The 56,208-nt window shown below is 45.4% G+C and overlaps 3 protein-coding genes across 3 annotated transcripts; 1 reads left to right on the forward strand and 2 right to left on the reverse strand.

Moving 5' to 3' along the window:
- Positions 1-18,880: 18,880 nt before the first annotated feature.
- Positions 18,881-23,675, forward strand: LOC136512231 (nifU-like protein 4, mitochondrial). Its single transcript, XM_066506213.1, has 6 exons — positions 18,881-19,124; positions 19,470-19,634; positions 21,211-21,386; positions 22,428-22,531; positions 22,616-22,727; positions 23,130-23,675. Exons 1-6 carry the CDS (start codon positions 18,932-18,934, stop codon positions 23,184-23,186), a joined length of 807 nt encoding a protein of 268 aa, XP_066362310.1. The 5' UTR covers positions 18,881-18,931; the 3' UTR covers positions 23,187-23,675.
- A 175-nt stretch (positions 23,676-23,850) lies between these two features.
- LOC136512998 (GATA transcription factor 23-like) lies at positions 23,851-26,070 on the reverse strand. The gene is made up of 3 exons (XM_066507000.1): positions 25,831-26,070; positions 25,542-25,649; positions 23,851-24,748 (listed from the first exon to the last, which is right to left on the reverse strand). The coding sequence occupies exons 1-3, from the start codon at positions 25,855-25,857 to the stop codon at positions 24,437-24,439; spliced, it is 447 nt and encodes a 148-aa protein (XP_066363097.1). The 5' UTR covers positions 25,858-26,070; the 3' UTR covers positions 23,851-24,436.
- A 4,865-nt stretch (positions 26,071-30,935) lies between these two features.
- Positions 30,936-43,331, reverse strand: LOC136513402 (importin subunit alpha-1b-like). Its single transcript, XM_066507411.1, has 11 exons — positions 43,042-43,331; positions 42,814-42,910; positions 42,062-42,153; positions 41,834-41,965; positions 41,559-41,744; positions 41,312-41,475; positions 41,139-41,217; positions 40,064-40,192; positions 32,304-32,431; positions 31,820-32,188; positions 30,936-31,722 (listed from the first exon to the last, which is right to left on the reverse strand). The coding sequence occupies exons 1-10, from the start codon at positions 43,249-43,251 to the stop codon at positions 31,822-31,824; spliced, it is 1,584 nt and encodes a 527-aa protein (XP_066363508.1). The 5' UTR covers positions 43,252-43,331; the 3' UTR covers positions 30,936-31,722; positions 31,820-31,821.
- Positions 43,332-56,208: the final 12,877 nt, after the last annotated feature.

Genomic DNA, 56,208 nt, shown 5'->3' on the forward strand with positions numbered 1-56,208 from the left:
GGGTGACTTTGTGGTTCCTCACCCGGTTGAACACATCTTTGCAAAGGCCTCTAAAGATGGTGTTTCGAGCCTTTGCATTCCATTTCTCGTAATTCACCTCATCGCCTTGTATGTGTGTAGCATCCTGAGGTTTTGGGAAGCCTTGTGAGGTGGCTCTAAGTATTCCAACATCTAGAGCTTCTAAGTACGCCTCCATGCAAATTTTCTAATAAGGAAAATCATCCCCCTCAAAGATAGGAGGACGTCCATCCCCGTGAGACATCTTTCTCTAGGTGGTTAAGCCTAAATACGTGAGCATGAGGCTCTGATACCAATTGAAAGGATCAAGATACCCAAGAGGGGGGTGAATTGGGCTAATTCTAAAATTCTTTCAATAATCAAACCCTACGGTTAGCCCAATAAACCCTTTGTGCCTAGAAAGTGTTTCTATTGAGCTACCGCACAAAAGTTTAGCAACCTATATTCCAATCCTACTCTAGCATGGCAATTCTATGAATGTAAATGACAAGAATTGAATTGCTCAAAGTAAATGCTCAAAGCAAAGAGAGAAGAAGGAACGTGGCGATGTTTTGCTGAGGTATCGGAGAGTCGCCACTCCTCACTAGTCCTCGTTGGAGCACCTGCGCAAGGGTGTAGCTCCCCCTTGATCCGCGCAAGGATCAAGTGCTCTCTATGGGTTGATTCTTTGACACTCCGTCGCGGTGAATCACCCACAACCGCTCACAACTTGAGTTGGGTCATCCACAAGCTCTGTTGGATGATCACCAAGCTCCCAATCACCACCAAGCCGTCTAGGTGATGGCGATCACCAAGAGTAACAAGTATGAACTCTCACTTGACCATGACAAGCCTAATGAGAAGGGTGGATGCACACTTTGCTACCCTTGCTTTCACTAATGAGGGCTCTCTTTGGGATTCTCAAATCTCAATCACCTCACTAGGACCTTGCTCTTCTTGGCACTCTCAAAGGTGTTTCTCAGCTATTGGAATGAGCAAAAGTACCCCCACACACGAGTGGAGGAAGTATTTATAAACCCGGCTGAAAAACGAACCGTTATGTGCCTCTGCGGGGTGACTGGACGCTCCGGTCAGTTCTCTTCGAACTCTAGTGTTTAAGTTGTGACCGGACGCGTCCGGTCACGATTTTCCCTCTCTAGACCCTTACTGGAGTCGACTAGATGCTGGCCCTCAGTGTTCGGTCACTCACCTCTCAGCGTCCGGTTGCACCAGATGAAATCACCTTGATCAAATGAACTGACCGGACTCTGCGCTAGTGTCCAGTCACACCGGAACCAGTGTTTGGTCAACTTTGACCCTTCATTCACTTCAAACTCTCAATCATATGTGAATGAAGTTTGCTCCAATGGATCTAATGGCTTTTTAGGAGCTACCTAGTGCTAGATTTAGCAAGTGTGCACTACACTTAACCCGCTAGACTCGCCTAGGTCAAGCTACTCATCTATATCCCCCTTAATAGTACAACCAAAGAAGAAACAAAGTCCTAAACATTAAACGACACTTAGAACTAGTCCATCCTTAACCTTGTCATCCATCCTTTGAAAACCGAAACAATTTCCATCGTAGGGGCATGACCACCATGATAGCCCAATCGATCTCCATTACTGTGACCTAACTTAATTGCCTCTGCAAAACACACGTTAGTCACAGTAATCACATATTGTCATTAATCACCGAAACCCAACTAGGGGCCTAGATGCTTTCAGCGATCACCAAGAGTAACAAGCACGAACTCTCACTTGACCACAACAAGCCTAATGAGAAGGGTGGATGCACACTTGCTACTCTCCTTGCACTAATGAGGCCTTAATCTTGGATTCTCATATCTCAATTACCTTACGAAGCTCTTGCTCTCCTTAGCACTCTCAAGGGTGTTTTTCAGCTGAACAAATGGGCAAGAGACCTCTCTTGGATGAATAAAGGAAGTATTTATACCCTCTCATTCAAAACGAACCGTTAGGAGGTTGCGTCAGCACTCTATGGGGTGACCGGACGCTCCAGTCAAGGTGACCAGTGTAACACCTCGGGTGTTAGCCTTGCATAACTTGACTTGCATAACATGAGCATGATCATCATGCATTCATAAACAAGCATTTACAATTGGAACATTGAATTGAAACATATGCAACGTTGCTTGTTATTGCATGTTTCTTTGTACATATGCAAATGATCATGAATGTAAACATGTACTTGGTAGATTTGAGTCACCAAAATATTTTGGCAATGCTTAGGTTCACAAATGGAACATGGATCATGAATGTCATTTTTCATGGTCAAGTCTTTAAGGCATATTTCATGTGATTACTTTAAATAGCTCTATGAGTGACTACTACATGAAATGATTGAATGGCCTTGCAAATTGCTTAAACATGCTTAGGATATCATTATGAACAACTTTGGTATTTAGGGCTAGGGCTAGTTTGGTCATTAAGCCATGCTTTGATGTGTTTCCTCTTTTAAATGTGACATGTTTGACCAATTTGGAACTAGGTGTTAGAGACCTTGCATGGAGGAGATCACTAAAGCAAAGTTGTAGTTTTTGGTATAGGGAACAACTTTTATTTTTGGGTCATTGATTGATTCAGCTCCTAACATGCTTGAATTTGGATCACAAGAATCAGCAAATTAACATTTCAATACTTAACAAAATTTTCTAAGTCGTGGGTCACTGACCGATTGACAGACTCACTTTGGGGATGATTTTTCTCAGTTTCGGTTGCGAATTAGCATGAGATGATTGAACAACATTTGTAGCTGGTACTTAGGACTATGAAAGTCATTTAGATCATTTACGAATTGGAGCCACGGTTTAGCAGTTAAATCAACGTGAAAACTCGCTGTCAGGCTGCTCCTATCGCGTCCAAACTAACTGAATCGACCGGCACAGTGGCCGACCGGCTTCAGACACCGCACCGGCTTCAGACACCTGAGTGCGGCATTATCACGCCAGCACCCGCCCGCTCCCGTCTGCGCCCTCAGTTTCGCTTTCCCGCTCCTCCTTCGCCGTCCGCAGCACCCGCAAGCGCAGCCGCCGAGCTCCCGCAACGCCACCGTCGTCGTTGATGGCACAAGCCACGCCTAGCCGCTCCTTCATCACCGCAATCCCTCCACCGTCTCCCCAGCACCCCATTGCTTCTCCTAGTGCCCGCTGTTCGAGTTCGGTAAGCACCAGCGCCGTGCAAATGCTCACCGGAGCCCTGTCGCCAACTCCGTCGTCGTGGCCACGCCGCCATAGTCCACCTTCCGCTCCGTTAGCTAGCGCGCTAGGTCCTCCAGAGTTCGTAGGTGCTTGTCTGCACGTTAGGTTGAGCCGCCGAGGTCGTCACCAGTGTACCGCCGACGTCCCGCCTCGCCGAGCCGCCATGGCCGCCGCCGTCGTCCCTAGCGTCGACGATAGGGCCGGCCAAGTAGACCAATCGACGCGTTAGGTCACAGGGATCACTCAGTGATGATGTCACCGCCGGCGGACTCACCGTCGACGAGCTATGGCCACGCGAGCTTGCTCAGCGCTGCCAGCTCTGTTTTGGTCTCGCTGACCGGTGGGTCCAACTGACGCGTGGGTCCCTGCTGTCAGCGACTCTAGGTTTTAAAGATAGTTCAAAAATTCTAGATTCAAGTGTGTTTTGTTATTTTTGTATCTTTAGTTTGATAGCTCCTAAAATTGTGAAATAAATTTGTGAGTGTTCCTTAGGAAGTGTAGTATTTAGGAAAAATATGTTCTTGACTTGTACAGTAGAAATTTTTGGAGATTTAAATAGGGATTTGAAATGTGCTTTTGAATGCATTCAAATTTGTTTATTTTATATCTAGAGTTCCTGTGCTCCAAAAATTATGAAATTTTTGTGGTAAGCTAGTCTTAGCATATATGAACTCTGGTAAAAATTTGAAGACCAGTGCATGTGTAGATTTATAGTTATAGATTTTTCTTTTATGAATAGTTAATCCTTGCATGAATTTTTATAAATTAATTATGAGTCCAAAATTCATGAAATTTGTTGGAGGTAATACTAGTACCATATGGATGTTAAGAAAAATAGGAAATCTGTTGCTTGACACTTTTCAATAGGATTTTCCATTTATGCTATTTCAAGCCTTGCTTCCTTGCCATTTTTGTATAGGATGTTCTACTTAGTAGAATGACATGAAACTTTTATAGTAGTCCTTTGATAGCATTAGTAAGGCACTGTAAATTTTTGAGAATTTATGAAGTATATCTGATATATGTTTATTATTTAACCTAGATATCTAAATAAAATCATAAAGGCAATTAAATAAATAGTTTGGGCTTCACCATTATATTATCTTAAATGTATTTGGTATGCTTAAACTGTTGGTAGATTCTATGTTGTCAAATTTTGAATGATTACGTGAAGTAGAAGTATTATTACTTTATATTGCACATTAAATAGTTTCCGGACTAATTCTAGAGTTTGATGAGTTGCATGTTGAAAATGATGTGTACTGTAAAAATGGTTAATAACAAAGTTGTAGAGAATTTGATAAGCTTTCCAGAAAGTCCAGGATCACTATTTTTGGATTAGTAGAACTCCAGTTATGAGTGAAACAAGTAGCTACTGTTTGTGGCATAGTCGATGCATTGTAGAAGTAGTTAAGTAATAATCGAGAAGAGATATGCACCTACTCAATAAATATGATGCACTTGTTAACATATATGCATTCATAATACTTATGCCATACTCATGCATCTAGGATCGGAGGAAGAGATCACGTTGCTAGAATTCGAAGAAGCAGAGAAAGGGAACCAGCAGGAGGATCCGCAAGCCGCAGGTCCCGAAGGCGTGGAGCAGAACTCTGAAGAGCTTCCGGAGTGTCCTGACCACCGCCCTACTTCCTTTCTGCGAGGCAAGCCCCGGAGCATTATAAGTCTCCCAGTAATTTACAAATGTTTACTTACGTATTTATGATTGATGCATTAGGTTATAAGAGTTGAATGAAACCACTTGATGCATGTACATTCCTTGTCCAAATATTACACCTTTAACCGGTATAGGTCCAGGATCAAATATATATGCTTAGCCATGCTTAGACCGGTAAAAGTCAGGTGATGTCCTATCACCTGCGAGATATAGGTAGATACCAGAGCACGGTTGGCTATATTTGCTATCGTGGAACAAGAACCATGGGGTAAAAGTAAATCGAGACCGGACGGGAAGTCGATAGAGAAGTGACAAGACATGGAGGTCTTGGGTGTGGATTTATCCCCGTTTGTGTCGATTAAGGACCGTACCGTTGTTGGTGCTTCTGACAAGATTGAACGCATGCCTCTCACTTAGCTGGCCGGATAACTCATTCTGACCACGAAGCCGAGTAATGCAACTCAGGCCGGGAATTGTTCTGTTGTGCGCTCCTTCTGGGGAACGATCAGACTGAGCCCAAGGGCAGGCTTGGCCTGAGCATCCTGGCATCTGGTGTTCCAGATTGTGCGGCGTAGTATGGACCCGCGAAATGTGTACCAGAGTTGTACCAAAGGTGACCTAAGGCTATCGTGGCTGGTAGACCTGGGTTTGTGTTAGGAATAAATTCCCAGCTGGTTGAAATCGATTCGAATCGCCGTCTCTCCCGGATAGTGAGAAACTTGGCTAGTCCCAACATCGTAGTAACTGTGTTATGAAACATGATGGTTCGGATGAAGGTGGAATTACAATACCTGCTATGGTTACTATTGTATGATTCTAAATGATATATCACATGTTTGGCATAGGATAGTTGCTAATCTAGAAATGGGTAGTTATAATTAACTTGATAAAGGAATCATAATTGTACAACGGGTCAATTGCCTTTTACGCAAAATGTTGTTAAGCTACGTCCAATTATATAGCCTTGCATAATCCTTGGAGTCATTTTATTTCTAGTTCATGATGGGTAAGTCTAGCTGAGTACCTTCTCGTACTCAGGGTTTATTTTCCCATTGTTGCAGATGGCACTGTGTATCATGGTTATTGCAAGAGTTGCTTCTATCTCGCTGTGGATGAGGAGTAAGCCTTGGGCAGGCTTCTTTAATAATTCTCATCTTTGCTTTTGCGGACCGTGATCTGGCTTGGCACTGTATCAAACTATGTTGGGAACTTTATCTTCGAACTTATTTGCTTCCGCTTTATTTATCAAACTCGGTTTGTAATAACTTTTATTCGTACTCTGATGATGAAAAGTATCTGTGAACTTTATGTACTATGTGGCATGTATGTTGAATCCTGTACGATCTTGGTTGTTGTAAATCGTTTATCGAGACCCGTCGTGGTACTCGACGGACTACCGAATTTATATGGGTTCAAGTATAACAGTGCGACCGCTTGTGGATTGCCATTGTACTTGTATTCTTATAAATTGGTCGGTTCTGCGACAGCTGGCATCAGAGCAAGATTCAATGTTATTTGTCACAAGTGTATTTAAAACAAAAGTTTTTGTTTTCCAAAAACCCTTCTCTAGCAACTAATAGTGCTATAATAGGTATTTGAAATCTAAAGTGTGCCAATGATCACTTTCCTTATGCCCAAATTAAGGACTATTAGGTGGCTATTTAAGTGCTAACATGGGGGTCTTTACTTCGTCGTCCATACGGTGTGCTATAGTATGGATGCCATTCACTTGAGTGGTAATGTATGGATCAAATGCCTCTACGCCAAGGTAAGATGAGTGTATGACCGCAAGATGTGAGCATGCGGTCGGGAAGAGTTAGCTTTGGTACGGCTATGTATACATGCTTGCATGTGTATATGGTACGTATTTAATTATGGTTTAAATTATTGTCGGGTAGATTGATACGGAAGTATATGTATGGGTATACATATATGAAAGTATTTACAATTACATTCTGCATATTTCATTATGGGTTTAGGGCTGAAATGAAATTTTATGCAGGTACACTAACAACGAAACGTGTAGCTCGACTAGTTACGCTATTTATGAGAGAACGTATATATGCCACCGTGTCTACCGTTAGAAACAAATTTTTCCTAAGTTTGTGAGGACGTACGGCACGAGCATGCATCATGATAAATTACCATTCACATAATTACATTGTTCCTCCCCTTATAAAATTCTTACTCGGTTATGTAACTCTTATCCATTATGGCATTGTCTCACCAAAGGGTACATGTTAATGGTGCAGATGGCACGCACCAAGCAGACTGCTCGCAAGTCCACCGGAGACAGAGCTCCTAGCCATTAGCTTGCTCCATGTACCCGTCAACGTCACACGTTCCTTGGAGAGTTTGGGATGCCTACACTCTTGTGGAGAGTGCTCAGCTATGTAGGCTATCCTGATGGAATGGAACCCCGCTACTTCTGGGCGAATGAGCGGTTGGGAGAAGGTCTCTTAGTTACTATGGAGGCCGTTGTTTGTCCCCGAGGTGACAATTCTGAGTGGACAGGCTGGTGTTATGAGTCAACTGGCAGGACTGCTGAAGAAGCAGCTGGCAGGGCAGCCTTTGGGATCTTGAGGAATATCATGGATCGTTTTCCTCAGGAGCTGGCAGCCGCTTTGGTTGGAGTTTTTCCGAGGGGCAACCCCTCCACTGACTCATGGCAGTAGGCAAGAGGAAGATCTTTGGAGATTGGTGCAGCAGAAGGGCAGAACAGTGATAACCCTGCCATGAGCGCCATGTTCGCAATGATGAGAGTGTTGGATGGAGTTGAAGGTAGCCTCAGACGTGTGTCTAGTGCTCTTGGTCATGCCCACGAGGATCGACGTCAGCTTCAGAGGGAGCACGATGCTGAGATTGAAAGGCTCACTGAAGAAATGACTCGGTTAACTCACCAGCGGAATGCAGCCTGGTCCAGGGAAGATGTTCTGAGAGCTCGATAGTTTGAGCTGGGACAGCAGCTAGCCAATGCGGAAGAATACAACGATAATCTGCATGAAGAGGTTCATCTACTGAACAATCAGCTCCACCCTTATGTCCCACCTGGAGCCGCAGAAATGGATCTAGAAGGGTACGAGGAAGAAGAAGAAGTGGAGCCTGAAGAAGAAGTAGAACCTAAGGAAGGAGATGATTCTGCGTCTGACCTCGATAGTGATCATGAGGAGGATTAGATTGCTTAGCACTTAGTGGAAGGACTAATGTATCACCTTTATTCATGTAATGGACCTGTAGTTCGAATTTGGCATTAGTACCCAGACTATTATGTAATGTTAATCGCACGTTTGGATGAACATCAGTGCAATTCCAGTCCTTTGTTGATAATTACGATTTAAATTTGCATGCGTTATGAGCGCGATAAGGGGTCAAATTGGTGATGTCATGTTGCGAGAATGAATTATGCCTCTATTTTTATTGTGCTTTTGAGAATTTTCTCTAGTAATTTTAGTTTGGCATGAGTACCTAATTCATCTGCAATCTCTTGACATCAACCAATAATCGCTTATTGTTGCAAATTCACAGATGACGCGCACCCGTGCTGGAGCTGGTGGCAGCCAGGATGGCAACCATGATGACTTGCCACCCCCACCGCCGCCGTCTGCTTAGGAATTCTTTACCCAGTTCCTGGGGAGCCAGAGGACAATGGAAGAAGCTTTGCGCCTTATCGCGCAAAACACTGCTCGTGGCCACCCACATCAACCAGGGGCCGAGCCAAATCAGCACAGTACATTCAAGGAGTTTCTGGACACGAAGCCTCCGATCTTCAAGGTGGCTGAGGAACCACTGCAGGCCGATGAGTGGCTGAATACCATCGAGCAGAAATTCCGTCTGTTGAGGGTCACGGAGCATCTGAAAGCAGAGTATGCTTCTCATCAATTACAAGGACCAGCAGGGATCTGGTGGACACATTTCCTGTCATCCCTGCCTGCTAATGCGCGAGTGACCTGGGAACAGTTTAAGCTGGCTTTTAGGGGGACACCATATTCCCCCGGGCCTGATGCGCATGAAAGTAGCTGAATTTATGAGGCTCACTCAGGGAACAAAGTCACTCACAGAATATATGCACGCATTCAACAACTTGTCAAGATATGCTCCCAGTTTCGTGGATACCGAGGAGAAAAAGATAGAGAGTTTCAAGCGAGGTTTGGGTACCAAACTGATGAAGACTATGGCAAATTCTCGATGTGCCATGTACAATGAATTTATTAGTGATGCCTTGACCCAAGAAAACCACAACAACATGCATGTAGTTGCTAAAGGTCGCAAGAGGGCATATGAGGCCGGTGCATCCGGATCCTTCCAATCAAAAGCACCTATCATAGCTAGGCCACAATTCTGTCCACCTGCACCCAAGTTTAGGCCTCCACCACCGAAAGCTCAGAATAATAGGCCACAGAAACCATTCCGTAAGGCGTTCACTATTGCCTTACCAAAAGGAAATGGCAATCAGGACAGCTCCCCCGGATTCAGAAGTAATCAACCATGTTTCAACTGCAACCAACTGGGTCATTGGTCCAAGGAATGCCCCCACCCCAAGAGGAATGGCAACCCAAATTAGAACAATCAGAGGCAGGTGAATGCCAGGGCACATCAGGGACAAGTGCATTATACCGCTGTGGAGGAAGTGCCCACCGGAGAAGTTGTCACGGCTGGTATGTTTCTTGTCAACAAGCATCCCGCTGTTGTTTTATTTGATTCAGGAGCTTCTCATTCATTTATGAGTCAAGCATTTGCATCTAGACATGATCAAGAAATAATTGAAGTAAGCAAAGGGGGTTTTAACATAAGTTCAGCAGGGGGAACTGTTACTACCAAAAAGATAGTCAAAAATGTACTCATCTTGATACAAGGGAGGGAGTATACAACAGATTTGATAATATTGCCGGGGTTGTCGATAAGTGTAATCTTAGGCATGAATTGGATGAAGTATCATGGTGCTCTTATTGACACTACCACCCGCACTATTATGTTGAGAGAACCCACGGGAGGGAATGCTTTTCTAGTCCCACTCTCCCGCGATTTCGAACCCCAACATTTAGCCTGTGCTATCCAAACCACCACAATATGTGATATCCCCGTGGTTTGTGAGTTTCCAGATGTATTTCCAGAGGAATTACCAGGTCTACCACCGGATAGGGACGTGGAATTTAAGATCGAATTAGTGCCAGGTACCGCACCCATATCCAGAAGGCCCTATAGAATGCCACCCAATGAGTTAGTAGAACTTAAGGTTCAATTGCAAGATCTATTGGACAAAGGTCTTATCCAACCTAGCTCATCTCCGTGGGGATGTCCAGCCTTGTTTGTGAAAAAGAAGGATAAGTCACTGAGAATGTGTGTAGATTATAGACCACTCAATGCGGTGACCATCAAGAACAAATATCCATTGCCCCGCATTGACATCTTGTTCGATCAGCTAGCGAAGGCAAAGGTATTCTCCAAAATTGACTTGAGATCAGGTTACCATCAGATAAAGATCAGACCGGAGGATATACCTAAAATTGCTTTCTCTACTAGGTACGGCTTATACGAGTATTTGGTTATGTCTTTTGGACTAACAAATGCTCCAGCCTATTTCATGTACCTGATGAACTCGGTATTCATGCCCGAACTTGATAAGTTCATGGTCGTGTTTATCGACGACATATTGATTTATTCAGAAAATGAGTCAGATCATGAGGAGCATCTGAGGATTGTCCTATCCAGACTAAGGGAGCATAAGCTATATGCCAAGTTTAGCAAATGTGAATTTTGGATGAGCAAAGTACCTTTCTATAGGTCACATTTTATCAAGAGATGGAATCTCAGTGGACCCATCCAAAGTACAAGAGGTCATGGATTGGAAAGCCCCAACTTCGGTTTATGAAGTTCAGAGTTTTCTAGGGTTAGCAGGATACTATCGTCGGTTCATTCCAGATTTCTCAAAGATAGCTAAGCCTATGACCAGACTACTTCAGAAAGATGAGAAGTACAAATGGACACCAGAATGTGAAACAACTTTTCACACCCTCAGAACTTTGTTGACTACAGCACCTGTGTTAGCACAACCAGACATTGAAAAGCCATTTGATGTATTTTGTGATGCATCAGGAATAGGTTTAGGATGTGTGCTTATGCAAGAAGGGAGAGTAATTGCATATGCTTCTCGGCAATTGAGAAAACATGAAGTCAACTACCCTACACATGATTTGGAACTTGCAGCCGTTGTTCATGCATTAAAGATATGGAGACATTACTTGTTGGGCAATGTATGTCATATCTATACTGACCACAAAAGCCTCAAGTATATCTTTACCCAGCCTGAGCTGAACATGAGACAACGAAGATGGTTAGAATTAATTAAGGACTACAATTTAGAAGTGCATTACCACCCGGGTAAAGCTAATGTAGTAGCCGATGCACTCAGTCGGAAGTCCCATTGCAACACTGTGGAAGCATTGTTGGAAGATGGATTCAACTTGCTACATCCTGCTGTACTACACAATATCACAATCAGTTATTCGCTTGAGGGCAAAATCATAGAGCTACAACAGACAGATGTAGGAATAAGTCACATCAAGAGAAAAATGCAAGAGCAAGAAACCAAACATTTTAGATTGGACGAAAGAGGTGTATTATGGTTTGAGGACCGGCTAGTGGTACCAAAAGACCGTGAGCTAAGAAATCAAATCTTAGATGAAGCTCACTCATCCAAATTGTCTATCCATCCGGGTAGTAGTAAGATGTATCAAGATTTGAAAACCCATTTTTGGTGGACTAAGATGAAGAAAGAGATCGTAGCCTATGTTGCTAGGTGTGATAATTGCAGTAGAGTGAAAGCCATCCATATGAAAACCGCTAGATTACTTCAGCCATTGCCTATTCCAGGATGGAAATGGGAAGAAATTAGCATGGATTTTATCACAGGCCTTCCACTGACGCCGAAAGGTCACGATTCAATCTGGGTCATTGTTGATCGTCTCACCAAGTCAGCACACTTTATACCCGTGAACACACGGTATATAGTTGGGAAATACGCTGAGATATATGTTTCCCAGATCATGAGACTACATGGAGTACCCAGGCTATAATCTCAGATCGAGGACCACAGTTCATAGCTCATTTCTGGGAGCACTTACACCAGGCTTTGGGAACCAAGCTAATCAGAAGTTCAGCTTATCATCCGCAAACTTCAGGACAGACAGAGCGAGTGAACCAAATCCTAGAAGATTTACTTAGAGCTTGTGTTATATCTTCAAAAGGTTCATGGGAGAAATGGTTACCTTTAGCTAAATTCTCCTATAACAACAGTTATCAAGCGAGTATCAAAATGGCTCCATTTGAAGCCTTGTATGGCAGAAAGTGCAGAACTCCATTGAATTGGATTGAGCCCGGTGAAAGGAGATACTTTGGTATTGATTTTGTAAATGAAGTCGAAGAGCAGGTACGTATCATCCAACAACATATGAAGGCAGCTCAATCAAGACAGAAGAGTTATGCCGACAGAAGAAGAAGACCACTAACTTTTGAAGTGGGTGACTATGTATACTTGAGAGTATCACCCATGAAAGGTGTGAAAAGATTTGGGATGAAAAAGAAGCTTTCACCAAGATATATAGGGCCATACAAAATTTTGGAACGAAAAGGAAATGTTGCGTATAAGTTACAACTTCCACCAGAGATGAGTGCAATCTTTGATGTGTTCCATGTTTCTCAGTTAAAGAAATGTCTTCGAGTACCTGAAGAAGCGATTGCACCCACCAACGTGCAGCTTCAATCGGATTTGACCTATGAAGAAAAGCCAATTCGAGTATTAGAAGAGATGGAGAGAGTGACAAGGAGTAAGATTATTAAGTTTTATAAGGTGGTGTGGAACAATCATAGTGAACAAGATGCTATGTGGGAAAGAGAAGATTATCTACGAGAAGTTTATCCCGCCTTTTTCCAAGAATGGTAGGTCTTGCAAATCTCGGGACGAGATTTTTATAAGGGGGAGGGGCTGTAACACCTCGGGTGTTAGCCTTGCATAACTTGACTTGCATAACATGAGCATGATCATCACGCATTCATAAACAAGCATTTACAATTAGAACATTGAATTGAAACATATGCAACGTTGCTTGTTATTGCATGTTTCTTTGTACATATGCAAATGATCATGAATGTAAACATGTACTTGGTAGATTTGAGTCACCAAAATATTTTGGCAATGCTTAGGTTCACAAATGGAACATGGATCATGAATGTCATTTTTCATGGTCAAGTCTTTAAGGCATATTTCATGTGATTACTTTAAATAGCTCTATGAGTGACTACTACATGAAATGATTGAATGGCCTTGCAAATTGCTTAAACATGCTTAGGATATCATTATGAACAACTTTGGTATTTAGGGCTAGGGCTAGTTTGGTCATTAAGCCATGCTTTGATGTGTTTCCTCTTTTAAATAGTGACATGTTTGACCAATTTAGGAACTAGGTGTTAGAGACCTTGCATGGAGGAGATCACTAAAGCAAAGTTGTAGTATTTGGTATAAGGAACAACTTTTATTTTTGGGTCATTGATTGATTCAGCTCCTAACATGCTTGAATTTGGATCACAAGAATCAGCAAATTAACATTTCAATACTTAACAAAATTTTCTAAGTCGTGGGTCACTGACCGACTGACAGGCTCACTTTGGGGATGATTTTTCTCAGTTTCGGTTGCGAATTAGCACGAGATGATTGAACAACATTTGTAGCCGGTACTTAGGACTACGAAAGTCATTTAGATCATTTACGAATTGGAGCCACGGATTAGCAGTTAAATCAACGTGAAAACTCGCTGTCAGGCTGCTCCTATCGCGTCTGAACTAACTGAATCGACCGGCACAGTGGCCGACCGGCTTCAGACACCGCGCGCCGCGTGGAGGTCGCCATGGCCGCGCGTCGCCAGCGCCCTGACTGCGCCGGCCACGACGCGCCTGAGCGCGGCATTATCATGCCAGCACTCGCCCGCTCCCGTCCGCGCCCTCAGTTTCGCTTTCCCGCTCCTCCTTCGCCGTCCGCAGCACCCGTAAGCGCAGCCGCCGAGCTCCCGCAGCGCCACCGTCGTCGTTGACGGCACAAGCCGCGCCTAGCCGCTCCTTCATCACCGCAATCCCTCCACCGTCTCCCCAGCACCCCATTGCTTCTCCCAGTGCCTGCTGTTCGAGTTCGGTAAGCGCCAGCGCCGTGCAAATGCTCACCGGAGCCCCGTCGCCAACTCCGTCGTCGTGGCCACGCCGCCATAGTCCACCTTCCGCTCCGTTAGCTAGCGCGCTAGGTCCTCCAGAGTTCGTAGGTGCTTGTCTGCACGTTAGGTTGAGCCGCCGAGGTCGTCACCGGCGTACCGCCGACGTCCCGCCTCGCCGAGCCGCCATGGCCGCCGCCGTCGTCCTTAGCATCGACGATAGGGCCGGCCAAGTAGACCAATCGACGTGTTAGGTCACAGGGATCACTCAGTGATGATGTCACCGCCGGCGGACTCGCCGTCGATGAGCTATGGCCGCGCGAGCTTGCTCAGCGCCGCCGGCTTTGTTTTGGTCTCGCTGACCGGTGGGTCCAACTGACGCGTGGGTCCCTGCTGTCAGCGACTCTAGGTTTTAAAGATAGTTCAAAAATTCTAGATTCAAGTGTGTTTTGTTATTTTTGTATCTTTAGTTTGATAGCTCCTAAAATTGTGAAATAAATTTGTGAGTGTTCCTTAGGAAGTGTAGTATTTAGGAAAAATATGTTCTTGACTTGTACAGTAGAAATTTTTGGAGATTTAAATAGGGATTTGAAATGTGCTTTTGAATGCATTCAAATTTGTTTATTTTATATCTAGAGTTCCTGTGCTCCAAAAATTATGAAATTTTTGTGGTAAGCTAGTCTTAGCATATATGAACTCTGGTAAAAATTTGAAGACCAGTGCATGTGTAGATTTATAGTTATAGATTTTTCTTTTATGAATAGTTAATCCTTGCATGAATTTTTATAAATTAATTATGAGTCCAAAATTCATGAAATTTGTTGGAGGTAATACTAGTACCATATGGATGTTAAGAAAAATAGGAAATCTGTTGCTTGACACTTTTCAATAGGATTTTCCATTTATGCTATTTCAAGCCTTGCTTCCTTGCCATTTTTGTATAGGATGTTCTACTTAGTAGAATGACATGAAACTTTTATAGTAGTCCTTTGATAGCATTAGTAAGGCACTGTAAATTTTTGAGAATTTATGAAGTATATCTGATATATGTTTATTATTTAACCTAGATATCTAAATAAAATCATAAAGGCAATTAAATAAATAGTTTGGGCTTCACCATTATATTATCTTAAATGTATTTGGTATGCTTAAACTGTTGGTAGATTCTATGTTGTCAAATTTTGAATGATTACGTGAAGTAGAAGTATTATTACTTTATATTGCACATTAAATAGTTTCCGGACTGATTCTAGAGTTTGATGAGTTGCATGTTGAAAATGATATGTACTGTAAAAATGGTTAATAACAAAGTTATAGAGAATTTGATAAGCTTTCCAGAAAGTCCAGGATCACTGTTTTTGGATTAGTAGAACTCCAATTATGAGTGAAACAAGTAGCTACTGTTTGTGGCATAGTCGATGCATTGTAGAAGTAGTTAAGTAATAATCGAGAAGAGATATGCACCTACTCAATAAACATGATGCACTTGTTAACATATATGCATTCGTAATACTTATGCCATACTCATGCATCTAGGATCGGAGGAAGAGATCACGTTGCTGGAATTCGAAGAAGCAGAGGAAGGGAACCAGCAGGAGGATCCGCAAGCCGTAGCTCCCGAAGGCATGGAGCAGAACCCTGAAGAGCTTCCGGAGTGTCCTGACCACCGCCCTACTTTCTTTCTGCGAGGCAAGCTCCGGAGCATTATAAGTCTCCCAGTAATTTACAAATGTTTACTTACGTATTTATGATTGATGCATTAGGTTATAAGAGTTGAATGAAACCACTTGATGCATGTACATTCCTTGTCCAAATATTACATCTTTCACCGGTATAGGTCCAGGATCGAATATATATGCTTAGCCATGCTTAGACCGATAGAAGTCGGGTGATGTCCTGTCACCTGCGAGATATAGGTGGATACCGGAGCACGGTTGGCTATATTTGCTATCGTGAAACAAGAACCATGGGGTAAAAGTAAATCGAGACCGGACGGGAAGTCGATAGAGAAGCGACAAGACATGGAGGTCTTGGGTGTGGATTTATCCCTGTTTGTGTCGATTAAGGACCGTACCGTTGTTGGTGCTTCTGACAAGATTGAACGCATGCCTCTCACTTAGCTGGCCGGATAACTCGTTCCGACCGTGAAGCCGAGTAATGCAACTCAGGCCGGGAATCATTCTATTGTGTGCTCTTTCTGGGGAACGATCAGACTAAGCCCAAGGGCAGGCTTGGCCTGAGCATCCTGGCATCTGGTGTTCCAGATTGTGCGGCGTAGTACGGACCCACGAAATGTGTACCAGAGTTGTACCAAAGGTGACCTAAGGCTATCGTGGCTGGTAGACCTGGGTTTGTGTTAGGAATAAATTCCCAGCTGGTTGAAATCGATTCGAATCGTCGTCTCTCCCGGATAGTGAGAAACTTGGCTAGTCCCAACATCGTAGTAACTGTGTTATGAAACATGATGGTTCGGATGAAGGTGGAATTACAATACCTGCTATGGTTACTATTGTATAATTCTAAATGATATATCACATGTTTGGCACAGGATAGTTGCTAATCTAGAAATGGGTAGTTATAATTAACTTGATAAAGGAATCATAATTGTACAACGGGTCAATTGCCTTTTACGCAAAATGTTGTTAAGTTACGTCCACTTATACAGCCTTGCATAATCCTTAGAGTCATTTTATTTCTGGTTCATGACGGGTAAGTCTAGTTGAGTACCTTCTCGTACTCAGGGTTTATTTTCCCATTGTTGCAGATGGCACTGTGTATCATGGTTATTGCAAGAGTTGCTTCTATCCCGCTGTGGATGAGGAGTAAGCCTTGGGCAGGCTTCTTTAATAATTCCCATCTTTGCTTTTGCGGACCGTGATCTGGCTTGGCACTGTATCAAACTATGTTGGGAACTTTATCTTCGAACTTATTTGCTTCCGCTTTATTTATCAAACTCGGTTTGTAATAACTTTTATTCGTACTCTGATGATGAAAAGTATCTATGAACTTTATGTACTATGTGGCATGTATATTGAATCATGTACGATCTTGGTTGTTGTAAATCATTTATTGAGACCCGTCGTGGTACTCGACGGACTACCGGGTTTATATGGGTTCAAGTATAACAGTGCAACCGCTTGCGGATTGCCATTGTACTTGTATTCTTATAAATTGGTCGGTTCTGCGACAACCAGACGCTCCGGTCAAGGTGACCGGACGCTTCGGTCAGTTATCCCCGCCATAGAGCCGTTAAGTTGTGACCGGACTCTGACCTGCGTCCGGTCAGCACTGACCGGACACGTCCAGTCATGAAAATTGCTCTCTGGAACCTTATTGATGTTGACCGGACGCTGGTGCCCAGAGTCCGGTCACTTCGCTGTTCAGCGTCCGGTCAGTAACCGGATCCTGACCAGTGTTCGGTCAGCACTGACCGGACGTGTCCGATCAGGAATTTCTCTCTCTGGAACCTCTCTGGAGTTGACCGGACTCTGGCACCCAGCGTCCGGTCACTTTTTACTCAACGTCCGGTCGCAACCAGACGACTCCAGTTGATCAAATGAACTGACTGGACTCACCCTTCAGTGTCCGGTCACAACCAGACCAGTGTTCGGTCAGTCATTTGACCCTCCACACTTCCAACTCGACATCATATGTGAATGAAGTTTGCTCCAATTGATCTTAGGGCTACTCTTGAGCTACCTAGTGCTAGATTTGACAAGTGTGCACCACACCTAACCCACTAGACTCACCTAGGTCAAGCTACTAGTCCATACCCCCTTAATAGTACGACCAAAGAAAAAACAAAGTCCTAAACTACTCTAAGTGTCTCTTCAATATCAAACGACACTTAGAACTAGTCCATCCTTAACCTTGTCTTCCATCCTTTGAAAACCGAAACGATTTCCATCGTAGGGGCATGACAACCATGATTGCCCAATCAATTGCCATTACCATGACCTAACTTAATTGCCTCTGCAAAACACACGTTAGTCATAGTAATCACGTATTGTCATTTAATCACCGAAACCCAACTAGGGGCCTAGATGCTTTCAACTATATTCACTTTATGATACCCATGCATTGCTGCGGGAATTTGTAGCATTATACGAGGAAGTGGATTCATGGAGTTTGAGAATTTATTTGTAGCATCTGCCATGATAGCAAAGATAGTAGCGGCGGAATTGAGGGGAAATTTCAGATAAACAATGAATAATAATGTGAAATTAAATGACAAAAGAACATAATCTTATTGGTTCACAGTTTTTTCAAAAACCATTATACAACCTTCATCCTAGTTGAATTACAAAACGAAAAGTGTTATGTCTAGAAATTCTGCACATGTGGTAGAGATGTCACACATGGATATATTAACAGATGCCCCTCTCCCTCCGCCCCGCATCTTCTCCCCGCGCCCAACCCAGTCACCATGGAGGAGAGGGAGTAGAGCGAGGAAGAAACGGAAAGCATGACATCAACGTGAGTCAAGCTAGTCCTGCTCTTTTGTTGGGATAGAGTCGTCCCCCGATTCTCTGGAATATATCAGGTGATTCCCCATAAAAAAAGAGAGATATTCAATTTATCGGTTAACTTTAGAAAAAAAAATATTATTTTAAAAATTACACGTTCCCATAGTAGGCTGGAGTTTTTTTTTTTTTATCTAAACCGCCCAGAACCCACAATAAAAGGTCCTCGCCTGCTGGTGCCTGCTTCTGGGCTGCAAATCTCTATTCCGGCCCATGAGTGACCAGGCTTCAGGCCCATTAGACTAGCCGACCTAGGAAGGAGAAGAGAAGCAGAAGAGCACAACGTCGCAAGGACGCGTCGAGGAGACTACCTACGGCCATGGCGAGGAGAAGGCTTCTCGCGCTCGCGCTCCGGCTCCATGGGAGGCCTCAGGCAACGCAGCCGTGGCGGCGACCCCCGCCCCGGTTCCTCTCCTCAGCGGCATCCGGCCCCCTCGACTGCCTGAAGTCGCCGCCTTTCGCGCGGCCGGCTGCCCGGAACCCCGCCTCCTACCCATGGGATCGATTCGGAGGTTAGGGTTTGCTCTCCCACTCCTCCGTCTTGGTTTAGCGTAAAGGCGTGGTTTTTACGGCTCGCAAGGTTGGATTAGTGAATTAGTTTAGGCTAGGGTGGGATTCTTCATCTGATCGCTGGTGTGGCCATTGTGGTGGTAAGAGATACCCATTTCATCAGATTGAGGTAGCAATCAGAACTTTTGTATGATTGTTCGTGCGCATTAGCTGTGCCAAATTGTTGAGCTGTAGCAGACTTTGATTTGTTGGTGACCTTGTTCTCATGATGGATCCTTCACTGCTGGTACTCGGTCGTGTGCTTAAGGTTCTTTGTTTGGGAAAAATGAAAATTGTGCCATGTGCAGGAGGGCAGAAGAGGACCATGTTCATCCAGACGCAGTCGACCCCGAACCCGCAGTCACTCATGTTCTATCCTGGAAAGCCAGTTATGAAGGTTGGGAGCTCTGATTTCCCTAATGCTCGCACTGCGATGACATCCCCTTTGGCTAAGGCGCTGTTTGCCATTGATGGTACATTTATGCCTCTTCCCTTGTTGCCTTTTGCATTCATTTTCATTTCCATTTGCGCCTTTGCTCTTGTAGTTCTACAAGCTTTATATTCCGTTAGTTACTCGTAAGCGTCCTATTGTTGACAACTTGACATGTGCCAGTTCTCGAAAGAATGGTCGGGTTATAGGAATGAGATGTTTAAACTTCCATAGCCTGGTGCCAATAACATTTTCTGATGCTAAACAATAGGGTTTTCTCTATTTTTGGTCACTTGACTAATTTTCCTTCAAAGTTTGTTTTGTTCAATGTTTTCATATCGTATTATCGAGGCTAGTCGTATGACCACCGATCAGACGACTAATCGTGATTAGTCGTCGATAAGGGTCGATTAGTCGGTCCTAATCGGTCTAATCGGCTAGTCGGACATTTAGTCGTCCTTGTGCCTAGATGGCCTGATCGACCATGTATATACTATATATATGATGTAAATATATGTAAACATGGCCATAATAAATAGGTAAATGTTAGAGGCAAGCAAGCAAGCACAGTTTGGCATGTAATCATGTTTGCAATGAATCATTATCATGGTGATTTGGCCACTTACCTATAACTGCTGCTTGCTGATGCCTGGTGGTGAGTGTTGACTGCTGACCTTCAGAGGAGGCAGAGTGGTGGGACTGGTGGCTCATCTTGATGCTTGAGGCCTCCCGTGTCCGTCCTCCAGGCGTCGAGGAAGGAGCCTCAGAGGCGGGCGGAGCTACTGGGTCCCGGCAGGGGAGGAGACAGGACTGCGGGCGGAGCTGCGGGCGGAGCTGCGGACGGAGCTGCGGAAAGAGCTGCGGACGGAGCTGCGGACGGAGCTACGGGCGGAGCTGCGGACGGAGCTGCGGACACCGGCGAGGGGCGCGGACGGAGCTGCGGACGCCGGCGAGTGAGATCCAGAGGCAGGCCGCCGCCGGCTGTGAGAGAGCAGCGGGAGCTGGAAATGTGCCGTGCGGCTGCAACTCCCACTAGGTCACTCACTCACTCCTCTTCTTCTTACCCTAATGGGCCAGCTAAAGGTGGGCCGAATTCTTTAGCTGGGCCAAATTCTCCCTCCCCCGAACTAGTCGTCCGGCTAGTCTGATCGGACGACTAATCGTGATTAGTCGCAACTTATCGGACGATAAGTTTTCTAATCGGTCTAAACTAATCGAGGGCCCTTATCGAGCACCTGGTTACGATAAGGACGACTAATCGCGATTAGTCGTCCGATCTGAAAACATTGGTTTTGTTGTATCATTAGCTGCGGACAATTAGTTTAGCTCCAACAAAAAACTTTGTCGTCATAGCTGAAGAAGAGATGCTAAAGTTACCATTATGTTACTCAATAGATTCCATAGAGAAATTTAGTGAAGTGAAGTGGGATAAAAGACCAGTATTGACGGCAGCATTGGGATGGGTGAAGTATAAAGTAGTGTTGAACATGATATAAGAAAGAGCACAATTTTGGAAGACATATTTAGCTGCTGGTTACATTGGGTTTTTTTGCATTAAGTGTCATAGTCTTTTACTGAAGTGTTAACTCTTTTGACACAACATTGGAATCTCTATGCAGGAGTAACCAGGGTATTCTTTGGATCTGATTTTGTAACTGTTACAAAATCAGAAGAAACTTCTTGGGATTACCTCAAGCCTGAGGTTTTTGCTGCGATAATGGATTTTTACTCATCTGGACAACCACTTTTTCTGGACTCAAATGCTGCAGCTTCTATGGACACAGCGATTCATGAGGTATTGCAACTAGTTTCTGTAAACTATCTGTCCTGCATTTTTTTTCCTTGTCTTGCTTTTCTGAACTTCGAAGGGCGGGCCTGGTGCAAGCGGTAGAGTCTTACCGCCTGTGACCAGAAGGTCCCGGGTTCGAGTCGCGGTCTCCTCGCATTGCACAGGCGAGGGTAAGGCTTGCCACTAACACCCTTCCCCAGACCCCGCACAGAGCGGGAGCTCTCTGCACTGGGTACGCCCTTTTGCTTTTCTGAACTTCCCTGTTTACTCTGGCATTTTATGATCACAAGACCCTGAAGACCATATGTTTTATATTGTAACAGAGAAAACCTATAGGTATAGTTTCTTGGATGCTCCAACTTCTAATAACATTGCAAATGGGAAAATGGGCTGTCTATTGAGGCAGCATGTAAACTGTACAGTACTGTACTGGGTCTAGGCAACATATGATAGGGATGCCCACACATGCCATATTCAATAGTAAATATCTGCGAAAGTATGTACGATCCATACATGGAAAAAATATAGATTAGGAGTGCAATAAAATGGAACTCCATTTATGCCATGATTGAAGTTGCTTAAATTTGCTTCATTTTGAATGTGTGGATTAAATCCTGTATGTCTGCCTGTCACCTATAGGTAGGTGTAAAATGGAATTGTAACTATTATATGATTTTTTTTTGTAGGAATTGCTTAAATGCTTCTTGAATGTGTTGATTCAGTCCTGTATGTGCACCAGTTGGTAGAAATAATAGGATTGCAATGATCATCAACTCATATGAAGATGTGACCTGTTATGATGAGATATAGAGTGATACTGTGGACTCTTTGCACTACATTGCCTCAATCTAATTCTAGTAATCTATAATAGAGCTATACTGGTACCTAGGTTATCAAAAAAATATGTTAGACCCTGAATCCTCTTATTATACTAAGAGTCCATGATGTTACCTAGCACTGACAACATACATTTCAAAATCAGTATATGTTATGTTGGTTATTATTTGCCTTGTGATACTGAATCTTTCTTGCACTGTTTCCTCCTAGGATGATTCAGAAATAGTTGCCATGATAAAAGAATTGTTGGAGACTCGTATTCGACCAGCTGTTCAAGATGATGGTGGTGACATTGAATACCGAGGATTCGATCCGTGAGTCTTTCCCTCCCTCCCCTCACGTGTGGTCTGCTATTAATAATTTGGTTTCCTTCTCTCACTGGAACACTATCGTTTCAGAGAAAACGGGATAGTTAAGCTTAAAATGCAAGGTGCCTGCAGCGGCTGTCCAAGTTCATCAGTCACATTGAAGTCTGGGATAGAAAACATGCTTATGCACTATGTTCCTGAGGTGATGTGAAGTGATTTATTCGGTTCTTTGCTGATGTTCCCTAATGCCTGTGGCTCAAAAAAAATGTTCTCTATTTGATAACTAGAATGTGAAGTGATTATGTTCTTTGCTGATGTTCCCTAATGCTTGTGGCTCAAAAAAATGTTCTCTATTTGATAGCTAGAATGTGAAGTGATTTTATTCTGTTCTTGCTGCTGTTCCTTAATGCCTGTGGCTCAAAATATGTTCTCTATTTGATAACTAGAATGGTTGTCATTTGGTCACATGCAGGAAATCGGTTCATATTGCAATTGTTCCTTATGATGGGTTTTCCTTAATTATCCATTGATGCATCTGTTCTATTCTCATTGGCAATTCTCAAGTCTTCAAGTATGCTAATTTGTCATACTACTTTTATAACAGGTGAAAGGAGTAGAGCAGGAGTTTGATGGTGATGAGGAAGCTGAACTGGCTGGATAGATGGAGTGAGAGTCCTTACGGGTTTTTGAGGGTCAACACAGCCTCTTCAAATGTTATAGCAACTTCGCACGTACGATGTTTCCCTGTATTTCTACATCCCAAAAAGGTTATCCATATGTTTGCTTTTTGAGAGACCAGGAATGGCCTGAGCATTTTACGGCGATTAGCCGCCAGCACCGATCCTGATGTATGCAGGAGACACGCTATCATAGATATCAGAGGCGTCAATAGTCTGAACCAGCATCAGTTGCACTAGGATCCGAATAAAGTGGCACAGTGAATTGCTGTTTTTTTTTTTTTGTTGAATTTCTGTATATATCTGAACATGTCTAATCAATTACGAAGGTATCAGATTTAGCATGACAGATACTTGGGTATAATTTGACGTGGTTGTTTTGCTTGTACCTGATGATAGTCCTATCATCAATCTGCTGTATACCATTTATATTGCTTCTGCGGTGGTTTGAATATTCCGATTTTATTTTTCTAATTTGGTTGCTTATTTAAGATGCCAGAACTTTCCTTTTTTCTGTTGGTGTGACAGAGGTGTTCGGCTGCGGCTGCAGCCACTATTTCTACTGTGAGCGCAGAAAAAGCGGCTGCGGCAGCTATGTTTGCCACATAAAAACAAAGGTGAAAAAAAAACAACTTTTGCATCTGAAATGGGACGCATAGATCATTATATCCACTTTGATCTTTTATTACACATGAAGGGCGATGCCTGCTTTTGATCACCATCCTCAATCAAGGAGTAACAAAGAACATACACAGGAATTAATCAAGGTGGGGATAAAACACATACAGTGGCAATGAAAGAAGAAAAATTGTGGAAGGGAAAAAAATAATGGAGAGAGACATGAGAGTGAGGCAAAAAGGCCTCTTATACATTGCTAATCACAATTAAGGGAGCCTATCAACAACAACAACACGGACAAGGACCACTATCCATCTTACCATGTAGTGCAAACCTGCCTTCCCAAGTCAACTTCATCACTTTCGGGTTCGAACATGACACGACACAACACAGCGAGATCATTAGATCTGCAGCAGCAGCACAAGAGGTGGGTGAATCCAAAAAACAAATCCAGCCCTTCGACATCAGCTTCATCCATCCTGGAAAGAGGCCATCCTTCCTGATAATCCAAGAAAGTTACATGGTTGGCTTGGAACCACTGGGTGGTCTGTTTGTGTTTCTTCTGTGTCCTGTATATGTACACAATTGAGCAGGGTGGTGCTGAGATGAGATCCTCCTAGCCATGTAGCAGCGTGGATCTGGATGAGGAGGACAAGGCCATGAGCAGGATTGCGGCCTCCTCCACTCCCATCAGGACCCTCCGTTTCTTCACCACTTGGAGGCTGCTGCTTTTGTTGTTGTCTTTGACGACTGCACTGCTTGTTGCTGGACTGTGACTGTGACTGTGATCTTGATGTTGTCGTTGCTGCTGCGGCTGCGGCTGCGGCTGGTTTTGTTGCTGGTTTTGTTGTGGTTTCTTGGTGGTCTCGAGGCCTAGCTCTTGCCTCCGCTTCTTCCTGTACCGGATCCCGCACGCGTTGCAAAGGGACTACAACCAAATCAAATTAAGAAGATTGCTTAATGCTCATCAGAAACGTTAACTAGCATAAAGATCATTTCATATAATAGTATGACGATTTTATATATCCGCGATCACTAGCTAGTAGTCTAGTACTATTCCTGACCTTTTCTAAATTGGTTTCTGCTGATTGCTTGCTCTGTTGATGGCTTGATGCTGGTACTGGATAGGAACAAACAACTGTGATGGAGATATGTATGGATGCCTCTAGCTAAACGATAGGCTGGAGCAATTCATAAATAAATAAATGAGATTAGGAACAAGTACTCTAGTAGGACGGTATCAGGGAAGCTAGCTTGCATTGGCTTCCCCCATTTTTTTAAGCGTTCACACACTAGCTAGGTGGATTGGCCGGGGTGGGAGGTTAGCACCGTTGCTTTGCTTGGAACAGCTCACCTAACCACCCAAGCGGACGGAGCGGAATCAATCAAAGCGGCGGCTAGAGATTCTGAGCCCTTTTCTCATGCGAGGGCGGCGGTGGCTAGGCTAATCGATGGAGCCATGATTGGAAGGAATAATCATTCACCATATCATCATCATCTCGCCAGTCTCCTAAATCCAAGTTACTACCTAGCTAGATCATCAACTTGCTATGTGATGTGATGTGATCATCCCCATTTAATTACTGTGCAATAATCCACACCAAGAAGAGGTGATCGGCGGCGATCAGCTGCTCTGCCTCTGATCACGGCATGCTGTGATCGAGAGCTCCGATCGCCTCCAGGCAGCACAACAAGGAACAGAGCGAGCAGCGCTAGCTTACCCTGGGTCCCGTCGGCCCGCCGCGCCACATGGGCGTCGCGGTGGTGCGGCACTCGACGCAGCACGGCCTCCCCGCCTCCGCCGCCGGCGCCGGTAAGATCGCGATCACCTGAAGGAGCGAGAGACCAACCATCAAAGGATATCATCATCAACCAAAAGTAATTGGCATAGACGTGTAAAAGAAACAGAGGATAGGAGAGGATAAGTTATTTCCAAAAAAAAAAAAAAAATAGGAGAGGATAAGAGCTGTTGTTGATCAGGACGGACGAGAGGAGGGGCACAACACAAACCTTGTGATGCTCGGCGGAATCCATCATCGTCTCTGACCGATCGATCCTGCTGCTGGGTGGGTCGATCTCGTCGAGACGGCCTCCGTGCGCTCTGGCCTCGATCGCTCTGTTTCTTGGAGAGTACGTGAGCTGTGTGGATGCGGAGAGAGAGAGAGAGAGAGAGAGGGCCAGAGGGGCGTGGAGCAGTGGAGGGTTGGGGAAAATGGAAGATGATGGTGGACGGAGACGACAGACGAGTCGAGCGGCAGCTGCAGGAGTGTGGAAGCAAGCCACGCCACAACGACGTAGTAATAAGGGGCGGAGATGGAGAGAGAGATAGGGCTGCGCTGTGGGCCCCACGCTCGCTGCGGGCAGGTGATCCTAGGCTCGAGACTCCTACTCGTCTCATCTTCTGATCACTAGTCCTCTCTATGAATTTTAAACGAATCTTAAAGCAGCTGCAATTAATTAACCTATACATATATATATATATAAAAGACGTGCAGCCTGGGATCTCCGACCGCTCTCACATATCACTGTTTCGGTAACAGGCAACACTCAGTGAACAGTAACGGGTTTTATAAACAGTAACGGGGTTTAGTGAACAGTAACGGTTTTTTTTGTAAACAGTACCGCGTCTTAGTGAACAGTACTACACCCATTAAGAAACGGTACCACCCTGTTTTTGGTTTTTTTTAAAACACAATACAAACCTTTTTTTCACCACTATTGCCCGCGCAAAGCGCGGGGCTCCCTGCTAGTAATCAATTTATTATGGGTCTGATCTGAGCCTAGCCCTACCCATGTCCAATCTAAGCCCAACCCTAGCCCGGGCTCGTATTTGTGATGCTTTATTCAGTCGCGTTTCCCTCCCACCGTGGATGGACGGTGCCGGCGGCGACACGCCGTGCCGCTTCCTCTGCCGCCGCATCCCGGACCGGCGCCATCAGCGGCAAGACCGAGCCTACCTCAGCCGTTGCTGCGGCATCCCAGACACCTTCGCCAAGCAGAAAAAAATAGAGAAGGGCGTGGCGGCTCTCGACGCCACCTGCACCGGGAATCAGCAGCTCAGCACCTACCGCATAGATGCACATCTCCCTGTAAGATGACGGCGATCCACGCCAGCATCGACATGCAGGTATCAGGCTTGAGACTGGGCTTGGTTTGGATATGGGTAGCCCGGGCCTAGACTAATCCACACCAAAATTAATTTCCAGACTGCTTTAAGATCCGTGCAATATTTTCAAAAAGGACCACCGGAACAAAACTCAATGTTTAAATATTATGTTTGATCCACTGTTGCTAATAGATAGTCACCAATTGTTAAGCTAGCTAATTATCAATATATGTTTAAATGCCTCTGCTAATAGGTGGTTAGGTCGTCGGTCGAAGGTGTGCACACTATTAGCGCTCCTCCCATTAACTAATGAACTAAATGTTACGACCTCTATTTGCTAACAGTTAGCAGGTCTATTTAACAGACTTGTTTGGATATGTACCTGCTAATTTTAGATGCAAAAGTTTTTTTTTAACTAAACAGGTCCCATGACTGTTACACAAAATTACGTCTGGTTTGCCCCGGTGTGCTATATATTCAGTTCCAACACAATACACGTGCCAAGCGAGGCCCACACACCGATAGGTCCTGTTCGTTCTCTTATAATTCATATTTTTCAGTTTGTTTTTTAGCTGAAACAGCGTTTTTCTCACAATAAATCAGCCAGAATAGTGTTTTGACTTGTTTTTTCAGCGAAGCGAACGGAGCCATAATCTGTACTTTTCAGCTTGTTTTTTTCAGCCGAAACAATGTTTTTTTCTCACAACAAATCAGCCGAAACAGTGTTTGGGCTGATTTTTCTTAACCCACAGCGGTCACGTCACATAGGCAAACCACCACATACACACGCTAGGGTGGTGCAACCGTGCAAGTGCGTTATCCATCAGTTTCCAAACTCCCATTCTCTATGCTCGGCACTGGAGGCATGTGAGACTCAGAAATTAGTTGTTTGCTTGCCTGGTATTTTAGCCTACTCGGCGAATGAAACAGAGTCCTGATTTGGCATGTTCCCAACTGAGCCGTATTTGTATATGTATGTATAAGTACTGTAGCTCCCAGTGGCTAGGTTTGCAAGAGCCAACTTTAATTTTGTACAACTTCTATGCTAGTACGTACTGGCGGAGTAGTTCCCAACAGGAGCATACATCCTTTATGGAGATTTATTCGTGTGTTCTGGTAATAATAATAATTATATGTATGAGTTATTGTAATAATAACTATATTCATGCGTTCTGATAATAATAATAATAATTACACACACACACACACACACATATATATATATATATATATATATATATATATATATATATATGTATATATATATATATATATATATATATATATATATTACTGTTCTGTAGCTCACCACAGAATAAGTTATTCTGTGGCCACTTTGAGTTACGATAATTATTGTACTAATTTATGATATTATGGTAACTCTCTCGTAAGTGATTTACTATAGTATTATGATAAGTATTATCTTGAATTATAGTAACCCATGTATCGTAAATGTGTATTGTTATTATCATAAATTGGTACAAATATTATCGTAAATCAAGGTGACCATAGAATAAGTTATTCTATGGTCAGCTGCAGAATAGCCTTACCGTATATATATATATATATATATATATATATATATATATATATATATATATATATATATATATATATATATATATATATATATATATATATATATATATATATATATATATATACTACTTGGCTACAAAATAACTTATTCTGTAGTCACTTTGAGTTACGATAATTACTACGTTAATTTATGAGATTATAGTAACTCCTTACTAAGTGATTTACTATAATGTTATGATAAATATTCCCATGAGTTATAATAACCCAACTATCGTAAATATATATGACTTAGCGCTCCGCTGCATGCATGATTTACATCACATGGCAACAACCAGCCTGTTCGCTGGTTGATTTCTACGCTGATTTGGACTGACTGATGCTGATTTATCGTGAGAGAAAAACATTGTTGACTGACTGATTTAAGCTAGCTGAAACCAACAAGCGAACATGCTGGAAAAAAAAATGTGAACAACTCAACTCGCTTTGCTTGGCTGACGCTGCACAAGTTTTAGAGCACACACAGGGCATCCAGTAGACGATTGTCATTTGTCAACAAGAAGAAGAGAGAGAGAGAGAGAAAATGCGTGGATGCAGTGCATGCTTCCACGGAATGCAGGGTAAGCAGGACACCGGCAAAAATTCCAAACCATTGCTCTGCGGACGCTTAAACAATGGCAAAATTAATTAATTAATTAAAGGAAACCTTCCAGGCCGGCTGACAACCACACAACACGAAAGTAGCAGCGTTAATAGACGACCAGACACCTCAAAACTGGAGCAGAGATTAAGGATCGGGCAGCCGCAAGAATGCACGCACGCATGAGAAGAACCGAACGTACGTGTTGGAAGAAAAAAGAGGGAAAGGTACGGTGTCAAGCACTCGAACAGGGATCTCAAAGAGAGGGAGAGGATTAGCGCGAAACAGGGGGCCATCCTATCCAGGACGGATGTATCATGTCCTCTATATGATGACTGATGAGAGCAGCTTTGTGACACAGGGACAGCTGAAAAAAAGGGGACAGATTCTTTACACCACACCTCAGAAAAGGAGAGAAGAAAGATGCTGCCAAGTAGTTTAAAGAAGTGTCGTCAACTGCAGATTCATTTTGTCAAAAAAAAAAAAAACTGCAGTGTCATTGCTATTTTCAACTGCAGGCAATTGATCCATGCTTTAGGAACAGAATCCACAGTTGTCTCTCTTTGCACAATTCACAAACTGTTTGTTGCTCTAGCTAGATTCTATGCGGTGATGTATGTAATCCTACAATACTAGCCATACTGATAATACTATATAGAAGGTGCTGACTTTTTAATAATAAGACCAAAAAAAGGACAGTATGCATGAGACCAACAAAGATGAGAAATGGTAATTCCCTCTGTTCTAAAATACAACGGATTTGAGTTTATCATCAGTCAAACTTTGCTAGGTTTGACCAAATTTTATAGAAAAAAGAGAGTAATACTTGACATGTTGGGTTCATTAACAAATATGCTTTCATAATTTACATATTTTATTAATAGGGTAGATGTTAACATTCTTCAATATATATTTAGTCAAATTCAGTATAGTTTCATTTAGAATAAATTCAGATCCCTTGTAGTTTAGAACAGAGCAGAAACGAAGAGAGGGGGAAGGGGCGAAGAACGGAATGAAGAGGGAATAGATGTTTCATTTAGCATTGTTAGATACATTATTATCAGATATATGTTTTCATGAACTACATTTTTAATGGAAGGAATAGATGTTAATATTCTCTCTACATATTCATTATAGTATTATTTAGAACAAACTCGGATCTCCTGTATTCTAGAAAAGACGGGAAGAAGAGGGCAAAGAACGAAATGAATGGAAGTTTCTCCGTCCAACCAACCAACCCAAAGCTGTTTTGTCCCTTTCTTATGGGGCATCCATCCTCCGTCCATAGACTAACAAGGCATACATTCGTCCCAAGTACTACTACATCAAGCTTTGAATTGCAGTTAGGCTGCGAACCAACCTTGAAAAGGGAAAACATATGCAGCAGGTCTGAAACAAATCAATGGAGACAGCAGAGGAAAGGTGGAAACAAAAGGGGCATGCTTCCAATGTCTATTGCCTCCCACCTTATCATTGTAGCTGCAACGATGAGACTACTACGGCAAATGACATCATACTAAGCTAAGAAACTAGATCCGGACCATCTAAACATTCCAACCGGCAACAATCCGCAGCCCAACCGTCTGGCGCCCCACATGTATTCCAATCATTGGGGCCATGGGCTGCCAGCATGATTGGGAAGAGATTAGTCGCTATCATCACTTGCCCCCAACAAAGTACAGCAGGGCAGCGGAGAACATCGAATGCCGGCCATTTGTCAATCATAAAAGCATCGCCCCACCGAAAATGTTCCACGGAATCGCACAGGAGATAAACCCAGTGGCCAGTGCACAATTTTTATAAATACTTAACATGCACGATATATCTGAAACAGAGCCAACATGCACGGAAATTCTTCTTTGATTTCATTCCATTCAGTTGCTACACCACAATTCTCAATGGTTTGTCAAGGTCATACAACGTAAATCAGGTTCCACCATAAAACTAGGAACCATATAATAATAACCTCATAAAAATGTCACATACCCTTCAACTGTTCTAGATAAGCATGGAACAACTTTCAGACAACGGTGGCAAATACACAGCCAAGAAAACACGACTACAACAGACAAGACGACATGACCAACTACAAACCTGTGTATAGTACACAATAAACCAATGAATTAGACTCAAGAGACCAGAATGGGACTCCCAAAAACCCATTTGACATTATGTCTTATAAGTTGTGCCAATACTCATTGCAACATGTTATACACCACAGGAAACGCTTTGACAAAAACCGACACATCCCCTATCTTTCAAGGTTCTTTCTACCTCATCAAACAGGTAAAACAATATAATTCATTCATGCTATATAGGAGGCAAAACCCAACTCCCGACAACACCTGCGACTCCATGCCTCCCACCATTAGGTGGTGGTGGGAGCAAGAGCCCAAATGATCCAACCCGCTGACCCTGAAGACTGACCATTGACCAAGCTGCACCACTGGTGATGCAGCCCAAGGACTGACCCTGCTGCTGACTGGGACTGACATGACGACTCCGTGAGACCAGACCAATGGGACCCAACCACGACTTGGACAACGCGACTACCCCACCTCTGACTAGCCCCAAGCACTAGCCAAGGCATAATGGCACAGTCGCCATTCCAAATGGGCATCTGCATGTACAATATCACATCAGAAATCGGAATTTTCACACCGATACACACCGTACACCACCCATTTTTTTACTCAAGACCGCTAGAGAGAGCATACCTTCAGCCAAAGTTGAATCCACCTGATGGAACAGAGGGCTGGTTACCAAAGTTGAAGCCATTCTGGGGATTGTCGCCTGAGGGCATGGCATCGTCTTCCTCCTCCAGCCAGTAGGATTCGAGCATCTTGACAGCCTTCTCATATATCTCGGTGTTGTCATGGCTTTGCAGGCTCTCAATCTTGTCCAGGCCCTCAGCATCATCAATCATCTGTGCGTAGACATTGACATCGCCTCCACCAAGGTTTTTCTCTGCCTCGCCAACCTTCAAGATGTTCTCAAGACCCTCCAAGCAAACTGTTACAATTCTGGGATCTGGGCAGACAAGCAGGTCACAGAGTGGCTTAATGCACCCCTGGGCAACAAGGTACCTGCATTTCATACAGTAGACAATGTTATCACAAATGTTTTTTTTAATGAAGCATACTATACTACAAATAATACGACAAACTTAGAAGATAATGTTAAAACTACATATTTACATACTTGATCTGATCATGTGTGCCACCAGAAGTGGCATTTGAAATTGCCCACGCTGCTTCTTTCTTGATGTCAAATTCAGCAGTTTGCAGAAGTTGCACCAGAGGTGCAATTATGTTTGCATTGATCACGGCCTGCAACCACATGATACTAGTTTAGGAAAGAAACCAAACAGAAGGAAGCAGTTGAATAAGAAGAAACCAACCAGGTGATTTCATTGAAGCTACTGGGGACTACGGGAGAAAATGTTTGTTTATATTGAAATAATTTCCAAGTCAGACATCAACTTTTTAAAGAAATACCATAAGCTAAAGGGCGTAGCCAGTGCAGAGAGCTCCCGCTCTGTGCGAGGCCTGGGGAAGGGTGTCAGTGGCAAGCCTTACCCTCGCCTGTGCAATGCGAGGAGACCGCGACTCGAACCCGGGACCTTCCGGTCACAGGCGGTAAGACTCTACCGCTTGCACCAGGCCCGCCCTTCAAATACCATAACAACAACACAACAACAACAAAGCCTTTAAATCACTGATGGATAAGTCTCTGTAGTCTTTTGTGGGGCTGCAGCAGCATGTGTATCTTGACTGAAGGACAGCAGCATCTTGCTGCCCAGCAGTACCTTGACCGGAGGACAGCAGCATCTTGCTGCCCAGCAGCATGGTGGTCTGGCTGCATCCTTGACTGGAGTGCAGCAGCTAGGAGCTAGGACAGCATCTTAGAGGACAGCATATTAGGACAGCATATTAGCATCTTAGACTAGCATCTTAGACTAGCATCTTGGCATATGCTTGGCTGGCTAGCAGCCTATAAATATGTATCCCCAACCCCTAAGGTTGGCATGGCATTTGAGTAAGAAATAGACAAGAAAATTGCCCCAACTCCTAGTGTCATCCTCTCTCGATGAGAGTAAGAATTCTCCTACTACCAAGAGTGAGAATTCAGCGACTAACAAGTGGTATCAGAGCCGTAGTATCCTGTAGCCTGAGCATCTCTTGCTCATCCCCTTGCCCAGCCTCGCAACAGCCCCAGCTGAGAGTAGCAGCAGCTCCGTCCGCTCCTGTTCACTCCTCTCCCAGCTCGTCTGAAGCAGCCCTCTCCCCACGCAGCAGCCCCCCGGTAGCGCGTCATGTCCGCAGGGCAGTCTCAGCGCTCGGTCGCCTCGAGCACGCGGCGTCGGCAGGAGGCCGAACTTGCCGCGGCAGAGGAACGCGAGCGAGCGGCGGCAGAGACCGCTGCGGCGGCGGCAAGGGCGTCGAGGCTAGCAGCGGCGGAGCTGGCAGCAGCCAGAGCGGAGGCGGAAGCAGCGGCGGCGGCGAATGCAGCGCGTGCGGCGGCGGCGGAGGTCGAGGCTCTGCGCGGCAGCATCGGCAGCTCCATTTCCGCTGACGACACCGCCGACGCGGACCTCGAGCTGCTAGAGAGGGAGGCAGCACGAGCGCGGGCGGCGCAGTGGACAGCCGCGCACGTCCACGAGCGTGGCGGCAGCCCAGACAGGCGCGGACGCGCTGGCGGCGCTCCTGGAGGAGGCGCGCACGGCGGTGGTGCTCCTGGGGCAGCCGCGCACGCCCACGAGCGCGGCGGCAGCCCAGACAGGCGCGGACGCGCCGGTGGAGCTCCTGGAGGAGGCGCGCACGGCGGCGGCGCTCCTGGAGGAGGCGCGCACGGCAACGGTGGCGGACGGGTCGATGGAGAGCGCGGCCTTCACAGGCAGCGTGGCTCTCTCTCCCCGGATCGGTACCGACGGGTCGATGGAGAGCGCGGCCTTCACAGGCAGCATGGCTCTCTCTCCCCGGATCGGTACCGTGGTTACCACGGGCTCCAGGCTGTTGTCAGGGACGTCGGTCCCGGCGGTGGGTGGCCCACCCTCACCAAGACCAACTACGTCGAGTGGGCTGCGGTGATGAGGGTAAAGCTCCAGGTGCGGCACATGTGGGAGGCAGTCCGGTACGGCGACGTCGACTACGACCTAGATCGACGGGCGCTGGATGCTCTCATCGCTGCAGTCCCGCCCGAGATGCAGTTCTCGCTTACCAGCAAGCGGACTGCCAAGGAGGCTTGGGACGCCATCGCTGCGGCACGCATCGGCAGCGACCGCGCCCGCAAGTCCACACTGCAGGCACTTCGCAAGGAGTGGGAGAACCTGGCCTTCAAGCCAGGTGAGGACGTTGATGACTTTGCTCTCCGTCTCAACACTCTGTTGCAGAAGATGGTGCAGTTCGGCGACGACACCTACGGCGAGGAGAGAGCTGTCGAAAAGCTCTTCCGCTGCGTCCCCGAGAAGTACAAGCAGATGGCTCGCTCGATCGAGTCGCTGCTGGATCTCTCCACGATGTCGATCGAGGAGGCGATAGGTCGCCTCAAGGTCGTCGATAGTGATGAGCCACAGTCCCTCTCGGGGCCCATCACCACTGGCGGGAAGCTCCTTCTCACTCGGGAGCAGTGGCTTGCCAGCCAGGGTGACCGGAGGAAGGGGGAGCCTTCTTCCGCGACAGGCGGCCGCAAGCGTGGCAAGCCGCGCAAGGCGCGCAGAGACGCCCAGGCCGGGGCGCGAGGACGTGCCGAGGGTGATGCCCGCGGAGGCGCCCAGGGCGGCGCCGCCGGCAGGCACAAGCCGGCACGAGACGACACCTGCCGCAACTGCGGCCAGCTTGGCCATTGGGCCAAGGACTGTCGACAGCCACGACGCGGCCAGGCCCACGTCGCACAGGCAGAGGAGGAGGAGCCGGCTCTGTTCATGGCACATGCCAGCATCGAGCTACCTCCAGCGGCACCGGCCGCAGCGGCTCTCCTCCACCTCGACGAGCCAAAAGCACACGCCCTCCTCGGCGACGGCTCCGGCAACGACAAGACTGACGGGTGGTGCCTCGACACCGGCGCCACCCATCACATGACCGGTCGACGGGAGTTCTTCACCGAGCTTGACTCTAGCGTCCGAGGCTCCGTCAAGTTTGGGGATGCCTCCGGCGTGGAGATCAAGGGCGTCGGCTCCGTCATCTTCACCACCGTGTCTGGTGAGCACAGGCTGCTCACCGGAGTCTACTACATCCCCGCGTTGAGGAACTCCATCATCAGCTTGGGACAGCTGGATGAGAACGGTTCGCGCGTGGTGGTTGAGGATGGAGTCATGAGGATTTGGGATCGTCGTCGTCGCCTTCTTGCCAAGGTATCCAGAAGCGCAAATCGACTCTACGTCCTTAACGTGCAGGTGGCACAACCCCTCTGTCTCGCTGCTCGTCGGGACGACGAGGCGTGGCAGTGGCACGAGCGTTTCGGGCACCTTCACTTTGAGGCCCTGAAGCGGCTTAGTGCCACGGAGATGGTGCGAGGCCTGCCGTGCCTCGACCATGTGGAGCAGCTCTGCGACGTCTGCGTGTTGACGAAGCAGAGGCGACTCCCCTTTCCCCAGCGGGCGAGCTTTCGAGCCAAGGAGAAGCTCGAGCTCGTGCACGGGGACTTGTGTGGCCCGGTGACACCGGCCACACCGGGAGGACGACGCTACTTCCTGCTGCTCGTCGACGACCTCTCTCGCTACATGTGGGTGATGGTCCTCGGCAGCAAGGGAGAGGCTGCGGACGCCATCAGACGCGCGCAGGCTGCTGCGGAGGCGGAGTGCGGCCGCAAGCTGCGCGTGCTGCGCACCGACAACGGCGGCGAATTCACGGCGGCTGAATTCGCGTCGTACTGCGCTGACGAGGGCATTCAGCGCCACTACTCCTCGCCGTACAGCCCGCAGCAGAACGGCGTCGTCGAGCGGCGCAACCAGACGGTTGTGGGGATGGCTCGGGCCCTCCTCAAGCAGAGGGGGATGCCGGCTATCTTCTGGGGAGAGGCGGTGGTGACGGCCGTCTACATCCTCAACCGCTCGCCTACCAAGGCGCTCGACGGCAGGACGCCGTACGAGGCTTGGCATGGGCGCAAGCCGGCGGTCTCCCACTTGCGGGTCTTCGGCTGCCTCGCATTCGCCAAGGAGCTTGGCCACATCAGCAAGCTCGACGACAGGAGCACTCCGGGAGTGTTCATCGGCTACGCGGAGGGCTCGAAGGCCTACCGCATCCTCGACCCGAAGACACAGCGTGTGCGCACGGCGCGCGACGTTGTGTTCGACGAAGGGCGAGGATGGGCGTGGGACAAGGCAGTGGACGACGGCTCAGCTCCGACGTACGACGACTTCACTGTCGAGTACGTCCACTTCGAGGGAGCTGGGGGAGTAGGCAGTTCTTCTTCGGCGAGCGCGTCTACCCCAGTCTCCGAGCCTCCACCGACCCCGGCACCTGCTACTCCGACAGCACCACGCTCTCCAGCCAGGACCTCGGCTGCGATGAGCTCTTCGCCGGCTCCACCACAGCCGACAACGCCACGCACTCCAGCACCGACAGGCACCACTCCGGGCACGTCTACTCCACCACCAGCTCGTGTCGAGCACGGCCCGGTTGAGCTCGCTACTCCGCTCTCTCACGACAAGGAGCGCGTCGACGCGTACCACGACGGTGAGCCGTTGCGGTACCGTACGGTGGAGAATCTTCTCGGCGACCAGCCGGTGCCGGGACTGGTGCCTCACGACCTGGAGGACCTGGAGGCGCAGTTGCACCTTGCGTGTGACGACGGCGAGCCTCGGTCGTTCGCAGAGGCCGAGAGACACGCGGCATGGCGCGCCGCGATGCAGTTGGAGATGGATGCGGTTGAGAAGAACCGCACCTGGGAGCTTGCTGACCTTCCTCGTGGTCATCGCGCGATCACCCTTAAGTGGGTGTACAAGCTGAAGAGGGATGAAGCCGGTGCCATCGTCAAGCACAAGGCTCGCTTGGTGGCACGAGGTTTCGTGCAGCAGGAGGGGGTCGACTTCGACGACGCCTTTGCTCCCGTGGCACGGATGGAGTCCGTGCGACTCCTCCTTGCGCTAGCTGCCCAGGAGGGCTGGCGTGTTCACCACATGGATGTCAAGTCGGCGTTCCTTAACGGCGACTTGAAGGAGGAGGTCTACGTGCACCAGCCGCCGGGATTTGCGATCCCCGGCAAGGAGGGCAAGGTGCTCCGCCTGCGCAAGGCCCTCTATGGCTTGCGGCAGGCACCAAGGGCGTGGAATGCCAAGTTGGATTCCACGCTAAAGGGGATGGGCTTCGAGCAAAGCCCGCACGAGGCGGCCATCTACCGACGGGGCAATGGAGGAAATGCCCTGCTGGTGGGTGTCTACGTCGACGACTTGGTGATCACCGGCACCAAGGATGCGGAGGTGGCGGCATTCAAGGAAGAGATGAAGGCCACCTTCCAGATGAGTGACCTGGGGCCTCTCTCCTTCTACCTGGGAATCAAGGTGCACCAGGATGACTCCGGGATCACGCTTCGACAGACCGCCTACGCCAAGCGCGTCGTTGAGCTAGCTGGGCTCACCGACTGCAACCCAGCTCTCACTCCGATGGAGGAGAGGCTGAAGCTGAGCCGCGACAGCACGACGGAGGAGGTGGACGCTACGCAGTACCGGCGTCTTGTGGGGAGCCTTCGCTACCTCGCCCACACACGGCCGGACTTGGCATTCTCCGTCGGCTACGTTAGTCGGTTCATGCAGCGACCGACGACGGAGCACCAGCAGGCTGTGAAGAGGATCATCCGCTACGTTGCGGGGACTCTCGACCACGGCCTCTACTACCCGAGGTGTCCTGGGGCGGCACACTTCGTCGGGTACAGCGACAGCGACCACGCCGGCGACATCGACACCAGCAAGAGCACGAGCGGGATCCTCTTCTTCCTCGGCAAGTGCCTCGTTAGCTGGCAGTCGGTCAAGCAGCAGGTGGTGGCCCTGTCCAGCTGCGAGGCCGAGTACATAGCGGCCTCCACCGCTTCGACTCAGGCGCTCTGGCTCGCTCGACTGCTTGGTGATCTCCTCGGCAGAGACACTAGAGCGGTGGAGCTCAGGGTGGACAGCAAGTCCGCTCTGGCCCTGGCAAAGAACCCCGTGTTCCACGAACGCAGCAAGCACATCCGGGTGAGGTACCACTTCATCCGAGGCTGTTTGGAGGAAGGGAGCATCAAGGCGAGCTACATCAACACCAAGGACCAGCTTGCGGACCTGCTCACCAAGCCCCTTGGGAGGATCAAGTTCCTTGAGCTCTGCTCTAGGACCGGGATGGTTCAACTTTCCCACAAGACGACGCACAAGACTTAGGGGGAGAATGATGGATAAGTCTCTGTAGTCTTTTGTGGGGCTGCAGCAGTCTTTGTGGGGCTGCAGCAGCATGTGTATCTTGACTGAAGGACAGCAGCATCTTGCTGCCCAGCAGTACCTTGACCGGAGGACAGCAGCATCTTGCTGCCCAGCAGCATGGTGGTCTGGCTGCATCCTTGACTGGAGTGCAGCAGCTAGGAGCTAGGACAGCATCTTAGAGGACAGCATATTAGGACAGCATATTAGCATCTTAGACTAGCATCTTAGACTAGCATCTTGGCATATGCTTGGCTGGCTAGCAGCCTATAAATATGTATCCCCAACCCCTAAGGTTGGCATGGCATTTGAGTAAGAAATAGACAAGAAAATTGCCCCAACTCCTAGTGTCATCCTCTCTCGATGAGAGTAAGAATTCTCCTACTACCAAGAGTGAGAATTCAGCGACTAACAGTCACAAACAAGAGTTGGGGTAGGCTTAGAGTTGAAACCCGGCAGAAGCAATCAAGGTTCAGGCACGTGAATAGCTGTTTTCCAAGCACTCCTATCTAAGGCTAAGTCTTTGGGTATATTCTATCCTTTCAAGTCTCCTTTTATTGCCTCTACCCAAGTCAACTTCGGTCTTCCTCTGCCTCTCTTCACGTTACTATCCTGGCTTAGGATTCCACTATGCACCGGTGCCTCTGGAGGTCTCCGTTGGACATGTCCAAACCATCTCAACTGGTGTTGGACAACCTTTTCTTCAATTGGTGCTACCCCTAATCTATCACGTATATCATCGTTCCGAACTCGATCCCTTATGACCGCAAATCCAACGCAACATACGCATTTCCACGACACTTATCTGTTGAACATGTCTTTTCGTAGGCCAACATTCTACACCGTACAACATAGCAGGTCTAATCGTCATCCTATAAAACTTGCCTTTTAGCTTCTGTGGTACCCTTTTGTCACATAGGACACCAGATGCTTGGCGCCACTTCATCCACCCTGCATTGATTTTATGGCTAACATCTTCATCAATATCCCCATCTCTCTGTATCATCGATCCTAAATATCGAAAGGTATCCTTCCTAGGCACTACTTAACCTTCCAAACTAATATCTTCCTCCTCCCGAGTAGTAGTGCCGAAGTCACATCTCATATACTCAGTTTTAGTTCTACTGAGTCTAAAACCTTTAGACTCCAAAGTCTCCCGCCATAACTCCAGTTTCTGATTCACTCCTATCCGGCTTTCATCAACTAGCACTACATCGTCCGCGAAAAGCATACACCAAGGGATGTCCCCTTGTATGTCCCTTGTGACCTCATCCATCACTAAGGCAAACAGATAAGGGCTCAAAGCTGACCCTTGATGTAGTCCTATCCAAATCGGGAAGTCATCCGTGTCTCCATCACTTGTTCGAACACTATTCACAACATTGTTGTACATGTCCTTAATGAGCCTGACGTACTTCGTTGGGACTTTATATTTGTCCAAAGCCCACCACATAACATTCCTTGGTATTTTATCATAAACCTTCTTCAAGTCAATAAAAACCATGTGTAGGTCCTTCTTCAATTCAAATATGCACATGCTTAAGACTTGATTTATCAACAGAACTTGCACACAAACCTGAATCTGTTCCCTGTTACCAGCTGTAATGTTTGAGATCGTCCAGCATGCTTCTTTCTTGATGCTTTTCTTGTGGTTGGTAGTCAGGAGGTTCAAAAGGCATGGAAGTGCTTGATTGTCAATGACACACTGCAGGAAGGAGAAATATTTAGGTTCAGTGGAATATGGAATGTCAATATGGTACAACAGTGTGGAAAGCTAATTTTGAATATTTATTTCAATGAAATTGGCAAGGAATTCTTGTCATCAAGGCTGAAAATCAATATTACCAATTATATTTACCGTCTTAAAATTTAGCTTAACAATCTGTCATAAAGACCTACATCCAATAGGACCTGCTAAACAGTGCTGCGAAAGCGCATTTGTACTTATAAACTAGCATTTGAACTATAACAGAGAATAATTTCAAAGAAACTAGAACCTTAGATTAACAAATCAGCCAATTGATTCAACATCAACTTAGTATGGATAATTTTTTTAAAAGTAGATGCATCTCTACAGGAGACCCAGTCAGGTAACTTAGGCTGGCAGAATCATGAAGTGTATAGAGAGATGCAATGAAAGGGCAGAAGTATAGATACAAGAAGAGAGAGGGAGAGACGCTAACATATAGATATGAACGAAATAATATAATACATGTTATTTCTTGCCAAACCAAAAAGATAATGGTTCCCAGTGTGTGCGTGCGTGTAAGTTTCTGTTCCATGAAAATATTGATTTGACTGCTAGATAATGTATCTAGCAAATAAAACTGTTTAATCAAACTTGTAACCCCAATTAAACAAACTAGTATGACAAAGTACACGCTGATGCGACTTCCCCCTGTCTGACACCTGCATGGACCCATATGGGCACCATGACTAATGTCTGCAAAATCTACAATGCTACCCGGGACAAAAGAAGCTTTCAAATCTAGTCTAGGCCAGTATTGCAGCTACATCACGGAATCAAGAACATCAATACAAGGGTAGACTGATTTTAACAGATGACTTGCATTAATTTAGCAACAGCAGGATATACATCAATGTAGGAAAAAAACATTAAAAAGGAGGTCCAACTTGCCAATTGAGTTTACCTGAGTCTGCATGTCATCCCCTGTCACAATGTTACCCACCGTGCGCAGAGCAGGAATGAGTACAGAGGCCGAAGGATGCCTAAATAAAAATTCAGTTGTTATGATTTCAATCATCGATCATGGTAAAACTTTAGAATGCTACAGAGAAAACATATATAAAAAATTGCACTTACATCAGAAGTTCCACAAGGCGAGGGAATACGCCAGATTCAATAACAGCTTGGATTTTGTCATTAGTCCCATCAGATAGGTACGAGAGAGCCCAGCAGGCATCAGTTAGGACCTCCTCATCCTGAGAGTGGATAAGGCGCTGCAGTGCTGGCAATGCTGGTTTGACCTACTCAAGCATCAACAAAACAATATCATTCAAAGAATCAACTTTGGCCAACACAACAAAAAGAAACAATCCCAGATAGAAACCTGATCAAAGTTTGGTTGTGGCTTCCCACGGCAGAAGTTGGAGAGAGTCCATGTGGCATTCCTGAGCATCGAGAGCTTAGCATGCTCATTAAGCTGCTGCAGCAAGGGGAATAGCCCACCATGGCCAAGCACCAGATCACGGCACTTTGGGGAGTCACCAGCAACATTACCTAAAGCCCACACAGCCTGCAAAACAAAAAAAAAATAAAGAACCTAAGCATCACTCTACATAAGTCTCGTATAGAAGAGAGTAACTCTTGTAATTCAGTGCATGCCTGTTCACGAACATCCTCGCTGTGGGAGTTGAGGAGCTTGACAAAGATGGGCACAGCACCACTCTCAACCACCACCTTGGTGTTCTCTGATGTGCCTGAGGCAATGTTGGTGAGCGCCCATGCAGCCTCAAACTGCAGCATGAGTTATACATAGCAAGTTGCCACCGATTAATAAGAGAGAAAATAAAGTGAAGCCATATGATTGATCAGTGCGACTGTTTCCCAGACCTGGAGTTGGGGATGGTCCTCACGTGTAAGGAACTCAATAAATCGGGGCACCACTCCTGTGCTGATCACCTCCTCAATTGGTGGACTACGCTCTAGAGAAATTGATAGAAAAGTCAATCAGCAAGGTACCACTTGACAATTTTCATATAAAAGTTGCAATGGAGTTAAGAACGGAGTATCATGGGCTCATCTAGATTCACCAGCAAATACAAAAATCCCACAGGATAATAAAAGCTGTTATCTAGGATGTACAAGAATATGAAAAGAGACATGCAGCCTCCACAACCTTTTTTAGCCCATTCTCACCAGGCTAAAAAATTACTGAAACAAGCATATAATTGATGCAACAATAATTGCCCCAGCAGGAAGCAGAACACTACTGAAAAATAGAAATAATTATTCATGAAATCAATTGCTTTCAGGAGCATAACATTTTTTTTTTTGAAAACTTCCTGGCACATGGACATAAGCACGTTGCACAGGCCAGAGGGTAGTGTTTGCTTTTTTTCTGAAGACAGTTAATTTACATAGTAGTTGTCGTAAAATGGGATGGTGCCACGACTAATTTTGCTACCCCGCAATCCACATGTCAAGACCCCGTATACGCGTATACGACAGTTACCTTAGCACCTAGAACTGGCCATACCCAGATACCCTCACGCATGGCCTAATACTACTCGACAAACCGCCCAAATCTCACTCCTAAACTCTATCCGTCGTAACGGTAACTGCACATAAGATCCGAATCTCACCTATGGAGAGCAGCTTCCTGAACTGAGTGGTGGCCTCAAGCTGCACGGCGGGGTCGTTGGAGAGGACGGCCTGCACCATCGCCGGCAAGCCATCGAGCTGCACAAGCAGACAACAAGAGAAGAATCAGATCCGAACCCGTCAGATCGAGTACCACCCCCGTCTCCCAAACCCTAACGAAGGAGGGACGGATCAGATCGGGAGCGAGCCAGGGCAGGGCAGCGCAGCACCTTCTGCTGGAGCGCGGTGGAGTGGCCCATGGGCGGGACGGCGCCGGCGGGGAAGCCGTCGCGGCGCTTCTTCTGGAGGCTCTCCTCGCGCTTGGCCTTGCGGATGTCCACCATCTGGCCCTCGCGGCGGCGGCGGCTCTCCTCCGCGTCCACCGTCTGCTTGTAGTTGCCCTTCCGCATCAGCTCCCGCTCGCTCGGCCGGAGCGACATCGCGGCGAAACCCTAGGGGGGACCCAGCGGCGGCGCGGAGCCGGGGGGGGGGGGGGGGGGGGGGGGGGGGGGGGGGGGGGGGGGGGGGGAGGTGTGGTGGAGGGGTGCAGTCGAGCGTCGTTCGCGCAGCCACGCACGCACGGCAAGACCGACCCGATTCGATTTCGAATTGGGGAACGGGTGGGGAGAGAGGGAGTTGGAGGTGGGGGAGGTTTATATAGGCGGCGTCGTTCCAACCGGGGGTAGCAAAGGAGGGCCGTCAAGGCCTTTAGCATGACTTCGGCTACCGCCGCTCTTGCTTAGAGGATTGTCAAACGGCTCTTACTCGGGTTCAAATTCAAATACCCATTGATTTTTTATTTGTTTATTTACTGGCTTTGTATAGTTCCAAAAACACAAGTTTTTTTAAGCCTCTTGCTCGCTATTCCTCCCGGAACAAAAGGATCAAAACCTTCTGCACCTCATGCATAGCTTGTACTTTTCCAGTTAATCCATAAGGAATGGACGCCCATATTAAAACGTTCCAGAAGAGCCATAACCATTTTTGTATTGAGAAGTAGCCTAAAACTTGTTTCGAAGCTCTTTATAAGCAGTTCGGAGAAACCATAACCATTTTATATTGAGAAGTCGGAGCCTAAAACACATGACTTCTTTTAAGGTTTCATAAACTTGATATAAATTATTATTAGAGTTCTTTTTTTTTGTCAACCATTTTTTTTTTAAAAAAAGGGTTTCATCTTTACTAGAGAAACTACTCCACACTAGCTTTGCCAAACTAATCTTTAGAGTTATATGTACTCATTGTTTTCTTATCAAAGCTACTCCCTCCGTTCCAAATTATAAGTCATTTTGATTTTTTTGGTTCATCCATCTAGACATATTATTATATCTAGATGTATGACAAAATAGATATACAAAAAAAAAGTCAAAACGACTTATAATTTGGAACGGAGGGAGTATAGTATATAAGCATGCACATAGTAATTTGTAGGTACGGCTTGCCTTAATCTATTTCAATATGCTTTAGAATCAAATTTTATACCATGGCTAGACGCACACTATTGTTGTATAGTATGGGTCACGGACATGACGGTTTTTATCTTTAATTCATCGGAGCATAGGCACGGACGGATGGAGGAGAGAGTGATAGATTGAGAGATGGAGGAAGAATTTTTCTCCTTTTTAATTTTTTTAAGAATGGACTAGACATGCCTATGCATTTCAACAGAGTGTACAACTTGCGTCATATGTTTCGATGTCTTAAAATTGGTCTGTTCCAATACGTCTAGAAATCGGATTTTGTCAATGTACAATAACCAGATACATGCAATCTAACTCGTACGAGCACGGATCCCAAATGGGACATTAAACCAATTAGAACTCTTAGGGTCTTACCTCTAGTAGTCTTATTATGTCTAATCAATCACGTATTACTATTCTTAGTAAGATCTGTTAGGACTCTTATGCTTCAGGAGTGGATGACAAAAAATGGGTCAAGAGAGAGTAACAGATAAATAATTGGAGGAGAGAAATTTTCTCTTTAATATTGGCCCTGTTCACTTCGCTGAAAAAAAAGCCGAAATACTATTTCGACTGATTTGTTGTGAGAGAAAAAACACTGTTCCGACTGAAAAAAAACAAGCTGAAAAAGACGGATTATAAGATAAGCAAACAGAACCATTAGGTATCTATACAATAGTATAAAAGGCGTGCAATCTGAAATCTCCGACCTCTCTCACAAACCACTGTTCTGGTCACAGTAAACGTGCGGTTTACAGTACTGGACTTTCATGAACAGTAACCGGTTATGATGAACAGTATTCTACCCGTTAAGGGACTCTCTCACAAACCACTGTTCTGGTCACAGTAAACGTGCGGTTTACAGTACCGGACTTTCATGAACAGTAACCGGTTATGATGAACAGTATTCTACCCGTTAAGAAACAGTACAAACCTTTTTTTTACGGCCCAGTACCAACCTTTTTTTTTTCCCACCGTTGCCCGCACAAAGCGCGGGGTTGCCTGCTAGTATAGATATATAACTCAGTTTGGTACAATTTTTTCTAGGAGTACTTCTTTGAGAAAAGCACGGCCAGGATAAAACTAGTCTAACCCAGTTTCTGTGTTTTAATGGGCTTAAATGTGGTTGAACTCACAGACTTCTTCATTTTGGGTTCTCCTTCAACCACTTCTTGCTTAATGAGCACCAACTCTTTCGAGACAATCTGAGTGTCATCCATGTCACAACTTTCGCGATCGTGAATCGCATGCATGTTGGAAGTTGATGCCAACCGTTATCGTGCCATTTAGCTCCTGAATCTTGAGCTTGAGGTAGATGTAGGATCGACATGAACTTTTCATAGCTGGGCACCAAAAAAATGTGTGGTAGATGCTCGAGAAGTCGACCACCTCAAAGGTGAGGTACTCAGTTCGGTTATTGTTTTAGTTATGTGCATGGATTTACCGGGGCGTTGGTGTGAGTTGGAAAAGATCACTACGTAGAAAACCGTTTGTAGGGGCGGCTGGTAACCGTTTGTAGGGGCGGTTTTACCAGTCGCCCCTATGAAAGGGTGGCTACAAATCATGTATTTGTAGGGGCGATTCCCAGACCGCCCCTATAAATCGATTTGTAGGGACGGTTGGTACTGTAGCCGCCCCTACAAATCAATTTATAGGGGCGGTCTGGGAACTCCAGCCGCCGCTACAAATCGATTTATAGGGGCGGCTACAGTAAACTCAGACCGCCCCTATAAATTGATTTGTAGGGGCGACTACAGTACCAACCGCCCCTACAAATCATTTTTCCGCCAAAAAAAAATTAAATTTATAATTCAAATTTGACCAGAACATATATTTTTCATCATAACTTATCTTCTTCTGCGATTGTACTGAAACTCAATGACAATACACATTTATTTATACCAGATTATAACAAATATTCCATGACATGTCTTCCAAATGCGAATTATAGTAATACATATCAAATCAAATATAAAAAAATATCAAGTCAACTAAAAAATGCTAACTAGTATGCTCAATGCCTTTATCATAGATAACAACACAATCAGGAAACCCAAATTTATGTCCCGAAAAAAAGAAACTTCTGAAATATTCACCTTGTGAACACTTCTAAACGCAAGCTGCACAGATACTAAGTATTGGAAGGAATAAATGACAGATGGTTTCGCTTAAAAAAAACAAACAAATGACAGATGGAAATGCATGTAAACCATTGCCACATGCATTGTACCTGTGTAGCCCATCTCTCTTCCTCTACAAGTCAACACGTTTCCTCCCATTCCTGAGCAATAATCCCACACTTGCTTTCGGCATCTACACCACAAAAAAAGGTATCAGAATTTCGTTGAAAATGGGCAAGCAGGATGCTGTGAGTTATGAAAGTATGGCAGGTGCCAATACGAACAAACATGGCACAGCATGGCAGGTGCCAATGCGAACAAACATGCTTCCATGATCAGCTCAGTGTGATATCCGATCCATTGCTTTCTAGTTCCTATAACTAGTATATTATGTTTCACAAGGAATAAAGAATTATCTTTGCACCCAAGAGTATTTCCAATATATAAGAAAAAAATAGTGATGGCATAGTTAATCTGAAGCATTAGTTGAATCAAAACGGAAAAGAGACTAGCATGATAAGCTCTGCAAAACAAGTAGCATTCATGTTCTATTTTTGCAAGAAATACAATCACCTGTGCATAAGTTATAGCAGAAAAAGGAGCACTCCAACACTGGATACTGACCTGACCATGCAAGCTATTGATAATCTTCCACTTTGTCAGCGATGCATGTGGAGTGGATTCAGTGATACAGCAAGTCATTCGGATAGAAGGTAGCCAATTAATTTGTGAATCCAAATAAAAATACTTTATATTTACCAATCTGAAAAAAAAATCTCAGGAAACAAATCTAATCAGTCATAAGTTTGCTGGAATCACGCATATCTGAGCATTTACACTCTGGAAAAAAAAAGCATGTTGCACATCTTGTATCCTTATTCACAAATAAAAAAATAATAAATCTCTAATTATGCTCCTCAGCCAGCAAACAACCAACATATCAAATAATGTTATCAACATCTCCCACAGAATGGATCAGAAATGACTACCATCCTCCCACAATCAAGAAACCGATGCACCTTAATAATTGTAATAATCTTATATCATCATCATCATCCTGGTACCATTTACAACTATGGAAACGCTAATAGAAATTTCAAGCAAAAATTTGAAGAATACAAGTTTTAAAAGCTAGTTCAAGAAATGAAGGCTTTAGTTGTATTCATATGAGATAATACTGAAATGCATGTGCTAGCTTCTGGAAAGAAATGATTACCACTTCTAGCTCGAAATCAAGCTTTTGTCTACACTGTCAGCGTTTTGCCATATTTTCTGATAATCTCATATGAATTCAAAATTAAAAATTATCAATCCTAAAGACAAGTGACACATTCCAACACAAAGCACTAGCCAGTTGACCTACTAATAACGAAACAAATAGGAACAGCCTCTCGAGGTAGGTTCATCTCATCAGGAAACATTTGCACCGCCTCTGTGGTGGAAGTCGAGATGTAGCACTGACAGGTTCATCTCATCAATCAGCGCCATGGATGCGAGGGCAGGAATCTGCAAGGGAGGCAATGGCCCTTCCACAAGGCCGCCTCAACTTTAATCTCCACAGCTCCGGGAGATCGGTGGAGAGCTCCTCAACATCCGCTCCTTTAGCCATACGACTTTGCAAAACAAAACAAAACAAAATAGCCTGTAACCCACCCCATCGCCACATTTGGCATGCACAATCTACTCCAATTATCTTTAGGGCATGTTTGGAATGCGGGATTTTTTCCCTATTCCTGCGTTTTTCCTGTGAAATTAAACTGATTCCTGTGAAATTCCTGTGTGATTCCTGTGAAATTCCTGCGTTCCAAACAGGCCCTTAGCATCCAACACAATATGCAAATTAAAGTTGTATACAATAACAAGCTATATCAATTAAACACAGTACCCTAGGTCCTTAGCTGGCGGCTAGCTCTACTCTACTACTACATCCTAGAATAAAAGATATATGATCGATCGTGTAATTCCAATTGACAGAAGGATGGAATCAGTACATGATTGTTTTTATTATCTTGCATCTAAAATTAAAAGTTGATAGTCACAAACCATCTCTTTCATGCAGCTGCCTTGCATGATCCCATCACAGCTGTGTCGCAAGCATATCTTTATATGTTCAACATCAGCAATACGTGTTCACATATTTTTATAGTTAGATGGCACGTCATACAACTAGTAAAACTTGTTTCTCATCATAAGGAGTCATCATTCATTTATGTATGTGTGACGTCACAGCCCAAGCAATCTAAACAACACTAGGTGAGCCATACTATTACCGCAATCTAAACTAGTTCATTGAAGAGTGATTGGCAAAAAAAAAGTGAATTTTTCCTATGCAAATCTACATGATTCACACAAGGCAGATGCTTCTGCATCCTAGGCACGCTTCGTGCATCACAAATCAATCTAGTAATCACTAGCAAAGAACGCATGGCTATGGACCTCGAAATCAATCTACCAATTGCTTGCTGGCTACCAGCCGTAGGGCAGATGAGGAGACTACCCGATCTACTAGTCGGATCTCATACCTTTGTTCTGCCCCCATTCAGTCGCTTGCTCGCGCCAGCTGCTAGGTTGCACCGCCGCCGCCGCAGGGTGCCGAGGTTGGTAGTCACCGAGTCGGGACTGGCGCCCAGAAGGGGAAGACACGACGGGATGTGGGTTCACCTGGGGGCTTGAGTGCTGGTGGCACTCCATGGCGGCCGCTGCCTTAGGAAGGAGCAGGAGGGGCTCTCCGCGCCGCCGTCGAGGTCGCTTGGTTGTCGATCCAGGGTACCCGACCACGGATCGACAACGCCAGACCATGGATCAAGGCCGCCCGTCCTCGGATTGATGCTGCCCGATCACGGATCGACGTCGCTTCGCCTTAGATCAACGATTGGGTGCCGGCCAGGACTGAGATCCCGCTGTGCCGAGGTGTGACGCCATTAGGGTAAGGGTTGGGGGCGGGCGCTGACCGAGATCCCGCGATGTAGGGCAGTGCTCGAGGGAGCTGTGGCGCTGACCGAGATCCCACGGGTCTAGAGCTCATCGGGCGGGCGGGGGGGGGGGGGGCGCTGCCGGGCCGCGCGGGCGGTCGAGGAGCCATGGCCATCAGAGAAGGAGGGGAATGGAAGAGTCGAGACAGAGAGAGAGAAAGGAGGAGGGCTACAGAAAATTTTGGGTGGATGACTTATTCACTGTACGTGGGGTATTTGTAGGGGCGGCTCAATCACCAGCCGCCCCTACAAATAGAAACACCGAAGGCGGCTGGTGAGTGAGCCGCCCCTACAAATCAGACCCATTTGTAGGGGCGGCTCGTATCACTAGCCGCCCCTGCTATTCCATTTATAGGGGCGGCTGGTTTCTGGCTTCCCGAGCACGCCACTGTAGGGGCGGCTCCATCACCAGCCGCCCCTACAAAAAATTCGTGTCGTTGCTATAAATCCTTTTTCACGTAGTGGATGTTTCTTGATTGAGACCCCTGGCCCTTACTATATAGTCTAAGAGGCAGGATTATAGTTTGATTCCCCCGATCAGGTGTAGATTAGTTTCATACTCATTTACAAAAAATTCTAACCATATAAGATTACATACATGTATCGGTTTCTAGATATCTATATCTCTGCATTACTTGCTTGCCAAGTTTCGCAAGACACCCATGAGCTGTCTAGTCAGCCCGACCCACTCCCTACTTAGGGCACGTTTTAACTTTGATGAGTGTACCTATGGCTTATCTTAGTAAAGTTAGTACTCCTACTTACACATCTCTGCCATTGATTGGATAACCTGACCAAATATGGAAAAAGTTGCTGCCTGTTCGCTTGAACTTATCAGCCGGCTTATCAGCTAGAATCTACAGTATTTTTCTCTCACAATAAAATAGCTTCAGCCGGTTTTAATACCATCCGAACAGGCCCTTGAGCAATGAGTAACCCCTTAATTATCAATGGACCTTATGGGCAGTGGCCTCATTCTCGTGAGGGAAAATCTATACACCCATATAAGGATATTAAGGGTGTGTTTGGTTGAGCTGTGGCTGTGGAAAAAAGCTGTTGTGGGCTATGAACTGTGGGAAAGCTGCTGTGGGCTGTGAGCTGTAGAAAAGCTAAAAGCTGTTTGGTTAAACAAGTATAAAATATACCTTCTATCTTTATCTCTCTTGAAACAACTATGGAAGAGCTTTTTATTCCACCAATTTCGAAAAACAGAAAGCCAAAAGCCAAAAGCAGGGTCAAACCAGCTTTCAAAACTGTACTACGGAAATGCAGCTGCTTCTGAAAAAGCCGCCTGAAAAAGCAGCCCCTTTGGTTGCGCTTTTGGCTTTTGGGGCCAAAAGTCAAAGCCAAAAGCCCAACCAAACGGACCCTAATTATTCTGGAATGACACGCTCTCGGTTATGATCAAGCTCTTATCTTTAGCCTCATATGAAAGGACTCGTGAAAGATCGAGCTCCACCCCTTCTGCTTTTTATTCATGTTCGTCTTTATGTTCATGTTAGTGCTTAGATATCACCTTTTACTTTAGTGTTGGAATAAGTTGTTGAATAATGTGTTGTAACTTAACTACTTAAGTATGTATCTGCAATCAAAAGATTAGTACCTTGATTCCTTGGTCAGTTGTCATGTCCAGCAGCCTGTGCGTCAATAGCGAAGGCAACCTATTCATCATCTTGTTGTAAGCATAAAGAGCTTGCTGCAATATCCACCTTTACTGCATTATGGACCTGAAAGATAGTCCATTTTTTTGTTCTTGAACCTGTGATCATTCCTAACTTTCCAATGTTAGAATCAAATGTGTACCTTTGTGTAACCCATAGATCCGGGAAGGCTCCTCGCCTTTCTCTGTTGAGGCGCATCGGCAAGCGTGGATGCCGATGTCGCGGTGTAGTAGACGTCGTAGTGGCGAGGAGGTGAAGTCCAGTGGCCCGGTGTAGACCTGCAGGGGCGACGGCGGTGCGGTGGGACATCCCGTCGCTGGCAGCACTTCTTTAGGATCAGATTAGGGTTTGTCTGTGGGTGGGATGGCAGCTCCAATGAACCTCATCAACCGAGCCTAGATCCCCACCTTACCTTTTATATGTGCTGTGCGACAGGGGCCCACCAACCATATTAGGGTTGGGCTCCCCCGATCAGGGAGCAGAGACAAAGGCCCAATAGGCTGTTGGGCCTATTGGTGGAGATCAACTAACATTCTCTCCCTTGATCTTATTCCATCTTTCACTTTTATATCATTTACTTTTGTTTATTCTATTACAGATTAGCTCATAGAGTATGTCTCATCGTCACGGTCCATTGCCGATAGACTTAATAGCTATAACTCACTACTCTGTTCTGAAATAGATACTTATCTTTGGGCATTCTTTTGTCCAGGAATTTTATAGGCTTTCCCTTAAACCCATGCTAGCTACATGTTCTCTGAATATGTTGGGTGGTAAGCCTTTTGTAAGCGGATTCACGAGCATCTTTTCTGTACTTATATGCTCAAGACTTATGACTTGATCCCGGACTTTATCTTTCACAACATAATACTCTATGTCAATGTGTTTGACAGCACCACTTGACTTATGTTGTGAGCATACTATACTACCAGATTATAATCGCAGTATAACTTTAAGTGGTCTATAGATGTCATCAACCACCTTCAAACCGGGTATGAACTTCTTTAGTCAGTTCACCTACCCGTTGCCTCATAACACGCTACAAACCGTCATACATTGTGGACGATGTAGCAACAATTTGCTTTGAGCTTTTCCATGAAATAGCTCCCCTTTGCAAGATGATAGAAAATCAACGTCTGGATATGTATTCACTCTCGCATAATCAGAATCTGAATATCCCACTATGTGGAATGAATCAGATCTTCTATATGTCATCATGAGGCATTTCGTTCCTTGCAAATAATGCAAGACTTTCTTTACTAATTTCAGTCTTCGATAGCTGAAGCATATGGAACCACTTTCACTTTATCGATTGAGCTCATATTGGTTCCTAGGGCATTGAAAATCCCCATATCTGTCGCCCTTGACTATAGGAGCAGGTGAGGGACTACATTTATGCATACTGAATTTCTTTAAGATCTTTTCTATATATGCCTTTTGTGACAGTCCTTATACCCCTTTTCTTCTATCTCGGTGAATCTCGATCCCTAGAACGAATGAGGCTTCATCAAGATCTTTCATATCAAATTTCTTTGTCTCCAGTAGTAGATTGACATCACTACTAGCAAGTAAGATATTATCTACATATAGGACAAGAAAGATAAACTTCCCATTCTTAAACTTTGTATTGACACAATTGTCCTCTACCTTCTCTTTACTTTGTATAGGCACAATTGTCCTCTACATTCTCTTTAAAACCCAAAATTCTTTATTGTCTGATCAAACTTCAAGTACCACTGTCTTGAAGCTTGTTTTAATCCATAAATGGATTTCTTTAGGCGGCATCCCATTCGTTCTTTTCCTTCCATGACAAAACCTTTCGGTTGCGCCATGTAAACATTTTCCTCCAAGTCTCCGTTGAGAAATGCCGTCTTTACATCCATCTGATGTAATTCTTAATCGTAATGTGCCACTAATGCCATTATGATTCTGAAGGAAACTTTACATGAGACTGGAGAAAAGGTCTCATTGTAATCGATCCCTTCTCTTTGCATATAGCCTTTTGCCACAAGTCGCGCTTTATATTTCTCTATATTCCCTTGAGAGTCAAGTTTTGTTTTATAGACCCATTTATAGCCTACTGTTTTGGTTCCTTTAGGAATTATTTCCAAATCCCAAACTTTATTGGCATTCATCGATTTCATTTCATCTTCCATGGCCTCAAGCCACTTTGATGAATGATCACTTCTCATGGCTTCTTGAAATGAGGTGTAATCATCCTCCATTTGAAATTCCTTAGTGTTATACACTTCATAATCAGCAGAAATAGCTGATTTTCTAACTCTTTGAGTCCTTCTAGGGGCCTCCACATTTGGCACATGTTCTGTTTGAGGCTGTTGTTGCTCCCCCTCATGTGTGGCAATAGGTTCTATAGGATCCTGAAGAACAGGTTCCTCATTTTCATTTATTGTTGCCACAGGTGGAATAACAACAGGTGCTGACACCATAGTATCTTACACTGTCGGTGTAGCGACAACATGTAGTGAGAAAATTGGCTCATGAATCATTGGAGTGGCGCATACACCCGCTTCACTTCAAGGTCAATTTCTCGAGCTACCATGCTCCCCTTCATCTTTTCATCCTCTAGGAAAACAGTGTGTCTCGTTTCTACAAACTTTGTATGTCACTCTGGACAGTAGAAACGAAAACCTTTTGACTTTTCTTTATAGCTAATGAAATGGCAACTTACTATTTTGGGATCTAGTTTTCCAATGTTTGGGTTAAATACTTTAGCCTCAGCAGGGCTTCCCCACACACTCAAGTGTTTAGTGAGGGTACTCTTTCTGTTCACAACTCATACGGTGTTTTGGGCACCGACTTTCTTGATACTTTATTGAGAATATGAATGGCTGTTTTCAACGCCTCCATCCATAGGCTCAACTGTAAGGTGGAGTAACTTATCATACTGCCCACCATATCCATCAGGGTGCTATTGATTCTTTTAGCTACTCTATTCTGCTGAGGTTCGCCTGGTGTAGAATACTGGGCTACTATGCCATTCTTTTAGGGTATGCCGACCGTAGTACTCCCCCACGGTCAGACCTGACTATCTTAATATTTAATATCTTAAATTTATCCAATACATCTTTTCTTTCTTTGATTGGATAAATATAGCCATAATGGGAGTAATCATCTATGAATGTTATGAACGGATCATAACCATCCACATTCTTTATAGGAAAGTTGACCACAGTTAAGCCTGTGTAAATAATATGTAAAATTCCTACACTTCGTTTGTCATCTTTCTTTACATACTTTATTTTTATGCATTCTCTGCATTGTTCTTAATCTGAGAGCTCTAATGGAGGAAGAATATCTTCTTAACTTATCTTTCTATTCTCTCCCTCGAAATATGGCCTAAATGACAGTGCCATAATTTCGACAACGCATCGTGAGCTCTCTTATGCCACCACTTCCAGATTAACACTCTGTCACCAGCTGCTTCATCAGCTGAGTGGCATATATCTTTGAAGAGCTAGTGAACTGACTCTTTATATGTCTTTGAAGAGCCAGTGAACTGACTCTTTATTTTATCGAGGTACTCGGTGACTGTGTCACATTCTGGGATTGAGCCCATAATTGTAGGTTCAATCATGTTCTTTATCACAGCCAAACATTTCTTGTTGACAGTGATCCACTTCCTATGCTCAAAAGTCATAGGACATCTTTTGGGATTCAAAATCCCTTTCTTTAGTTGCCCAAGTAGCATCATTCTCTTTTGTCTCCCTCACCGGTGCCACAAACTCAGTGGAACATGGTGAGGTGACTACCCAGTCTACCTTAGACAAGATGAAAACCAGGTCAAAACTTTTCTTAACATAAAAATAACACCATTTGAATGCCTTGATTTCAACGTTGGTCAAAATCAAAACATACAATTATTCTTATACACTAATTCTACATCACCGTTGGGCAGAAATAGAATTAATGCATAAATCATTAACTTTCACAATTGTTCTTACACACTAATTCTACATCACCATTGGGCAGAAATAGAATTAATGCGTAAATCATTAAAATTAATAACTGTTCTTATACACTAATTCTACATCACCGTTGGACAGAAATAGAATTAATGCATAAATCATTAAAATTATGATATTGTTATTAACAACGTTGGTCAGAAAATAACAACATCATAATCATGTCAAATCTCTTTTTCTCCAATTAAATACCACATTGGTTCAAAATAACCGGGGAATCAACATTTTCTTTAGCAGCGGAAAAAAATCTCTTTTTCTCCAATTAAATATCACTTTGGTACAAATTAACTGGAGAATAATCAATTTCTTTGGCTGTGGAAAAACTCTCTTTTTCTTGAATTTTACCCACAGGGAAAATTGCTTTTTGTATTTTCTTTAATCCATTAATCAATTTCCAGGAAATAAACATTTACTGGAAAAATTTTCTTTTTCTCCAGTTAAATATCACGTCGGTTCAAAATCACTAGAGAATATACTTTTTCTTTAGCAGCGGAAAACATATACTCAATTTCTTGAATTTTACCCATTGGAAAAAATTACTTTTTCTATTTTCTTTTGAGCCATTCATTCATTTTCCAGGAAATAAAAACTTATTTACTGGAAAATGAAAAAACAATTTCTCACTGTTCTTTGATTGGGCTGGAACTACCACAGTGGCTCGGCCCATCATTCTTTCTCACTCTCGCGCGCGTGCGCCGCGCTGACCTAGGCCGCAACCTGGGCCTGGGCCGGCAAAGCAGCCTGCCGATCGCGCCCGCCTGGGCTGAAAGCCGGCCCGTGCTTCCATCGCCATCAGATCTCATCCGACGGCCATCCGTTCATCTTGCCCGAATAAAACCTGACCCCAGCCGCGGTCCCCAAAACCCTAGAGTCATTTGGCTCTTTCCTTTCTCTCTCTTCTTCGCCGCTCTCTCTCTTCTCTCCTCACACAGCAGCGAGGCGAGCGCAACCGAGAGTGAGCGAAGGCGGTGGAGCGACCATGGCGCCGTCGCCTGCCCCCTCGCCAGTGCGCGTGCTCCCCAACGGGTGAGCACGCCGCCGTCGAGCGGCCTGGCCGCGGCGCCCCCTTGGCCGAGCTCTTCTTCTTCCGCGCCGGCGAAGGGCCGGCTCGGCTCTTCTTCTCCCGCGCCAGCGAAAGTAGGTCCGTTCCCCCTTTCCCTTCTTCACCGTCCCCTTCTCTCTTCAGGGATTAACCCGTGGT

The sequence above is a fragment of the Miscanthus floridulus genome, chromosome 16 (assembly GCF_019320115.1).
Source record: "Miscanthus floridulus cultivar M001 chromosome 16, ASM1932011v1, whole genome shotgun sequence".
NCBI lineage: Eukaryota > Viridiplantae > Streptophyta > Magnoliopsida > Poales > Poaceae > Miscanthus > Miscanthus floridulus.

Coding starts and splice junctions, on each gene's coding strand:
- LOC136512998 (XM_066507000.1), bottom strand. CDS start 25,857: ATGATGGATTCCGCCGAGCATCACAAG. Junction 25,650..25,830: donor ATTCCGCCGAGCATCACAAG/GTTTGTGTTGTG, acceptor TCGCTCCTTCAG/GTGATCGCGATCTTACCGGC. Junction 24,749..25,541: donor GCGGGCCGACGGGACCCAGG/GTAAGCTAGCGC, acceptor ATTTGGTTGTAG/TCCCTTTGCAACGCGTGCGG.
- LOC136512231 (XM_066506213.1), top strand. CDS start 18,932: ATGGCGAGGAGAAGGCTTCTCGCGCTCGCGCTCCGGCTCCATGGGAGG. Junction 22,532..22,615: donor GAATACCGAGGATTCGATCC/GTGAGTCTTTCC, acceptor CTATCGTTTCAG/AGAAAACGGGATAGTTAAGC. Junction 22,728..23,129: donor TTATGCACTATGTTCCTGAG/GTGATGTGAAGT, acceptor CTTTTATAACAG/GTGAAAGGAGTAGAGCAGGA.
- LOC136513402 (XM_066507411.1), bottom strand. CDS start 43,251: ATGTCGCTCCGGCCGAGCGAGCGGGAGCTGATGCGGAAGGGCAACTAC. Junction 42,911..43,041: donor CCACCGCGCTCCAGCAGAAG/GTGCTGCGCTGC, acceptor CTGCTTGTGCAG/CTCGATGGCTTGCCGGCGAT. Junction 41,745..41,833: donor GCGAGGATGTTCGTGAACAG/GCATGCACTGAA, acceptor TTTGTTTTGCAG/GCTGTGTGGGCTTTAGGTAA.